This window comes from Zea mays, chromosome 1 (genome assembly GCF_902167145.1).
Source record: "Zea mays cultivar B73 chromosome 1, Zm-B73-REFERENCE-NAM-5.0, whole genome shotgun sequence".
NCBI classification, from domain to species: Eukaryota; Viridiplantae; Streptophyta; class Magnoliopsida; order Poales; family Poaceae; genus Zea; species Zea mays.
In genome coordinates, this window is record NC_050096.1 from 42976228 (window position 1) to 43044692 (window position 68465).

At 51.8% G+C, this 68465-nt stretch overlaps 2 protein-coding genes across 5 annotated transcripts; one reads left to right on the plus strand and one right to left on the minus strand.

The window, feature by feature from the left end:
• Positions 1–3357: 3357 nt before the first annotated feature.
• LOC100276530 (uncharacterized) lies at positions 3358–6691 on the plus strand. Its single transcript, NM_001150296.2, has 6 exons — positions 3358–3701; positions 5589–5648; positions 5743–5868; positions 5962–6022; positions 6159–6212; positions 6317–6691. Exons 1-5 carry the CDS (start codon positions 3469–3471, stop codon positions 6186–6188), a joined length of 510 nt encoding a protein of 169 aa, NP_001143768.1. The 5' UTR covers positions 3358–3468; the 3' UTR covers positions 6189–6212; positions 6317–6691.
• A 28-nt stretch (positions 6692–6719) lies between these two features.
• Positions 6720–20915, minus strand: LOC103634480 (pentatricopeptide repeat-containing protein At2g37310). Of its 4 annotated transcripts, none has more exons than XM_020546076.3 (5): positions 18245–20911; positions 18019–18156; positions 8276–8387; positions 7704–8137; positions 6722–7266 (listed from the first exon to the last, which is right to left on the minus strand). In XM_020546076.3, the coding sequence occupies exons 3-5, from the start codon at positions 8366–8368 to the stop codon at positions 7011–7013; spliced, it is 783 nt and encodes a 260-aa protein (XP_020401665.1). In that variant the 5' UTR covers positions 8369–8387; positions 18019–18156; positions 18245–20911; the 3' UTR covers positions 6722–7010. The 4 variants fall into 4 exon arrangements, with proteins under 4 accessions (XP_035819270.1, XP_020401665.1, XP_020401662.1 ...); XM_035963375.1 differs by having other exon boundaries at positions 6724–7266; positions 18245–20915; XM_020546073.3 differs by lacking the exons at positions 18019–18156; positions 18245–20911 and adding an exon at positions 8609–8836.
• Positions 20916–68465: the final 47550 nt, after the last annotated feature.

Sequence of the window (68465 nt, forward strand, 5' to 3'; positions counted from 1 at the left end):
ATCTGTTAGTTGCTTTTCTTTTTTCGTTGATGGTCTGCAAGGAAAGCTGTACCAACTCATGGCTGGTAGCCTGACATTCAAAAAATGAGTTCAACGAACGCTAACGCTGTGCCAACTCGTTGATGCTCTGCATGGACGAGTGTAGCAGAATAAAAAAATACGGGAGGCAACATGCAAATGCGATGGCGGACGGATTGGAGAGGTATAAATCAAGCGAAAATAAAGCAAACGAATGAGATGAACTCCAAAAGTCTTCTTAAAATTTATTCTCCAAAATTATGTATTGGGGCTCCATAAAAAACACTTTCCCCAAAATCTTATTCCCACACGCAGATCTCTAATAATTAATACCCCAACAATTTAATCTTTGACACACCAGCATATGTGGACCATCTGGTACTGGCCGATTCTTTTTTCTTTTGTATATTTTCTTTTGTTCTTTCCCGACAGCCACCACCGTGAGGACTTCTCACTTCTCTGGTGTTTCTCTTGTGTAGCCGTACATGACAATTGAGAAGCATTTTCTTTACCTTCGCTTTGACCAGCATGTGCACACTTCGCTCTGAAAATTGCAAACAGACACTGAAGTCTGAAGCAAAACTAAAAATTGAAGCAACAACACACGAGCAGGCATCATCAACTCAAACTGCAAGTCAGCACTGTCTAGATTTTAGTTCTAAAACAAGAGAGAAATGTCTTCGGATTTCAGTTCTCAAACAAGATAGAAATATAACTTATATTAAATGACATATTGATGATCCATTACAGTTCTAAAAGTGACAGAATCTGAAAGTAGAAAACTGAAACTGAAATAAACAGAATGCAATGATTCAAAAATGAACCCATTAGCTTCAAATGATACCTGCTTGAGAATTGCAAAAAACTAGCAAATGTAAATTTAACGATCTGAACAAGGAATCTGTGAATACATGTTTAGACCTATAACATGCATCAAATTATTAGAGAACAAGAACCATGCAGAGCTTTCATCCACAAATATTGGTATATAGATTTTGGCATATAGATTTTGGTTGTATGACATGCTTAATTGGTCTGAATTTAATCCCAAATATTTATTTTATCAAGAGTTCCAAGTGTTATGTGTGCATGCAATCGAAGCAACCTCGCAAGTCTCACAAGGTTGTTGTGGCAAGGGACTTAGTACCATTAGAAATAATCAATTTTGATTTATGTAAAATGAATGGTAAATTGACCAAAGAAAAGGTACTTTATGACGTTCATAGATGATTGTACTAGATTCTGCTACATGTGCTTGTTAAAATCCAAATATGAAGCATTAAAGCTAAGGTAGAAAACCAACATGAGAAGAAAATTAAATGATTATGGTCTGATCATGAGGGGGGTATTTCTCTAATGAGTTCGCTTGAGTTTTATGCAAAGCATAGTATTATTCATGCGAGGGCACCTTGAGAGCATCTAGAGGGGGTGAATAAGTGATCCTGCAAAATTAGCTCTAAACAACACAAACTTGGTTTATAATATGTGTTAGTAAAAACTAAAACCAAGTTAGGATGATAAGAGAGAAGCAAAGATAACTCTTCACTTGATTGCTCCTTTTATATGAGTATTAAACTTAGGAGCAATATTGCAAGTGAGTAGAGGACTCAGTAAGATAGTAATCACAATAAGTAAATGGACAAGACACACGGTGATTTTTACTGTGGTTCAACCAATGCCTACTCCACGTTGTGGTGACCTTCTTTGGTCAAGGCTTGCACTCAACTCCTCTCAAGTGATCCAAAGATCAAACTTGAGTACCACATCAGTCTTCCTTATATCAATATCCCGTTGTAAGGAATCTCCACAAATAGGAGTCTCTCACACCTTACACAAGTGATTGGAATAAAAAACTAGAGTAAAGACAGGAGTAGAGACACAAGCAAGAGCACAACGCAACAACAACACACACAAGTAAAAGAGAGAGCGCACGAAACAAAACGATAGAGTTACATCTCAAGAACGCACTCAAATCTCTTTCTAACAATTCAACATCGTGGTCGCAGAGATTTAGAGTTGTAATGTGTTTGTAAGTCGCCTAGAGGGGGTGGATAGGCGGAAACTGAAATTTATAACTTTAAACACACTATAAGCCGGGGTTAGCCTTAGAATAAAAACCGAGTCCGAGAGAGAGGGGAAAACAAATCAACCAAAGAAATATAACGGCTATATCAACGACTACTATGCATTAAATGTATCGTCAGATGTCAGGTACGACAGTCGCGGACGGTCCGGTCGTGCACCCCGGACGGTCCACGAGGACGCTAAAAATACATTTTACCGAACCCGTCACCTTCGGGTTTTTCCTGGTTTTCACCGACCGGACGGTCCGCGCCTGAGACCGGACGGTCCACGCTTGGTCTCGAACGGTGCTCGCTTCTCCATTGGACGGTCCGTAGTGTAGACTTGTGTTTTTGCAGTGTTCCTGTCCGAGGGTCACCTTGGTGCCGAGGACGGTCCGCCGCAGGGGCCAGGACGGTCCGCACATAGATGTTTTTCCAAAAAGCCAGACAGTCAATTTAGAATAGTTGTAGATGAACTTATGCACTTGTGAAATGATTAATTGGGCAAACTGGTTAGTCCACAAGGTTTGTGATGGTCGTCAAACACCAAAATCGATTATAGGAAATATTGAGACTATTTCCCTTTCAGTGCTCAAAGGGTGCTTGGGTACTGCTCCATGGCGCCTAGGGGTCCTTTTATAGCCCCAAGGGACATAGGATACACTGAAGCTCCATTTGGAAGACCATAGGATACACTGAAGCTCCATTTGGAAGACCATAGGATACACTGAAGCTCCATTTAGAAGACCCTGGTTGCCTTCTGTCTGCGAGTGCATCGGAGTGGTCTAGTGCCCGTCAGTTATGGAAGGTGCCCAGTCAGATAACGAAGTAGTAATACAAGACATATGTAGGAGAACTCTATCTCTTTATTATGAAGGGGTATGTTTTCTTTTATAGAAACTCTAAACCCCCAGGTAGTTTCAGTGTTAGCCTATAAAACCCCTATTATGACTAGTCTGGGAGAAGGGGATAAACCTAGAGAGAGAAAACAGTCACAAATACTAAATATCGTATTCAAATATCACGCGAAGGGATTGCTCATCCTAAAGAGTTAGCTTAGAAACTCAAATCACCTTCGATTCTAAACTAGCCGAAAAAATAAGGAGATTCAAGGAGATTTATGTTTTCAAACTAAGAAATGATGAACATTAAAGAGTCCAGAAACCAGGCCCAACTAAGGCCCATTTATGTGTACTATCCCAACCCAAAAGGCATGTTCCCGTGAAGCGGCGTGCCGCGACCGACCGCAAAGGGCAGGTCCACGAAGGTAAAGGGCAAAGGAAAGAGCAGCAGCGTTGCAGCGACGAGCACAAAAAGAAAAAGGAAATTCCTCTCAACATCACCAGACCACGACCTCCCTGCCGAGCTCCCTCCCTCTCCGTTGGTGATGGCATCTCAGAGCTCCAAGACCGCGGACACCGCCGCGCCTCCGCCGGAGGTTGCAGCCACCGGAGAGGCGGCTCCGGGCGCGGCTTCTTCAACACCGGCACAAAACCCTAACGCTGCTGCAACCGCAGTGGCCGGGGCCACGGATCTAGAGAAGAAGATGCGCCGCGCGGAGCGGTTTGGGATGCCAGTACTGATGTCAGAGGAGGAAAAGCGCAGCAGTCGCGCCGAGAGGTAAGTGTTTTGTGGATCCCCTTTCCTAGGGCTTAGAGGATTTGTCCTAACAAATCCTAAGTTCATGTTGAGAAGTGTTCTTTTCAAGCACAATATGTAGGTAATCTCCTAACAATATAGATGTAGTGCAATACTGCAGCATGCATGTCTTGGTCATTGGGTGTGTTGAATTGCAACACTGTAGGCTTTTAGGTAAAGTACATAGAAAAGATCTAGTCCCGTGGGTGATGTTGCAGCAATTCTGTGCTCTGCATTATTTGATGAGGTGTCCAATTGTTGCTTCTCTTCATAGAGATGCCAGTGCATTTCAGGACCTAAGCAGTTAGGTCCTTGCATGAATGATGTTTTATTGTTTAAGTGTTTCATGCAGTTTATAACTAAGTCACTTGATTGTTGATACCTTTGAGCCTTTCTAATTTTGTAGGCCATGTGCCCCCTTGATACTGCCTGTATATTGAATTTTCACCCTTGATTTCCATCCATCGTTTCTGTGTTTGTTGTGTAGGATATTCAATTAGAAGTTCAAAAGATTTAGGTACTTAATTCAATTCATTGGTGCCCAGTCTTTAGATCCCCACACAAAATTGTGGACAGTTAGATGCAAAACCTAGTAAATAAAAATTCAAAGTGTACCAGTCTGTTTTTCTTCTAGTTTTAATCTACTCTGTTAAACATCAAAGGAAAAACAATTACATGGTTTGGTTTTGCAAGAAAAACACAAGTCCCCAAATGGAGCTTACTGGTATATTGTCTATCTAATTAAGCCATATGTTTAGATTTGAGCCATCAAGACTATGGACTACTACTAGTTTTTAAAGAAGTTTAACTTTTGGTTTGATGTTTCTAACCTCGGTGATAGTCAGATCTCAGATCTGAGTGTGCTAGATTAGTGCCTGTCTGGCATGGTTTCCGTTGGCTCAGGCTCGTGCTACAGTTCCATTGGCTCCTAGTTTATTTCAGTGAGAGAGAGAAAAACGGTTTGAACTGAGAATGGCAAGCCAGAGCTGATGAAAACCATGCCAAAAAGGCCCTTAGTTTTCTTACTTGTGTTAAGAATCTAGGTAATAAAATGATGATGTGTTGTTATTGAACTCTTTATTGCATATGACGTGGGTAACTTCATTATGCAATGTTAAATATGTGTCATATACTTTTGGGGTGCTTAAATTAGAGGTAGTTACATACATATATATTGTCAATTCACTGTGTAGGGTTTCATGTAAGTTCTAGATAAGGTTGAATAGTTGCACAAAACCAAGCATAACTTTGCACTCAAGTGCCAAGCTTCGTAGAGCCTCTGCTCTTTCATGTTTATTTGAGCATACTCCAAACTTTGATCATTCCTGTTTGGCTGATCAAGTTTCCAGATGATATATTCATAGTTGTCAAGGCGTCACTTAAGCGTCGACTAGGCAGTAAGGCGCCCTGGCGATGTAAGGCGTCCTGCTCGCCTTACTCTGCACCTACAGCGAGTGGGAGAGAGGCGGCGCGACGGCTGCGGCGGCACGGCGGCACCGGCACAGGAGGAGAAGCGAGCAGAGGGAGAGAGTTGCTGGGAGATATAGGGGGGAGGGGGGGGGGGGGAGGAGGAAGTGGGCTTAACCTAATCTTAATGGGCTAGTTGGGCTGATTTGTAGGCTGGCTGGGCTAGTCTTTTTCTTTTCTTTATCCTTTTCTCTTCTTTATTATTATTTCTGTCCTAAATGCTTTCTCAAATATCAATATTTTTCCTATTTTTAAATATATATAAGGTGTCGTCTCGCCTTATGCTTTACTACTTAAAAGTTAAAAAGGGGGTTTGTCGCCTTACCTCGTCTTACCGCTTTAACAACTATGGATATATTACAATTACTAAGTAAAGTGCATTTCACTTGTCTTGTCTACAAGATTTGGGACTGGCTCTTCAAGTGTAAAGGAGGAAGAGAAGAAGAAGTCCAGGGCTGAGAGGTGTGTTAATCTTAGAAAGTTCTCTAATGTTGTTTTAGGTTTTTCGTATGCTCCCAAGTAGTGAACTGATGCTTGGTTTAAATGAATGGAACAGGTTTGGCCTTGCCTCGCCCTCTTCTTCAGATGAGGAAGCTAAGAAAAAGGCCCGTTTGGAACGATTTGGTCAGAGCGCAAATGTCGACAAGGCGGAAGAAGAAAAAAGAAAGGCCCGAGCTGCCCGGTTAGTGAACGTGGCAGTAGCATATTAGCACGTCACTCCTGATTATTCTCTGTGGAACCTAGAAAGCAGCTCATCCCTTCACAACTTCATCAGATTTGCAGAAGCGTCTGGTGGATCAGCAGCTCGGGAAAACGGCAAAGACAGCTCGAAGCCGGTATGTTTTACCTTACATGGTTATGTGAAGAACTTGGGGAACCTGGTCCACGTGACTTTGTTCAGAACTTTCACCTCCAATTGGTCTTTATTAGGCTCCTCTCTTCATCCGTTTCTATTGTATCTGATTCACACAGGACGCAGCCGCTGTTACCGGCACAGCTTGATTTGAGCACTCTGCCTTGGACGAGGTTCGTTAGGCAATGCTGTTACCCTCCCAGAACGACGTTTTCCTTACCATGACCCGCTGCTGCAGTTTCCCTAACATGAAAAGAATCGACTTGGTCTCCTGCAGGTCTCAGAAATATTATCTCCTAGGAGACTTTGGTGAAGCCATAGCTTTTGTACACCACTAACCGCATGGACGGGGGCGTCCTGTGTTTCCCAGTCATGTTCAGTGATGTTTACCGCGTATGACTTTATTAGTTGCTGGGCACACTGGCAGTGTAGCTAGATTTGCTGTCTGGTTTGTGGATGGTCATGTACCTTCGGTTGCCCTCTATTTGGTGACGATGATTTCGTTTCCATGTACCCCCAGTTGGACTACTTTATAACTGTTAGAAGACACAAGGTCGCCCTCGTGTTTGTACCCCGTGTTTTTGTTGCTAGAATGCTACGCGACAGGGTGTTTAAACCCATAATCACGGAGCATTGCATAACAGATAACCGTATCACATTGCGCGCGATAAACTAGTCAGTAAACAGAAGCAAGCAAAGCACCTAGAGATTCAATCTTTTTAATAAAATAGTGACTCCACATCCACATGAGCGACCTTATTCCATTCTGTACAGATACTCCACTCCCCTAAACAGCACTACGAATAATTCACGGAACCGAATGTTGGACACCGTAGTAGAAGTGAGCCACACGGTTTCCTAGTGTGGCACGCTCGCTCGGTGGGCGTAGAGCTCCTGGTTGGCGCGGCGAGTTCCTGGTTCATGGTGTAGCGCAGCTGCTCCTTCACCCGCCGCAGCGCCAGGAGAACGGACTACACGTCGCCTTGCGACTGTGGCTGGGGGTCGGCTAGAACGATCGCAAGCTTGTTGGTCTCCTCTTCTTCCTCGTGATCCATGGCACGGACCTCTCCTGCATGCGTGTCGTTATCCTGCGTTCTTGGACCTTCGCCTGCAGCTGCTGGTGGTGGTTCAACGAGACCCCGCGATAGCGCTAGCCTGTCGTCGCTTTCGTAGAACGCTTCTTCCGATTTTGCTGAGCCACAGCCACTGGATGCATCAAGGTGTTCCCTGGCACAAGATCAACACAACACGGTAGTACGTGTGAGAAATAAGCCGCAAATATACCCGACGAAAATTAGGAACGCAAATGCACAACCGTTTGGGAAGCTATGTAGCATCCACCGATGTGATAAAAGGAAGTTATCAAGTTGGTGTGCTTCACTCTTCAGTCCAACGGCCATATATATATGCAGGCATGCTATACTAAAAGGCAATCATTCTGTTCTAAAAAGCAGAGGGAAGCACTAATTGTTTCCTCTGTACCTAACATGGTGAGAGATGTAGCATCCAGGAGCTCCAAAAAAGCAAACATTTAAGAGGGATGCTGTCACAAATCTCGCTGGAAGTCCTGAAGAAGGCAATTCCTCTAGTCTAGGAAAAAAGGACAGTAATAAGAGAACTAACTACCAATTGGCATTGAGTTGATCTGCACGCATATATTATACCTCTCTGAATCATGGTCACCGCAACTCCCCTCTGAGCCGCAGTTGGTGGTGTTTCCGGCAAGATCCATGCAAGAACCAGGCCGGGATTGCTCTGACGCAACGGAGCACCAGCTCCCGTCCCGGGAGGACGAATTCACCTGGGTGCATGATCCCTCTGACGATTCCCTGTCGGCGTCGGCGTCGGGGTCTCCGGAAGGACCGGATGCCAGCACAGACCCACGAGTGGTCAACGAGCCAGGGCCGTTCCTCTCCTCGGCCTCCGGCGCCTGGTGATCCGAACGGCCGTTGGAGGACAGCGACCCAATGGAGCCTTCCGAGAGCTCGACGTCCAGGATCTTGAGGGACTCCAGCTTCTTGATGGCCCTCCTGAGCCTCCTCTCCGCCCTGTTCCTCACCCTGACCTCGCCGGCGAGCTTCTTCTCTAGCTCGTCCAGCTGTGACCCAAACCGACCATCAAAATCGACAGAGAAGATAGTTCGATTGGTATGTGAGCCAATAGAAACTAAAAAGAGGGTGGAGCAGTACGGAATGTGCTGCTGCAGGAGGTAGGATATAAAGATGTAGGGATGTACCCTTTTGGTCAGTTGGTCGGCATCCTCCTTTGCAGCCTTGGATGCCACCCGCTCCGCGAGAAGCCTTCCCCTCAGGCACTCCACCGTCCGCATGCCACCGCCACCGATCACCCTGCAATCAATGCAACGAAACACAAATGCAGAGCCAACTCAGAAAATTGGTCCTAGCATTCCACAAACAAGCAGCAGCTAGCTCAATGCAAGAACTACTACTCCTAGCACCAGTTTCCAAAAGAAAGAAAAGAAGAAGAAAAAAACGATGATGGGAGCCAAAGCCAAGAAACCATCCACGAATGCAAGAAAGAATGAACCAACTCGGGGACATTTGGCAACCTGCATTGCACCGTCGTCTGCGCAGCCATTCTCCGATCCTTCTTTTACCCAAGCTTGGCGCAGATGGGCGTGCGTGTGATACGATACAGGATGGTGCTCGGGCTCTGGGTACTTATCTGCGACTGTGTTGAGCTCGGAAATATACTTGGATGATGCCAAGTGCAAAGCACAAGCCCTAACCTAAAATAACTGATCCTGCAGGTGGTACAGATAAGAATGCTAACGATACTAAGGCTGAGTCCAGTGCACCGCCTCCCTCTCGCCCCTGCCACGTCAGCTCTCGCCTCCACTCTCGCCCCTGCTGCTCCAGTGCACAGGCTGCAGCAGGCTACAGCCTCAGGCTATAGCCACGTCAGCTTTTCTATTTCAGAATTAAGTAATTCACGCGGATTTATTTCAACGCTCAGAAAACACACAACATAATATTTTTTATTGAATTAAAAATTACAAAGTACATAATAATTAAAATAAAATGACATGATAATTAAAATAAAATTACATAACTCTAATCGGACTCCTCGATCTCATCCTCATCTTCCTCCTCTTCACGTTCCGCTTCCGGTTCCTCTTCTTCGTCATCTAGCAGACCAAGTTCTTTTTCGACCATCTTTACGGCCCTGCCATGGGTACGTCTTTCAGCCGGGTCCATATCTCTGGTTGATCGGCCCTTTAGGATGGAATGGTGTGTGGAATGAGCTCCACCCGGGTAGGGGTATATATAGAGGGATTGGGGATGAAATTTGTGATTTTTTGCAATTTTTTTCGAATTTTTTGGACTCCAAACGGTCAAAAACGGCTAGTTGCAACGGCTAGCACACGTGGACCAATCAGATCGCGACACGTGGACCAATCAGATCGCGCCACGTCGCTCTCGCCCGCGCTCTCGCCCCGCGCTCTCGCCCCGCCAGTGCCTCGCCTCCCTCTCGCCCGCCTCTCGGCCGGGCGGGCGCTCCAGCGCGGGCGAGAGCGAGGCGATATCGCCCGCTCTCGCCGGGCGCCATCGCCCGGCGCCGGCCTCTCGCCCGCCTATCGCCTGCGCGCGGGCGGCAGCGGCCTCTTCTCGCCCGCGCTGCCGCCCGCACTGGCACCAGCCTAAGCACCACTGTACTTACACCTAACAACAAGTAGTAGTATTAACAAAGGAGATGGTCGCAGGGTACATGTGGGGCAATCTCCTTGGGCCTTGCAACATGCAATCCGGGCGGGAGGCGCGGACGGCAGAAAGGGAAGCCACGTGGCAGTCCGATCATCCTGCTGGCTCACATTCATTCATTCATTCAAGCCGCTTGCTGCTGTTCGACCCCAGCCGGCCGCCCAGCCCTCCTGTCCTCTTGCTGATCTTTCTTTACCTCGTGGTTTTTCTGAAAAGAGGTCCCCGCGGCCACCGACTTCTCGTTTGTTTCCTTCTATACAGGAAAAAAATATACATCTAGACGAGTGCACGTAGCATGTACAATGATACCAGGACAAAAATCGCATCGAGAGTCCTTGTCGCGCTGCCTCACGAGCTGCCTGTGCTGCTTCCCGCGATTTCAACTGCACTGAAGTGACCTGAATCGGAGAGAGAGAGAGAACCGACAAGATGGCGCAGCGATAAAAATGGCAGTTGAGCTGTCCGTGCTCGGGTGTGGATTCTCAAATATACTATAAATATTTGTATAGTATTTTTCAAATTTTATAGGGTTCAGCTGACCCCAACAAAACCCCCTATGATGGAATAAGTCTTGACCATCTAGAGGACAGCAGTCGCTTTCTTGACTGTCCTCTGTAGTCTCTTTAGTATCTACAGGACAACAGTCGCTTTTGACTGTCCTCTATAGTCCCTTTAGCATCTAGAGGACAACAGTCACTTTTTGACTGTCCTCTGTAGTCTCTTTAGCATCTAGAGGACAACAGTCGCTTTTGACTGTCCTCTGTAGTCTCTTTAGCATCTAGAGGACAATCCTGTTGTGTAGTGTGCGTGTGAGAAGGTGTGGTAGTGCAGCCTCTAGGGCTATAAATATGTGTCTCCAACCCTTAGATGGGTATGACATTGTGTAGTGTTTGAGAAAATAAACAGAAAAATTGCCCCAACTCATAGTGTCATCCTCTTAATGAGAGTCAGAGTCCCTCTACTTACAATTGGTATCAAAGCCAAACTATCCTGCAGCCTAAACATCTCGTGCTCATCTCCTTCCCGCGCCTCTCCCCACACTCAGTCGGCAGCAAGAGCTCCAACTGTTCCTTCCTCTCCTGCTCAGACGAGCAACCTTTCGTCTGAGACAACATCTTCCACACGCAGCGACCCCTCACTAGCCCACCATGTCCATACGCTCGGTCACTTCGAGTGCGCGGCGCCAACAAGAGGTCGAGGTCGCCGCGGCACAAGAACGCGAGCGAGCAGCAGTAGCGGCTGCAGCGACAGCGGCGAGGGCAGCACGGCTGGCGGCGGCGGAACTGGCAGCAGCGAGAGCGGGAGTAGAAGCAGCGGAGGCGGCGGATGTTGCACGTGCGACGGCAGCAGAGCTCGAGGCTCTGCGCGGCAGTAGAGTCGGCAGCTCTGTTTCTGTCGACGATAACACCAACGAAGAGCTCAGGCTGGCGAGGGAAGCAGCGTGAGAGCAGGCGGCACAGTGGGCAGCCGTGCATCCCCGTGGGGGCGCGCGTGGCAGCAACCCAGATAGGCGCCGACGCGCCGACGGCGCTCCGGGTGAGGGCGCACGCGGCGGCAGCCCAGACGAAAGGTGCTCCCGGCGGCGTCGACCGAGTCGACGGAGATCGCAGCCTCTACAGGCGGTGCGACTCTCCCTCCCCGGATCGGTACCATGGTCGCCGCATGGCCCAGGCCATTGTCAGGGATATCGATCCCGGCGGTGGGTGGCCTACCCTCACCAAGACCAACTACGTCGAGTGAGCCGCGGTGATGAGGGTACAGCTCTAGGTTCGCCACATGTGGGAAGCAGTTCGGTACGGCGACGTCGACTACCACGAGGATCGACGGGCGCTGGATGCCCTCATTGCTGCAGTCCCGCCCGAGATGCAGTTTTCGCTTTCCCAGAAGCGGACTGCTAAGGAGGCCTGGGACGCCATCGCTGTGACCCGCATCGGCAGCGACCGTGCCCGCAAGACCACACTGCAGGCACTTCGCAAGGAGTGGGAGAACCTGGCCTTCAAGCCAGGCGAGGATGTTGATGACTTTGCTCTCCGCCTCAACACTCTGTTGCAGAAGATGGTGCAGTTCGGCGACGACACCTACGATGAGGAGAGAGCTGTTGAGAAGCTCTTCCGTTGCATTGCATCCCCGAGAAGTACAAGCAGATCGCTCGATCGAGTCTCTGCTAGACCTCTCCACGATGACGATCGAAGAGGCGATAGGTCGTCTCAAGGTGGTCGACGACGACGAACCACAGGCTCCCTCTGGGCCTATCACTATCGGCGGGAAGCTACATCTCACTCGGGAGCAGTGGGAGGCCTACCAGGGTGACAAGAAGAAGGGGGAGTCCTCCTCGGCACGAGGCCGCAAACGCGGCAAGCCGCGCAAGGCACGTGGAGGCGCCCAGGCCGGGGCGCGAGGACATGCTGAGGGTGGTGCCCGTGGAGGTGCCCAAGGCGGCGCCGTCGGCAACAAGAAGCCGGCACGAGACGACGGCTGTCACAACTGTGGCAAGCTTGGCCACTGGGCCAGGGACTGTCGACAGCCACGACGTGGCCAGGCCAACGTTGCACAGGCGAAGGTGGAGGAGGAGGCTCTGCTCCTAGCACATGCAAGCCTCGAGCTATCACCAGCGGCACCGGCCGCAGCGGCACTCCTCCACCTTGATGAGTCGAAAGCACGCGCTTTCCTCGGCGACGGCTCCAGCAAAGACATGATCGAAGGATGGTGCCTCGACACCGGCGCCACTCATCACATGACCGGCCGACGGGAGTTCTTCACCGAGCTTGACTCTAGCGTCCGAGGCTCCGTCAAGTTTGGGGACACCTTCGGCGTAGAGATCAAGGGCGTCGGCTCAGTCGTCTTCACCGCCGCGTCTGGTGAGCACAGGCTGCTCACCGGAGTCTACTACATCCCCGCGTTGAGGAACTCTATCATCAGCTTGGGACAGCTGGATGAGAACGGTTCGCGCGTGGAGGTCGAGCACGGAGTCATGAGGATCTGGGATCCCTCTCGTCGCCTTCTTGCCAAGGTACGCAGGAGTCTAAATCGGCTATACATCCTCAATGTGAAGGTGGCACAACCTTGCTGCCTTGCTGCTCGTCGAGACGACGGGGCATGGCAGTGGCACGAGCGCTTCGGGCACCTTAACTTCGAGGCCCTGAAGCTAGGGCTGGAAAAAAAGCTCGAGGCTCGCGAGCCGGCTCGGGCTCGATCAGGCTCGGCTCGGCTCGGTGAGGCTCGCGAGCCTAAACGAGCCCGAGCCGAGCCTAATTCCGTGGCTCGCTACACTAACGAGCCGAGCCGAGCCGGCTCGGTGAGGCTCGCGAGCCGGCTCGAGGCTCGGTCCAAACTACTTCTTACTCGTATCTCCGTTGACCAATGTGTAAGTGTGTTGTTTTGGTCACAACTCACAAGGAACTAGAGTGTCGGGATATAATTTTTTATTATATGGAACATATTATGCTTCAAATTTGAGTTAATGACTATATTTACTGTTGTTGAGTACTTGAGTGTACAGGCTCGCGAGCCGAGCCGAGCCTCGTTACCGAGCTCGCTAAGTGACCGAGCCGAGCCTGGCTCGGCTCGCTATTCCACCGAGCCTCACCAAGCCGAGCCGAGCCTGGCTCGGCTCGGCTCGTTTCCAGCCCTACCTGAAGCGGCTCAGTGCCAAGGAGATGGTACGAGGCCTACCGTGCCTTGACCATGTGGAGCAATTCTGTGATGTCTGCGTGTTGACAAAGCAGAGACAGCTCCCCTTTCCCCAGCAGTCGAGCTTCCGATCCAAGGAGAGGCTCGAGCTCGTGCATGGGGACTTGTGTGGCCCGGTGACACCAGCCACACCAGGAGGACGACACTACTTCTTGCTGCTCGTCGACGATCTCTCCCGCTACATGTGGGTGATGATCCTTGGTAGCAAGGGAGAGGCTGCGAACGCCATCAGGCGTGTGCAGGTCGCTGCGGAGGCGGAGTGCGGCCGCAAGCTGCGGGTGCTGCGCACCGACAACGGCGGCGAATTCACGGCGGCTGAGTTCGCGTCGTACTGCGCGGATGAGGGCGTTCAGCGCCACTACTCCGCGTTGTACAGCCTGCAGCAAAACGGCGTCGTCGAGCAGCGCAACCAGACGGTTGTGGGGATGGCTCGGGCTCTCCTCAAACAGAGGGGAATGTCGGCTGTCTTCTGGGGAGAGGCGGTGGTGACAACGGTTTACATCCTCAACCGCTCGCCCACCAAAGCTCTCAACAGGATGACACCGTACGAGGCTTGGCATGGGCGCAAGCCGACGGTCTCTCACTTACGGGTCTTCGGCTGCCTCGCGTTCACCAAGGAGCTTGGCCACATCAGCAAGCTCGACGATAGGAGCACCCCGGGGGTGTTCATTGGCTACGCGGAGGGCTCGAAGGCCTACCACATCCTTGACCCAGGAACACAGCGTGTGCGCACGGCGCGCGACGTAGTGTTCGACGAAGGGTGAGGGATGGGCGTGGGACAAGGCGGTGGACGACGGCACAACTCCGACGTACGACGACTTCACCATCGAGTAGGTCTTCTCCACTTTGAGGGAGCTGGGGGAGTAGGCAACTCTTCTTCGAGCAGGTCTACTCCAGCCCCCAAGTCTCCACCGACTCCAGCGCCACGCTCTCCAGCTCCGGCTACTACGAGCTCTTCACCACCACGCACTCCAGCCACGACTCCGGCTACAGCGAGCTCTTCGCCACCACGTACTCCAGCACCGACGGTACCCTCTCCATGAACGTCCTCTCCGACACCAGCTCGTGTCGAGCACGACCCAGTGGAGCTCGTGACCCCGCTCTCCCACGACAAGGAGCGCGTCGACGCGTGCTACGACGGCGAGCCGTTGCGGTATCGAAGTGTGGAGGGCCTTCTCAACGATCCGTCGGTGCCGGGCCCGACGTCTCTCATTCTGGCAGGAGAGTTGCATCTTGCATGCGACGATGGTGAGCCTCGGTCTTTCGCGGAGGCCGAGAAACATGCGGCTTGGCGTGCCGCGATGCAGTCGGAGATGGACGCGGTTGAGACGAACCGCACTTGGGAGCTCACTGATCTCCCTCATGGTCATCGCGCGATCACCCTTAAGTGGGTGTTCAAACTGAAGAGGGATGAAGCCGGCGCCATCGTCAAGCATAAGGCTCGCTTGGTGGCACGCGGCTTCTTGCAGCAGGAGGGGATCGACTTCGACGATGCCTTCGCTCCTGTGGCACGGATGGAATCCATGCGACTCCTCCTCGCGCTGGCAGCCCAGGAGGGTTGGCATGTTCATCACATGGATGTCAAGTCGGCGTTTCTTAACGGCGACTTAAAGGAGGAGGTCTATGTACACCAGCCGCCAGGTTTTGCGATCCCTGGCAAGGAGGGCAAGGTGTTGCGCCTGCGCAAGGCCCTCTACGGCTTGCAACAGGCACCAAGGGCGTGGAATGCCAAGCTGGATTCCACGCTCAAGAGGATGGGCCTCATACCAAGCCCGTACGAGGCGGCCATCTATCGGCGGGGCAATGAAGAAAATGCCCTGCTGGTGGGTGTCTACGTCGACGACTTGGTGATCACCGACGCCAAGGATGCAGAGGTGACAACGTTCAAGGAAGAGATGAAGGCCACCTTCCAAATGAGTGACCTGGGGCATCTCTCCTACCTGGGGATTGAGGTGCGCCAGGGAGACTCCAGGATCACACTTTGCCAGACGGCCTATGCCAAGCGCATTGTTGAGCTGGCTGGGCTCACCGACTGCAACCCAGCTCTCACTCCGATGGAGAGGCTGAAGCTGAGTCGCGACAGCACGATGGAGGAGGTGGATGCTACACCGTACCGGCGTCTTGTGGGGAGCCTTCGCTACCTCGTCCACACACAACCTGACTTGGCATACTCCGTCGGCTACGTTAGTCGGTTCCTGCAGCGACCGACAACGGAGCATGAGCAGGCTGTGAAGAGGATCATCCGCTATGTTGCGGGGACTCTCGACCACGGTCTCTACTACCCGAGGTGCCCTAGGGAGGCAAACCTTGTCGGGTACAGCGACAGCGACCACGCCGGTGACATCGACACTAGCAAGAGCACAAGTGGAATCCTCTTCTTCCTCGGCAAGTGCCTCATTAGCTGGCAGTCGATCAAGCAGCAGGTGGTGGCCATGTCCAGCTGCGAGGCCGAGTACATAGCGGCCTCCACTGCTTCGACTCAGGCGCTCTGGCTGGCTCGACTGCTCGGTGATCTCCTCGGGAGAGACACTGGAGCGGTGGAACTCAGGGTGGACAGCCAGTCCTCTCTGGCATTGGCCAAGAACCCAGTGTTCCATGAACGGAGCAAGCACATCCGGCTGAGATACCACTTCATCCGAGACTGCCTGGCAGAAGGGAGCATCAAGGCGCGCTACATCAGCACCAAGGATCAGCTTGCAGACCTGCTCACCAAGCCCCTTGGGAAGATCTAGTTTCTTGAGCTTTGCTCCAGGTCCGGAATGGCCCAACTTTCCCACAAGACAACGCCCAAGACTTAGGGGGAGAATGATGGAATAAGTCTTGAGCATCTAGAGAACAACAATCGCTTTTGATTGTCCTCTGTAGTCCCTTTAGCATCTAGAGGACAACAGTCACTTTTTGACTGCCCTCTGTAGTCTTTTTAGCATCTAGAGGACAACAGTCGCTTTTGACTGTCCTCTGTAGTCTCTTTAGCATCTAGAGGACAATCTTGTTATGTAGTGTGCGTGTGAGAAGGTGTGGTAGTGCAGCCTCTAGGGCTATAAATATGTGTCTCCAACCCTTAGATGGGTATGGCATTGTGTAGTGTTTGAGTAAATAAACAGAAAAATTACCCCAACTCATAGTGTCATCCTCTTGATGAGAGTTAGAGTCCCTCTACTTACACCCTAGCTCCGCCCCTGACATCCCTCCACGCCGGCTCTGCGCCTCCGCCTCTACTACATGTGGTAGTCACCACTCGTCAGTGCCCTCTCTGCTCTACAACTACAAGCCAGATAGTGCCCTCTATCTAGATGCTAATTGCTATATAGCCATGTGCTTTGTGAATGTGTTCATGCGTACCTAGTGCTTGATGCCTGAGTTGTGCCTTACTAACTTTGATTAGTTTATTGATCTATGCGACTATGCCATTGTGATATGTGCCTTAGTGCCTTGATTATTCATCTGTGCCTTTGTGATATGTGTACCTGAGCTATTGATGTCTGGTGTCTAGTGTCTACTATCCTCAACTTTTAATCACCCTCCTGGTTTTTTATGCAGTGGCAAAAAGGCTTGTATTCTCTAACCCTACCCATTTTTGTGCTATTGCAAGTGTTAGGTTTTTTGTATATTATCACCTAGGCGATGCTCATATGGTGTCACCTCGCCACACGCCCAATTCGCCTAGGCGTTATGAAGGGGGTGGGTCGCCATGTCTCACCTTAATGCCTTAATAACTTTGGTTTGTTTGCCTCTTAACTTATTTAAGCTGGATTATATAACTTGGAGGATAAACAAATAGGGCCTTAGGCTCTTTGATAGTTAAGTTATGGTATTTATTGATCAACATAATCATTTAGACTTACATTATTTCGCTTAGTTAATAGGCTAGTTGATAGAAGTAAAACTTAGTTTGCATAACTCTTGCGATAGAGATGTCAACCCTTAGTTAAAGCTATAGTTGCACATAAGATAATTTATTTATTATATATCTCAATTAACTAAGAGAATCTAGATATCTTAGTTAAAAAAATAGCTAATTCATCCTTCTTTCATGGTTTTACAGCAGGTCATCCCCGTGACCTTTTGGGTAGGCGTGACACGTGCACAAAGATATCATCGATATCATCAGACATAGGGCATGTTTGTTTGGGTTATAATCTAGCCAGTTCAAAATAAGTTAGATTATATAATCTGAACAGATTATAATCCCAAACAAACAGACCCATAATACTATCAAACTATTCAAAATGTTTTGAAACCTATATGAATCAGGAATAGGAACAGACAATTGGACATAATTACCCAGGTTTCGATCCCAACAATTATATACCAATAGCATATGTCGTGCCAACAGTGAGATGGAGAGACAAAAGCTTCCCCGGGCCTTCTCGACTGTTTTGTTTATGGTGCCTGTGATGGCGCCTAGGCACTGTTCGAAATCTTTTGATTTTTAGGCACTTTGTGATCCTAAATTATAATTATGATATATTGCACCTTTGGAGTTATGTTTCTTTTTTACATACGTCTGTCAGATGGGAATGCAGAGCTGCTATGCTTTAATTAGAGATGCAGGGATTATACTTACTTAGCTCCACTTGAACTCCAAGACTACAGAGCGAGCTGGACCACCAGAATGATTCACATTGTCTCATCAAAGACGCCACCTTACATTATCATATTACCACATCTGCGCGACTGCGCAGCCTGCGATGAGCATGTGAACCTGGGAACAACAAAATAAGAGTCATGGATATCTAGCAATGAGGCCAGAAAAATTGTGGTGCAAATCAGAAAAGTCGAGAACTACATGCCTGCTTTTCCACTTTGGAGTTCATGAGTTGGGAAGTAGTGAAGTAGAATGATCTAAGCATGTGAACCATGATCCAGACACACAAGGGCACTAAAAGACACATCTTGTTGTGCTAGCTCCATGCAGTTCTGATTCTAATACCAGAACAGTGTGTGCATTTGATGAGAGAGAACAAATCTTCAGAAAAGCACATGATAGACTGTAGAAAAACGCATCGTATTCTACATCGTTACACAAATGGTGTTTCTATAATGTAGATATTGAAAACAGCAGATTAGCATTGTGAATTAGAAACTTTGTCGCATCTGGCACTAGAGCAACTTCTGTTGATGCACCGAATAACATTCTGCACATAGCTTGTTTGGTGTTCCATCCAGGATTTGGATATAGCTGATGCCTTCCGATCGTGAAAATCCAAATTGGATTGATACTGCTTCTAAAGTTTTTACATTTGCGGAATCTCCTGTTGTTTCTGTACCTATCACCTTGCAAAGATAAGAAGATCACGAAATGTGGCTCTCATTGGTTTGAATTTTTATTTGTATTGGGCCTAGATTAGTTAATCAATCAAATCAATACGACTGGAATGTTGCTCTCATTGGTTTGAATTCTTATGTGGTCCAAACAGCTCTAAAAGTCAGATGTGCTCTTAAGCACGATAATCACATCTCAACTATTAGATCTTTTAAAGTCCATCAATATAACTTGTCTTCGCCTAGCAGTGGTTGAGGACAAACTATTTTCTACAACCAACAACAACATAGTTTTCGCGGCTTGCTTGCTTGATGTATATGCAGCAACAAAGCATGCAGACCATTGAAAACCCTCAATTCCAACTACACCCAGGAACCTTCTCGAGCCCAACTCCCCACATCCTCCTCCTTATGATATCAGCTTCTTCCCATTTGCCAGCATTTGAGTACAAATTAGCCATCACAATGTAATTACCGGTGTTCTTAGGCTCAATTTTAAATAGTTGATCGAATACAAATCTACCAAGCTCCACATTACAAAATTCTGCTGCTCCATTAAGCAATGGACCCCAGACCATTGCATTTGGTTCAAATGGCATACTGTTGACAAGCTCAAGTGCATCATTTAGCATCCCTGCACGGCTGAATGCAGAAACCATGCAGGCATATTGCTCCATCACTGGATTGATACCAAACATAGCCTGCATGGAGTTAAAAATTTTACGAGCATCAGCAACCTTGCCAGTATGAGCACAAGCTGTAAGCACAGCAGTGAAGGCTATAGTATCCAGTCTGATGCCAGCATTGACCATCTCATTGAACAGATGCAATGCCTCTGCAGCTTCTCCATGAGCCGCAACGGCAGATATGATTGATGTCCATACAATTTCACTTCTATCATCAGTCAGTTTAAAGACCCTCCGAGACCCATCAAGAAATCCAGCCTTTGAGTAAGCATCAATCAATGCAGTCACAACACCGATACTCTGATCATAGTTGTTTCTGATCGCATACCCATGTGCTTGTTTCACTCCCAGTAGGGTGGAGAACAAATGAACTGAAGGAATGAGGATTGAAAGTGTGGCTGAATTCGGTAGCATTCCAGAACCAATCATCTCATTCAGTAGTCCAAGCACATCGGACTGGCGACCATGTTGAATCAATCCAGCAATCACTGCGTTCCAAATGCTGATACCTTGAACATCTGCTCGCTGGAAAAGCTCCAGTCCCATGTCGACATGCCCATGGTTCATGTAACCAGCAATCATGGTACTGTAACTGACTGCATCTTTCTTAGCCATCCCATCAAACAACTCTCTTGCATACTTGAGCCTTCCACATTTGGCATAAAATCCAACTGCTGAGTTCCACACCGCAATGTCCGAATCAAGCCCATTCTCGGCAGCAAGGCGGTGCACTCTTACCCCAAAGTCGACAGCCTTGAGTTGTGCACAAGCATGCAATACGCTAGCCACGGTGACGTTGTTGGGTCTAACACCACCAGCACCATGAACGCTCGCTAACTCCTGAAACAGCTCTAGGCACTGCCGGTACCACCCTGCGCGAGCGTAAGACGATATCAGCGAGTTCCAGGACACCACGTCTCGCCGCGGCATTTCGTCAAATACCGCGCGAGCGGAGCGTGAATCTCCGGCGTTCGCGTACGCGGTGATGAGACCATTGGACACGAACAGGTCGTCCCCAAAGCCGCGCTGGACCGCGACGGCGTGGACCTCCGCGACGAGTGCGGACAACCTCGGTCCGGAGTCGGCGAGCGACTTGAGGAGCGCGGAGAGCGTGATCTCGTCAGGAGAGATGCCGGAGGCGGCGAAGAGGCGGGCCGCGTCGGAGGGATCGGCCGAGTGAAGCGAGAGTGCGATGAGGATGGCGTTCCAGGCGAAGACGCTGGGCCGCGGGATGGCGTCGAACACCCTGCGTGCGTCGTCAAGGTGGGCTCCGCGGGAGTATAGGGAAATGAGCTTGGAAGCGAGGAAGTTGGACGGGGTAACGGAGGAAGCGACGAGGCGAGCGTGGAGCTGGCGGCCAGCAGCGAGGTGTCCGGTGTCCGCGCAGAGCTGGATGAGGTGGCCGTACGCCCGAGGGTCCGGCGGCACGGCGGTGAGCCACGCCGGGAGCTTCATTCGCTCTTCAAGTACTTGTTTAACGGCAGGGCAGTGGATTAGACTAGTCCTCCTTCCACATCTATATACATACATACACTTCCTTAAAAGATGACCCATTCTCAAGCGCTCTCCGGGATCCCGGCTCTTCGCCTGCCCTACAGTCGACGCGTGGTGCCACGGGCCCGAAACTTTCCTTTGATTCAACGGAGCATTGCGTCCCGTAGCTATTGGCGTCCGTTGTCCACGTCGTCGCTGTCCACGTCATCCCGTCCTACCGCGCCACACCCGCACTCCAAACCCTAAACATCATTTCAGTATTTTGGTTGGTGTCCTTTATATTGCGGCGCGTACTGGTTTGGTTGTTATTTAGTATCGCATTGTCTCCATATTCAAACATGGTCTACTCTACTAACTTCAACAAGCCATAGATCGTCCAATAAAACATAGCTATCTGAAACCATACTTCAGAGTTCCAAAATAACTGATATAGTTTCTCACTTATTTTATGGCAAGTGAGCTGTTACCAAGACCACTTTAGCTCTTAAGTCTTAACGCTCTGCAAAAACCCTCTAATCCAACCAGCGTGCTGTTGGGGCGAAGGCAAAGACGCCACCCTTCGCTCGAAGTCTTCGCTGCAGCCGCTGGTCTGACAGAGACAAAACAGGCAGGGACACCCTTCGCTTGATCGGCACCAGACGAAGACCGGCGACGACGTCATCCCACAGTGCGGCCTTGTCCAGCTCAGAGGCCCACGTGCGATCCGGCCCATTGTAACGGGCCCTACGTGGCCGCCGCGCGTTACGGGCCTAATTTGTAAAGGCATCCCTGTAATTACAGTCTGTAACCCCGCTTTAGGGGAATATTCTGGGGATAACCTAGGTAGCTGAGGGCACATGCGTCCTTAGCACAAGGCGCCGACCGCTCAGGTACCTATAAATACCCCTGCACAGTGCCCGTGGGAGGCCAGATCAACAGAGCTATTGCCTTCTAGCACGTAACCCTGTTGTCATCACTATTCACTCTTGTTGGCCTCCTTGCAACTGAGAGCAAGTTCCAACATTTGGCACCCACCGTTCGTGCTACGAGAAAACCACCCGCGATGGCACCCAAGAGAGCTAACCCAAAGGCTGACGAGGCTGCGAAGGCAGCACTGCTCGCCGCAAGAAAGGGCAAGGCCCTCGCCCTCACCCAATCCACCCACCAAGAGGCCACTGAAGACGATGTTCCCCGCACCTGCGAAGACGACACTCTCCGCACCTGCGGCCCTGAAGGACAACCGCAGCCACCCTCAGGCTTCGCACCACTGGAGGGCGCGGACCTCACCGAGGACGGTGAAGTCCTCGGCGTCTCAGCAGAAGAACAGCTACAGTTGCGCGCCCTGCGCCTCAAGAACCGCAATCTCCAGAGGTAGAAGGAGATACTGGAGGCCAAGCGCCAGCGCATGTCTGCACTAGCCAAAGTGCGGCAAATGATACGCGACGAAGAGCAGAAGGTCCAGGAACTCGAGCGAGAGATTGCGCTGATGCAGCGCGAAGGCCACCTTGGCCTGCAGCACGAGCCGCCCCTCCAGCAGCGCGCACAACTCGAAGACACGCGCGAAGGCCACCTCGGCCTGCAGCATGGGCCACCCCTGCAACACCGCGCGCAACCGGAAGACCCGCGTTTCCCCCAGCGCGACCACACCTTCCCGCACGCCGCGCCATTCCAAGGGGTCAACTATCTTGACGAGCGAAGTCCCCTAGCGCCACACCTGCAAGTGACGCCTTGGCCAGCTAACTTCCGGGCAGGGACCTATCCCAAGTACAACGGCAGCACCGACCCGGCACAATACATAATGAGTTATCAGGTCGCCGTTGCATCTTCCGGAGGGGACGACGCCACAATGACGAAGTCTTTCATCATCGCCCTCGAGGGCCCAGCACTCACCTGGTTCACCAGGTTGCCTCCGCTGTCCATTGATTCCTGGAGAAGTCTCCGGGACAAGTTCCTGCTCAACTTCCAAGGGTACCGCCCAGACACCGACGCCCTAGCCGAACTCTCGCTCTGCAAGCAGCTGGAAAAGGAGACTCTGAGGGAGTATTACCGCAAATTTTTAACACTCAAGTCACAGCTGCCCTCAGTCGATGACCAGATCGCCATCCACTACGCTATCAGTGGCCTTCGCGCCGGCGTCCTTTACAGCCACTGCATCAGAGATCCGCCAAAGAACCTCCAGGAGTTATATCAGCTGTTTGAAAAGTACGCCAAATCCGAAGAGCTCCACCAGCGCAAGATTGAGTCCCAAAGGAAGCCAAAAGACGCTCCACAGTCCAGCCGCACGTGGACAAGGACTCCGTAGCCGGATTCCGGTCGCGACGGTCGCAGTCAACAGCAAGTGCACAACATCACCAACCAGGCCCCCGCTGCTGACGCCCCTCGTCGCCAGGAGTATCCCCCCCAGGGCCGCGGAAATGGAACTCGCGGTAGGGGTCGGGGCGTGCGCAGCCGCCGCGCCGATTCTACTGCCTCTTCCACGGCGAAGACTGCGCCCACCAAACCAAAGACTGCCTAGAAACGAAGGCCACCAGAGACAGGATGGCACGGGCGCAACCAGCCGACAACCCCCGAGTTGTCGCACACACTTACCAGCAACCCCCTCCACCATATATCCACGCCCCCGCCCCGCATCCACCGCACCACGCTTACCAACACCATCAGGAAGTACAAATCGTACCTCCCCCACCCCCACCACCACACCAGCAACATCAAAACATCCCCCACGCTCCAAAGCAGGAAGACTTCGCCGATCAACCATATCGCGGAGTCATTCACATGATAACTGGGGGGTCCAGCACTGACTTTGACACAAAGCGGCAGAAGCGGGACCACTACCGCAGCATCAACCACGTCGCTGTCACCGGACCTGTCGTGCAGACAAAGTGGTCCCACATACCGCTAACCTTCGACGCACGAGATGTCGACCTGCGCAGCGCCCCCCACTGCGACGCCATGGTTATCAATTGCAGCGTGGCAGGTTGGGACCTGCACAAAGTCCTAGTTGACAACGGCAGTCAGGCGGACATCATCTTCCTCCACGCCTTCGATCGCATGGGCATAAGCCACAGCCTGCTTAAGCCTTCGGACAACCCGTTGTATGGCTTCGGCGGCAAGGGCACCTTCCCCGTCGGCAAAATAGAGCTGCCTCTCTCCTTCGGTGTAGCACCCAATGCCCGAAGTGAGCAAATAACCTTTGATATCGTGGACATGGTATATCCTTACAACGCCATCATGGGCCGGGGCTCCATCAATAAGTTCGAAGCAGCCATTCACGGACTGTACCTATGTATGAAGATACTCGGTCCGTTAGGCGTCATCACAGTCTTCGGCAATCAACAGACTACGCGCAACATAGAGCGAGACTTCGTGCCCGGTCAAAGAAACGTGCACTGCCTCACGGCCCAGCGCGAGGTCCCCGCGCCCGCCAGCCCAACCAATAAGCAGCACGACAAGGCACAGCTGCAGAGCAACGACGGGACCAAGACTGTCCCCCTCGACCAGGCCACGCCCAGGCAGACAGTCATTATCAGCGAAGACCTTACTTCGCATGAAGAAGAGAAGCTCCTCTGCTGCCTGTCCAAGAACAAAGATGTCTTCGCCTGGTCGGCCCTCGATCTTGTCGGGGTTAGCCGTTCAATAATTGAGCACAGTCTGGGAATCGACCCTTCGGTAAGGCCGAAAAAGCAGCGGCTTCGCAAGATGTCCGACGAGAAGACGGAGGCCGCCAAGGCAGAAGTACACCGCCTCCTGGAAGCCAAATTCATCGAGCCGGTGGCTTACCCCACATGGCTCTCCAATGTCGTGATGGTGCAGAAAAAGAGCGGGAAGTGGAGAATGTGCATCGACTTCACCAGTCTCAATAAAGCCTGCCCAAAGGACAATTTCCCGTTGCCGCGGATCGACAAAATAGTCGATAGCGCGGCCGGATGCGAAGTCATGTCCCTCCTCGACTGCTTCTCCGGTTACCACCAGATATACATGAAGAAAGAAGACAAGGCTAGCACCAGCTTTATAACACCCTTCGGCACATATTGCTTCATCAGAATGCCGGAGGGACTCAAGAACGTCGGGTCCACCTTCTCCAGGCTTACCAAAACAGTGCTCGAAGGGCAAGTTGGCAGAAACATATTCACATATGTGGACGACATTGTCGTCGCCAGCAAGAGCAAGGAGGACCACCTCGCCGACCTCGCCGAAACATTCGCGAACATGCGAGACGCACAACTCCGCCTAAACCCGGAAAAGTGCGTCTTCGGCGTTCGCCAAGGCAAAATATTGGGCTACCTGGTATCACACCGCGGCATCGAGGCCAACCCAACCAAGATTCAGGCCATCATAGACATGACGCCTCCGCAGTCCGTCAGGGACATCCAGCGCCTGACAGGCAGATTGGCCGCTCTCAACAGATTCATCTCCAGGTCCGCCGAGCGAAGTCTCCCCTTCCTCAAGACACTCCGCGGTGCAAAAGACTTCGCCTGGGGACCAGAGCAGGCAGCGGCCTTCGCCTCATTAAAACAGTACCTGACAGAGCTGGCCGTCCTTACCAGCCCCGACCCCTCGCTCCCCCTGCTGCTCTACGTCGCGGCTTCGCCGCACGCTGTCAGCGCGGCACTAGTGCAGGAGCAGACAGTTGAGGGCGTGGTCAGGCAGTGCCCTGTTTACTATGTCTCCGAGGTACTGACACCGTCCAAGTGCAACATGACAGAACTGGAGAAGATTGCCTACGCAGTCGTTATGTCTTCGCGCAAACTGCGCCACTACTTTGAAGCATTCAAGGTCCGAGTCACCTCAGACAGGGGACTCGGCGAATTATTCAGAAACCCGGAGGCATCGGTGAGGATTGCCAAGTGGGCAGCCGAACTATCCAGCTACCACATCAGCTTCGAGCCCAGGACAGCCATCAAGTCACAAGTCCTGGCAAACTTCGTCGTCGACTGGACTGGGCCAATAACACAACCAGACCCGTCCACAGAGAAGGTTTGGACTATCCATTGCGACGGCGCATGGTGCCATGCGGGGGCAGGCGCCGCTGCAGTCATCACCTCACCAGCCGGGGTCAAGCACAGATATGCAGCACGCCTCAGCTTCGCTCTGGAATCCGACAGATGCACAAACAATATAGCAGAATATGAAGCAGTCATCCTCGGCCTCCGCAAGCTAAGGGCCCTCGGAGTCACCACCTGTATCATCAAAACAGACTCCAAGATAGTTGTCGGCCAGGTCGAGAAAGACTACGCAGCAAAGGACCCCGCACTTATGCAATACCTCGCGGCCATCCGAAGTCTCGAGAGACAATTCAAGGGATTCACCTTGCAGCATGTGGATAGGGCCAAGAACGAGGAGGCTGACGCATTGGCCAAGGCCGCCGCCAGGGGCGAGTCCTTGCCCTCCGACGTGTTTTTTCACATCATCGGCACGCCAGCCGTCAGGAGCCCCGAAGGGCTCCAAATAACTAATGACAGCGAGGGCCACCGCATAGTCAACCTAATCATGACCGAGGACTGGAGGGCACCAATAACCCTGTTCCTGCAGGGGTACTATCATCCAACCGACGTCAGCGAGGCCAAGCGCCTCAGACATCGAAGCCGGGACTTCGCACTGATTGAAGGCCAACTCTACAAGAAAGGGGTCAGTCAGCCAATGCTTAAGTGCGTCACCGAAACCGAAGGCATGCAGATCCTACGTGAAGTCCACAGTGGCACGTGCGGCTCACACGCAGGGCCAAGGGCCCTAGCTGCCAAGGTGATCCGCCAGGGTTTTTACTGGCCCGCAATGATCTGCGCCGCAAATCGGGTCTCAAGGTCCTGCGAAGCCTGCCAGAAGTTTTCTCCTCGGTCAGGCAGCCCCTCGCAGTATACAAAGCTGATCGCCCATACATGGCCTCTCCAGCGCTGGGGCCTGGACATTGTCGGGCCCCTGCCCACCGCTCAGGGGAACCTTAAGTTCGCCTTCGTCGCCGTCGAGTACTTCACCAAATGGATCGAGGCGAGGGCTGTTTCTACAATAACATCAAAGACTGCCCAAAAATTCTTCTGGCAAAACATTGTTTGCCGCTTCGGAGTACCGTCCGAGCTAACAGTTGACAACGGCAAGCAGTTTGACAGCCAAGACTTCAGGGATTTTTGTTTCTCCATCGGCACCAAGCTTGCCTTCGCTTCAGTTTATCATCCGCAGTCCAACGGGGTCGTGGAACGCGCCAATGGGAAAATCTTCACAGCTGTCAAGAAGATGCTCCTTGATGAAAAAGGGCAGATGGACCGATTTGTTACCTGAGGCAGTCTGGGCACTAAACACGACTGAGTGCAGAGCGACTGGGTTTACTCCCTTCCGCCTTCTATACGGATCGGAGGCCATGACCCCGCAAGAAATAAAGCATGGGTCCCCGCGAACAGTTCCGTCAGCCGTCCCCGACGTGGACGAGCCAACTTCAAAGGATCTCATTGACGGAGACCGAGTCTTCGCCCTACAGGCCCTAAACAAATACCAAGCCCAGACCAAAGCATGGCGCGACCACACAGTCATCCCGAGGGAGTTCAGCGAAGGGGACCTCGTACTCGTCCGAACAGCTCGGACGGAGTCCAAGGGCAAGCTGGAGCCCAAGTGGGAGGGCCCCTTTATAGTCAAGACAAAAGCTTCCCCCAGCGCTTACAGGCTCACAACGCCAAACGGCGAGGACCTGGAGCACTCCTGGAACATCGACAACCTCCGCAAATTTTTTGTTTGACTCATCAGGGTTGATTTCGCCCTTGTAATTCGCCAAAAACAATCTTGTACCGGCCCGCACTCTTTTCCTCCCGGGGGGTGTGGTTTTTAACGAGGCGGAGCCATGTAATATATGTGTGAAAAATCCCCCGCAAAAACATGCGTCGAAAAAAGACCACGATGACGGTCTTCGACATTCGACCAATTCGAGGTCACCGCGAGGCTAAGCGCTAGCCACCCTCGCGTGCGACAAATCCGCGCAGAAGTCGCCAAAGGGTGCAGCCGGACTAGCACAACAAGTGCGAAAAAACCGAAGTCCACCGCGAGGACTATCCGCGCAGAAGTCGCCTAAGGGTGCAGCCGGACTAGCACAACAAGTGCGAAAAAACCGAAGTCCACCGCGAGGACTATCCGCGCAGAAGTCGCCTAAGGGTGCAGCCGGACTAGCACAAGTGCGAAAAAACCGAAGTCTACCGCAAAGACTATCCGCGCAGAAGTCGCCTAAGGGTGCAGCCGGACTAGCACAACAAAAGCAGAAACGACAACATCAAACCGTCCGTGCCAAGACCGACTATAATCGCACCAGCACAGCATAACAAAACACACCAGACAAAGTACACAACGCCTTCGCAGGCACAGACAAGCGAGGGCACACAACTTCATCATACAAGCCTTTACATATATACAAGCGAGGGCGCCACACTCTACATCGGCTCAACCTTAGGAATAATTCCCATCTCCCTATAATTAAATAACATTATCCTAAGCTCCTCACCCGCAAAAAGACTTCGCAGTTCCCCTTCACCTGTACTCGCCGCGGCCGGCAAAGACAACAGTTCCTGCCGACCAGCCCTACTCACACGAAGCCGAGCCCCCTCCTCCCCACTAACCCTACGCTTCGCAACCGCCCTTCGTCGTCGGCGCCCGGTGCTAGGACCTGGCACATCTTGTGCGTCCGCGGCGTGTGGCGAAGCCTTCGCCGCAGCTACATCCAAGGCCGCAAAGTAGTCCAAGTCCTCCTCCGACGACTCCTCAGTCCACTCAACCGAGCTCCCAGAGTCAGCAAAATCAAAAAACTCAGATGCAGATCCACCACATTCATTACCACCTTCCGCGGTCGAAGCCGCCAAAAATTTAGTAGTAGCGGTTGCGTGCGCAGGCCCAAAATCTTGAACCTGCGCAGCAACCAAAATTCAGCAACATATCCAAAATTCCCCAACCCTCTACACCCACTACGCCACCTGCGAAGGCCCTGACGTTGCGGGAGCCTCCGCCGTTGGCTCCGCTGTTGCTTCCGCTGTTGTTTCCGCCGCCACCGCCGCGGGATCTTCAGCACTCGGCGCAGCAGCTGCGGGGGCATCAGGCGCGCCTTCGGCCACCTTTGGGGGCAAGTCTTCGCCGGCCGCAGCGGATGCGGGGGCATCCGGTGCGTCTTCCGCAGTCTCCGGGGTTGGCTCTAGGGCGACCCCAGACACGGCCTCCGCCGGGGTCGGCTCCGGGTCAGGCAGCGCGCTGTTCAACGCCCCGAAGTCGTCCACCCGCTCGCCACGCGCCGCCTAACACAAAACACACAAAATTCAGCAAACACACGCCAACCCACATCCAACAAACGCCAAATAAACGAAAACGTTACCTGAGCCCTCGCCGTCTCGGCCCGCTCCCTGACCACCTCGCGACCGTGCGGACCCCACATCCGGTCGAAGATGGCCCCGGCGGATTCCTTCACTACGGGGTCTTCAACCTTATAGATATCTCGCTCAAAATCTTCATCGGCCTGGTCGAAGACCTCGAAGTGCTGGCACCCTTCGCGGGAGAGCGCGTTCATCGCCCCCTCGCAGGTGACCAGAGAGGCATACGACATAAACCCCTCCACGACAGTGGGGAGTGCCTGCAGCTCCTCCTGCACCCATTCCAAACAGCGAAGTCCGGGCTCTCGGTCCGGCACTTCGAAGTCACCGGTCCGCGCACCCAGCTCACGATATGTATCCATAAGCTGTGTACGCGTCCGTTCGGCCTCCGCGCGCGTCGCGGCCTCGGCCCGCTCCACGCGGCTCTCCAGGGCGACGAGCCGCTCCTGCAGCTGCTCGGCGCGCTCCCTGGCAAGATTGCCCTCCGCCCGGGCCAGATTGGCCTCCGCCTGCGCAGCCTGCGCCTTGACGAGGGCCTCGTTGGTCTCCCTCCTCTCCCCCGCCAATTGGCGCCGGAGGTCAGCCTTCTCTCCCTCCAGCGCGGCCACCTTGTCCGCCAGCTTGCGGCACTTGCTGTCGGCGGCCGATTTCTCTCGGACGGCGTCAGCATGTTGTGTCCGAAGTCTCTCGACTTCGGCAGACACAACTGCCGTGAGGGCCCCCGACGCCGTGCGGTTGGCGAAGTCAGCCACCTGCACAACACACATAAGACCGCGGCCCCGGCAAAAAAAAACGAAGTCTGGCTCAGCGGACCTGACTTAGCGACTCCACCACCTCCTTCAGCCGGCGGGACGCAGCGCCCGCCTCATCCCTGACAGCCGCGAGGGCCGCCACCTCGCCTCCGGCGCTAAGAGCCCCGCCCTTCGCCTTCGGCACTACGGCAGCCGTCGTTGTCGCCGCGGCAGGCGCAACTATAGCAAGTTGGCCTTCGTCCGACCCTGCGACGTATCGACGAATAAATAATAATAATAATAATAATAATAATAATAATAATAATAATAATAATAATAATAATAATAATAATAATAATAATAATAAAGAGAGAGGAACCAACGACTTACCACCAAGATAGTCCTCCACACTAATATCGGTGGCGAAGTCGGCGACACGCTTGCCTGCCGACGGCAACGCTCGGGCCGCCTTCGCGACCTCCGGCACTCTGCTGGACGGCGGCACTGCCTTCGTCGATTTTGAGCCCCCGGCGCCTGCCGTCGCCTCCGGCGCTTTGCTAGACGTAGGGGCACCCGACTTCGCCGCCAGCGGCGGCTTGCCTCCGCCGGGGGCCGCAGCCCTCGCAGACCCCCGCTGCCTCTTCGGCCTAGCTTCAACGAGCCTGACAACCGCCTGGCGCTTTTGTGCTGCTCCCTGGCGGTCCTTGTCCATCACTGCCGACACAACAGCAGCAATATTCCGCCCGTAAGGAAAAACTCTCCATTCACGAACCATGCGAGATGTAAAAAAGTCCTCGCCAGCCGCGCGGGTGATAGGAACATTCCTAGGCCAGCAACCCCCGGTAACCCTTAGCATCCGAGCCGAAGACTCCCGGAGCTCGGGCGAAGACATCCTTCCCCCCGGGGCCGCGCACGTCCTCATCAACTCTCTAGCAAAACTATCAGAAACCCCAAGTCCTCCCATAGCAGTACCTAATTTTCTCTTTTTAGAGGATGGGGCGGCCGCCGACGCAGGGTCGTCTCCAGTCTCCACCACCGGCTTCTTCCCACGGCGGTCCACGTCGTCTTGACCAGGATAGCCGTCATACGACAATTGATTTAATTCAAAAACCCTGTTCAAACGGTCATTCGACCCGCGGATATCAAAGCTGCGCTGGCCCTCTGTCCTCGGCACGTAACGTCCAACGAGCCACACCGCCCCATCCTCCGCCTCACGCACAAAGGCGGCCGGGTCGCGGCTTTGCAGATTCAGCGCGAAGGCAGGACTTCGCACCACCCTTCCACCGTGAAAAGGCATCTGGCGAGGGCACACTTCGCCCAACGCCCAGCCATGCGCCAAGGGCCATACCCCGTACGCGACAAACTCTTCAACCAAATCGCGCCCACTGCTCAGGCCGGCGGCGCACCGAAGGGCCCCTTCGTCCACATCCTCCTCTGCCACTTCAAAGGGTGGGTACGCTGAGTAAAAATGAGAACACATCTCGGACACGGGGAGTCCCTCGTGGCCTTCGACGGTACCCTCAGCAACGTAAAACCAAAATTCATTCCAGTTGCCCCACTTGTTGCGGGCGCAAGGAACCAACTCGACTACCTGCATCGTGGTCTTGCCGGTCTTCGGCGTGAATGTGCAGGACCCAAACTGAGCAACTTCGTCCCCAATCATCCTCTTCTGCTAGTGCAAACAATAATACTTCGCAAAAACCTCGACCGATGGCTGTCCGCCGTACGAAGTCGTCGCCCAGACATACTTCGACAGAGCCACCACGACATTCGGTGTCAGCTGATGTATCTGAACATTGAACCTGCGCAGGACTTCGCCAACAAATCGGTGCGCAGGCAAGCGGAGACCGGCGGCGAAGAACGCCTCGAAAACAACCAACTCGCCCTCCGGCTCGGGGACTTCCTCCGTCCCCGGGGCACGAGCAACTCCGTCGCCGAAGTAACCCAACCGCTGCATATCTTGCACGCGGACCGACGACATCCGCGACACGCCAAAATCAACAGAATCGCCGGTGCGCAACTCCTCCGCCATCAAACTACTCAGCGTCTCCTCAGACGAGGCGGCGGCGAGGAATCGGCCGGCGGCGTAGCGGCAGCGGAAGAAGAGGAGGTCGACATCGCTACGTACCGTCGGCGGCGGCGGGCGGTCTGCTTCACTCGAGCCAGATCTCCGGCGAACAAGAGCACGACGGGCAGACGAGCAGCAAGACGGCGGGCGGCTAGGGTTTTCACAGAGCGCGGAAAGTGAAGTTTAAAAAGCATCGACCCCCGCCCCCTTTTATAGGCAGGGCGCGGCTCTTCGGGAAACCCGCAATCCAACAGGGCGCGGCGCTTCGGGAAACCCGCAATCCAACAGTACGCCGTCAATCAACGGTCATATCAAAAACCCCCGCGGAACCACTTCGAGCGAGGGCAGCGTCTCCACCATCTAGCGACGTCTTCGGCACCAGGTGACTTTGTCGAACTGGTCCCTCGGAGGGCAAATGTTGGGGCGAAGGCAAAGACGCCACCCTTCGCTCGAAGTCTTCGCTGCAGTCGCTGGTCTGACAGAGACAAAACAGGCAGGGACACCCTTCGCTTGATCGGCACCAGACGAAGACCGGCGACGACGTCATCCCACAGTGCGGCCTTGTCCAGCTCAGAGGCCCACGTGCGATCCGGCCCATTGTAACGGGCCCTGCGTGGCCGCCGCGCGTTACGGGCCTAATTTGTAAAGGCATCCCTGTAATTACAGACTGTAACCCCGCTTTAGGGGAATATTCTGGGTATAACCTAGGTAGCTGAGGGCACATGCGTCCTTAGCACAAGGCGCCGACCGCTCAGGTACCTATAAATACCCCTGCACAGTGCCCGTGGGAGGCCAGATCAACAGAGCTATTGCCTTCTAGCACGTAACCCTGTTTGTCATCACTGTTCACTCTTGTTGGCCTCCTTGCAACTGAGAGCAAGTTCCAACACGTGCACCAGAAGTCCTCAGCATCCTTGGCTGGTTTCCTTTAATGTATGCCAGTGATAGAAAATATGCCTTTGAATCATACCATAGATACTCCTCACCACACTTTGTACGGCCAAGGGATTTCCTTGCCCCAACATCCCCTTTTTTTGGCAAAAACAGTATTGGAACAAGATCATATTCAGACAAAAAAATTACGGTGTCTTAGGAGTCAAAATAGTTTGTCGTACTTACCTTACATGCATGGTTTATATAAAGGTCGACCTCCACATAATCAGTATTGGCCGTAGGTCGTTCCACTATCATGTACTCAATGGCAGCATCAACATCACCAGCCATTTCTCCCAAAACCTGTATGGTGGTAGCAGATTTCACACTAGAAGAAAAATGGCTAATAACAAGGAATCTAAATTCTCTCCTGTGCGTTCTAGAAAAACAAGGAATCTAAATTAAAGACACAATTGAACTGCAAAAAAATGTGATCGATCATCTCTTTTATTAAAACTCGGTGGGATTCTCATCCGCTCGGTAGCTCCACGTCGACCAAAAAATCGTCACCGTTTGTGCAGCTCAGATCCTCCGCCGGCATGGCTCACGTCCGTGTGCTGGTGTTATCCCCTCATCCCAATGTCACCACGCCCTCCCCCCCACCCCCACGCCAGCTTCGTCGTCCGGGTCCGTGGATACAGTCTCCCTCTCTCGGATCCTCCATCGGTGGCCCTGTCGATCCCTCTGCTGTCACCGTTCTGAGGAGAGCCTCAGCGGCAGGATCCTTGACGTGCTGGGCCCCGTCAAGGCGATTCTCGCTGCTGCACGCAGGGGCAAAGTGTGGTCGGTCCTCCCCCCTCCGGATCCTTCGCCGCCAAAGCTCGATGCCTGCGCCGACAAAGCTCCCATCCGAAGTCTCCCCTTTCGGATCCTGCCTCCCACCCCCGCCCGTGCTTGCTTCCTCGTCCTGGGATACTCCGCCGACCCCTTCATCGTTTAGAGAACCTAGCATGAGACTCGCTGCCAGAGCTTGTTTACACGTACATGTTTTCTCCATTTGTTTCACACAATTTTAGAACTAATAGCTACTAGGTGTACGAAGACTGCATATGTGCAGGACCTGTTTTCTCAGGTTTAGTGTCTTCTATTTTGCCGTCGATTAGTGTGGCAGCTGGCCTGTCAGGCCTCTAAATCCTAAACTGGATGCAAGTGTATCCTTTCCTGTTATATTCATATCTCTTTGCTCATGCTCTCAAAATTTAGCACAAGAAAAGACACTTTTTGACATGTTGATCCTGCTCAAACACATGCTTTTTATTATGTTTATCCATCCAACAAATATTCCATGCATTTGTATTTATTAGTATGCTAGATAGAAATGCATTTGTTGCTACTTGCATAAACCATTGATTAATAGAACATTTTGTGTTTGCCTTTTGATGTGGTTCTACTTAACAATACTGACTTGTCTTCTTTTACATGCAACGCTTCTCAGATTCTCACCATTCTTATGTGTTGAATATGAAGCATGTTCGTGCTCCACTTATTATTTTTCCTTTACATTTCTCAAATTTGCACTATGTCTGCAATCACAACGCTCCCATCCATGGCCATAGTGATGTTTAGATGTATGCTAACACAATTCTCTTGAACTGTTGTTATCTATTTGGTTGTTCGTTAGGCTACTTATTTTCTTAGAACCAACGAGTAGCTACACTTATGAAGTATTTTGCATTGATCCTATCCATCGTTGAATAATCGCAATGTGAAATGTTTATTCTACAACATTTTGCTTTGATATTTAGTTGCTTAGATGTGCAACTGCCAATTTTTGAGTCTTATGTGCTATCATTTCTGGCAATGGTTTTCCCATGACCAAAACATTGTTGATCAAAGTATTTAGTATAAGTAGTTCTTTACTTCCTTTCAAATGGAGCCTATGTCGTACAAAAGTATTACTCGATCTAACCGTTATCTTGTTTTTTGCAGATTCATATGCCATATTTGTCTATTTATTTACTTATAAACTGGAAAACATATCAAATAGAACACTACATGTATCTCACTTGCTATTGTTTTGTTTACTACACGCTTATGTTACTGTCACTTCTGTTTGTCGCATGCCATTACTGCTATGGTTCAAAATGACAACGAAGAACAGTACACATCAAATGACTAAACGTTAGGTGTTGTGTTCGTTCTATACTAGGGCATTTTTTTACAAAGTGTGTATGTCGGGGACCATAATTAGGGGTACCCTCAAGACTCCTAATTCTCAGCTGGTAACCCCCATCAGCACAAAGCTGCATAGGCCTGATGGGTGCGATTAAGTCAGGGATCGGTCCATTCGAGGGACTCGATCACGCCTCGCCCGAGCCTAGCCTCGGGCAAGGGCAGCCGACCACGGAGGATCTCCGTCTCGCCCGAGGCCCCCCTCCAGCGACGAACATACTTCTGGCTCGCCCGAGGCCTTGTCTTCGCCAAGAAGCAACCCTGACCAAATCGCCGCGCCAACCGACCAAATCGCAGGAGCATTTAATGCAAAGGTGGCCTGACACCTTTATCCTGACGCGCGCCCTTCAGTCGACAGAGCCGAAGTGACCGCAGTCACTTCGCCGCTCCACTGACCGACCTGACAGAAGGACAGCGCCGCCTGCGCCGCTCCGACTGCTGTGCCACTCGATAGAGCGAGGCTGACAGGCAGCCAGGCCCAGCCTCAGGCACCATAGGAAACTCCGCTTCGCCCGACCCAGGGCTCGAACTCGGGCTAAGCCCCGGAAGACGGCGAACTCCGCTCCGCCCGACCCAGGGCTCGGACTCGGGCTAAGCCCCGAAAGACGGCGAACTCCGCTCCGCCGGACCCAGGGCTCGGACTCGGGCTAAGCCCCGGAAGACGGCGAACTTCGCTCCGCCCGACCCAGGGCTCGGACTCGGGCTCAGCCCCTGAAGACGGTGAACTCCGCTCCGCCCGACCCAGGGCTCGGACTCGGGCTCAGCCCCTGAAGACGACGAACTCCGCTTCGCCCGACCCCAGGGCTTGGACTCAGCCCTGGCCTCAGCCGACGGTCTCCGCCTCGCCCGACCCAGGGGCTCGGACTCGACCTCGGCCTCAGAAGACAGACTCGACCTCGACCTCGGAGGAGCCTCCACATCGCCCAACCTAGGGCGCGGACCGGCCACGTCAACAAGAGGCGCCATCATTACCCTACCCCAAGCTGACTCAGGCTACGGGAAACAAGATCGGCGTCCCATCTGGCTCGCTCCGCTAGACAAAGTAATGATGGTGCCCCGCACGCTCTATGACGATGGCGGCTCTCAGCCCCCTTACGGAAGCTAGAGGACGTCAGCAAGGACTCGACAGCCCCGACAGCTGTCCTTCCGCCAGGCTTCAGCGCTCCTCTGACGACCACGACACCACATGAACTGGGTGCCAAAACCTCTCCGGCTGCCACGATGGCATGTACTTAGGGTCCTAGCTCTCCTCCGCTAGACACGTTAGCACTCTGCTACACCCCCATTGTACACCTGGATCCTCTCCTTACGCCTATAAAAGGAAGGACCAGGGCCCTCTTACAGAGGGTTGGCCGCGCGGGGACAAGACAGGCGCTCACGCGAGGCCGCTCGCTCCCTCTCCCGCGTGGACGCTTGTAACCCCCTACTGCAAGCGCACCCGACCTGGGCGCGGGACGAACACATAGGCCGCAGGATTTCCACCTCTCTCACGCCCGTCTCCGGCCGCCTTTTCCCCCCTTCACGCTCGGCCTCGCGCCGACCCATCTGGGCTGGGGCACGCGGCGACATTTCACTCGTCGGCCCAGGGACCCCCCGGTCTCGAAACGCCGACAGTTGGCGCGCTAGGTAGGGGCCTGCTGCGTGTTGACGAACAGCTTCTCGTCAAGCTCCAGATGGGCAGTCTCCAGCAACCTCTCCAGCCCGGGACGGTGCTCCGTTTCGGGAGTCTTGAGTTCATGTCCCTCGACGGCAGCTACGACATGATACTCCTTCCCCCGTCGTGCGACATCGACAATGGCGGCGGACAGCTCGCCCGTCGGCGGCAGAATCGACGACGTCTTCCCCGCATGGTGGAAGAACAACATTCGAGCTCACCCCGTCCTCTCCCCCGCCGACGGAGGAGGAGGCGGGGCAACCAAGGCCAAGCAGGAGGCAGCGCCTCGTCGACTGTCGAGCGAGTCGACGGCGCCGGCGCCCCAACGGGGGGCGCGTCGAGCATCGACCTCGCATCTGAGACGAAGACGAGCGCCGTCTCCCCGCAACGCGCCAATCCCAAGCAAACGGACGACGCCGGCACGCTCGCGAAAGGCTTGCTGGGTGTCACCCTCGTACCTAAGACGACGGTGCAGTCAGTCCCTGACGTGACTTCGTCACCGCCCGTTGACCAAGAGGTACCCACCGATTCCCATCTCACGCCTTTCGGATTCCGCCTCGACCCGCCAAGCGGCTTCGCTTTGGCGGACGCTCTTGTAGAGGCGAGTCCAAACCCTCTGGGGTTTCGTATGCGGTCACCCTGGGATCGGCTGACGGACGTCTCGACCTACGGGCCCTCTAGGTCCGAGGAAGATGACGAGCCCGACTTTTGTTGGGATTTCTCCAGACTTGGTAACCCCAGTTCCATGCGGGACTTCATGACCGCATGCGACTACTGCCTTTCCGACTGTTCCAACGGTAGCCGCAGCCTCGGCGACGAGGACTGCGGCCCAAGTCGTGAATGTTTCCACGTCGATCTAGGGGGTCCCTCCGAAGGCAACCATCTTGGTATGCCGGAGAATGGTGATCTCCCTAGGCCTGTGCCTCGCGTTGACATCCTACGGGAGCTAGCAGTGGTCCCCATTCAGGCGGGGGGTCATGACCCACAGCTCGGGCAAATCCGCGGGGTGCAGGCCAGGCTCGACGAGGGAGCAGGAACACTTGAGCCGATCCGCCGGGACGTCGGGCAGGAATGGGCGGGCCAGCCTCCGACCGGAGAAATGCGTCATCTACCCCAGGGTATCCAGCACCGCATCGCCGACGATGTCAGGGTAAGGCCGCCACCCGCTTCCAGTGGGGTCGGCCAGAACCTGGCTGCAGCGGCAATGCTTCTCCGCTCGATGCCGGAGCCATCAACCACCGAGGGGCGGCGAATCCAGGGAGAGCTCAAGAATCTCCTGGAGGGCGCCGCGGTCCGACGGGCCGAAAGCTCTGCCTCCCGAAGGCAGGGGTACCCCTCGGAACATCGCGCCGCGACTTCCCGATTCATGCGGGAAGCCTCGGTCCACACCGGGCGCACGCGCAACACAGCGCCTGCGGCTCCGGGACGCCTCGGCAACGAGCACCATCACCGCGACCGTCGGGCCCACCTCGACGAGAGGGTGCGCCGAGGCTACCACCCCAGGCGTGGAGGACGCTACGACAGCGGGGAGGATCGGAGTCCCTCGCCCGAACCACCCGGTCCGCAGGCTTTCAGCCGCGCCATACGACGGGCGCCGTTCCCAACCCGGTTCCGACCCCCGACTACTATCACAAAGTACTCAGGGGAGACGAGACCGGAACTGTGGCTCGCGGACTACCAGCTGGCCTGCCAACTGGGTGGGACGGACGATGACAACCTCATCATCCGCAACCTCCCCCTGTTCCTCTCCGACACCGCTCGCGCCTGGTTGGAGCACCTGCCTCCGGGGCAGATCTCCAACTGGGACGACCTGGTCCAAGCCTTCGCCGGCAATTTCCAGGGCACATACGTACGCCCTGGAAACTCCTGGGACCTCCGAAGCTGCCGGCAGCAGCCGGGAGAGTCTCTCTGGGACTACATCCGGCGATTCTCGAAGCAGCGCACCGAGCTGCCCAACATCACCGATTCGGATGTCATCGGCGCGTTCCTCGTCGGCACCACCTGCCGAGACCTGGTGAGCAAGCTGGGTCGCAAGACCCCCACCAGGGCGAGCGAGCTGATGGACATCGCCACCAAGTTCGCCTCTGGCCAGGAGGCGGTTGAGGCTATCTTACGGAAGGACAAGCAGCCCCAGGGCCGCCCACCGGAAGATGCCCCCGAGGCGTCAACTCAGCGCAGCGCCAAGAAGAAGGGCAAGAAGAAGTCACAAGCGAAACGCGACGCCGCTGACGCGGACCTTGTCGCCGCCGCCGAGTACAAGAACCCTCGGAAACCCCCCGGAGGTGCCAACCTCTTCGACAAGATGCTCAAGGAGCCGTGCCCCTATCACCAGGGGCCCGTCAAGCACACCCTTGAGGAGTGCGCCATGCTTCGACGCCACTTCCACAGGGCCGGGCCACCCGCGGAGGGTGGCAGGGCTCGCGACGACGACAAGAAGGAAGATCACCAGGCAGGAGAGTTCCCCGAGGTCCACGACTGCTTCATGATCGACGGTGGGCAAGCGGCGAACGCCTCGGCTCGGCACCGCAAGCAAGAGCGGCGGGAGGTCTGTTCGGTGAAGGTGGCGGCGCCAGTCTACCTAGACTGGTCCGACAAGCCCATCACCTTCGACCAAGCCGACCACCCCAACCACGTGTCGAGCCCGGGGAAATACCTGCTCGTCGTCGACCCCGTTATCGGCGACGTCAGGCTCACCAAGGTTCTCATGGACGGAGGTAGCAGCCTCAACATCATCTACGCCGAGACCCTCGGGCTCCTGCGTGTTGATCTGTCCTTGGTCCGGGTAGGCGCTGCGCCTTTCCACGGGATCATCCCCGGGAAGCGTGTCCAGCCCCTCGGACAACTCGACCTTCCCGTCTGCTTCGGAACGCCCTCCAACTTCCGAAGGGAGACCCTCACGTTCGAGGTGGTCGGGTTCCGAGGAACCTACCACACGGTACTGGGGAGGCCATGCTACGCGAAGTTCATGGCTGTCCCCAACTACACCTACCTCAAGCTCAAGATGTCGGGCCCCAACGGGGTCATCACCGTCGGCCCCACGTACAAACACGCGTTCGAATGCGACGTGGAGTGTGTGGAGTACGCCGAGGCCCTCGCCGAATCCGAGGCCCTCATCGCCGACCTGGAGAGCCTCTCTAAGGAGGTGCCAGATGTGAAGCGTCACGCCGGCAACTTCGAGCCAGCGGAGACGGTTAAGTCCGTCCCCCTCGACCCCAGCAGCGACACCTCCAAGCAGATCCGGATCGACTCCGAGCTCGATCCTAAATAGGAAGCAGTGCTCGTCGACTTTCTCCGCGCGAACGCCGACGTCTTCGCGTGGAGTCCCTCGGACATGCCCGACATACCGAGGGATGTCGCCGAGCACTCACTGGACATCCGAGCCGGAGCCCGACCCGTCAAGCAGCCTCTGCGCCGATTCAACGAAGAAAAGCGCAGAGCCATAGGTGAGGAGATCCACAAGCTAATGGCGGCAGGGTTCATCAAAGAGGTATTCCATCCTGAATGGCTTGCCAACCCTGTGCTTGTGAGAAAGAAAGGAGGGAAATGGCGGATGTGTGTAGACTACACTGGTCTAAACAAAGCATGTCTGAAGGTTCCCTACCCTCTGCCTCGCATCGATCAAATCGTGGATTCCACTGCTGGGTGCGAAACCATATCTTTCCTCGATGCCTACTCAGGGTATCACCAAATCAGGATGAAGGAGTCCGACCAGCTCGCGACTTCTTTCATCACGCCCTTCGGCATGTACTGCTATGTCACCATGCCGTTCGGCTTGAGGAATGCGGGTGCGACGTACCAGCGGTGCATGAACCATGTGTTCGGCCAACACATTGGCCAGACGGTCGAGGCCTACGTCGATGACATCGTAGTCAAGACGAGGAAAGCCTCCGACCTCCTTTCCGACCTTGAAGTGACATTCCGATGTCTCAAGGCGAAAGGCGTGAAGCTCAATCCCGAAAAGTGTGTTTTCGGGGTGCCCCGAGGCATGCTCTTGGGATTCATCGTCTCCGAGCGGGGCATCGAAGCCAACCCGGAGAAGATCGCAGCCATCACCAGCATGGGGCCCATCAAGGACTTAAAAGGCGTACAGAGAGTCTTGGGATGTCTTGCGGCTCTGAGCCGCTTCATCTCACGCCTCGGCGAAAGAGGCCTGCCTCTGTACCGCCTCTTAAGGAAGGCCGAGTGCTTCACTTGGACCCATGAGGCCGAGGAAGCCCTCGGAAACCTGAAGGCGCTCCTCACGAATGCGCCCATCTTGGTGCCCCCCGCTGCCGGAGAAGCCCTCTTGATCTACGTCGCCGCGACCACCCAGGTGGTTAGCGCCGCGATTGTGGTTGAGAGACGAGAAGAGGGGCATACATTGCCCGTCCAGAGGCCAGTCTACTTCATCAGCGAGGTACTGTCCGAGACCAAGATCCGCTACCCACAAGTTCAGAAGCTGCTGTACGCAGTGATCCTGACGCGGCGGAAGTTGCGACACTACTTCGAGTCTCATCCGGTAACTATGGTGTCATCCTTCCCCCTGGGGGAGATCATCCAGTGCCGAGAGGCCTCGGGTAGAATCGCAAAGTGGGCGGTGGAAATCATGGGCGAAACAATCTCGTTCGCCCCTCGGAAGGCCATCAAGTCCCAGGTCTTGGCGGACTTCGTGGCTGAATGGGTCGACACCCAGCTCCCAACAGCTCCGATCCAATCGGAGCTCTGGACCATGTTCTTCGACGGGTCGCTGATGAAGACAGGAGCCGGCGCAGGCCTACTCTTCATCTCGCCCCTCGGGAAGCACCTACGCTACGTGCTATGCCTCCATTTCCCGGCGTCCAACAATATGGTTGAGTACGAGGCTCTGGTCAACGGGTTGCGGATCGCCATCGAGCTAGGGGTTCGACGCCTCGACGCTCACGGTGACTCGCAGCTCGTCATCGACCAAGTCATGAAGAACTCCCACTGCCGCGACCCGAAGATGGAGGCCTACTGCGATGAGGTTCGGCGCCTGGAAGACAAGTTCTACGGGCTCGAGCTCAACCACATCGCCCGGCGCTACAGCGAGACTGCGGACGAGCTGGCTAAAATAGCCTCGTGGCGAACAACGGTTCCCCCGGACGTCTTCTCCCGAGACCTGCATCAACCCTCCGTCAAGATCGACGACACGCCCGAGCCCGAGGCACCCTCGGCCCAGCCCGAGGTACCCTCGGCTCAGTCTGAGGCACCCTCGGCTCGGCCCGAGGCACCCTCAGCTCGGCCCGAGGCACCCTCGGCCCCCGAGGGTGAGGCACTGCGCGTCGAGGAGGAGCGAAGCGGGGTCACGCCTAATCAAAACTGGCAGACCCCGTACCTGCAATATCTCCACCGAGGGGAGCTACCCCTCGACCGAGCCGAAGCTCGGCGGTTGGCGCGGCGCGCCAAGTCATTTGTCTTGCTGGGAGATGGGAAGGAGCTCTACCACCGCAGCCCCTCAGGCATCCTCCAGCGATGCATCTCCATCGCCGAAGGCCAGGAGCTCCTACAAGAGATACACTCGGGGGCTTGCGGCCATCACGCAGCACCTCGAGCCCTTGTTGGAAACGCCTTCTGACAAGGTTTCTACTGGCCGACGGTGGTGGCCGACGCCACTAGAATTGTCCGCACCTGCGAAGGGTGTCAGTTCTACGCAAGGCAGACCCACCTACCTGCTCAGGATCTGCAGACGATACCCATCACCTAGCCTTTTGCTGTGTGGGGTCTGGACCTTGTCGGCCCCTTGCAGAAGGCACCCGGGGGCTACACGCACCTGTTGGTCGCCATCGACAAATTCTCCAAGTGGATCGAGGTCCGACCCCTAAACAGCATCAGGTCCGAACAGGCGGTGGCGTTCTTCACCAACATCATCCACCGTTTTGGAGTCCCGAACTCCATCATCACCGACAACGGCACCCAGTTCACCGACAGAAAGTTCCTGGACTTCTGCGAGGATCACCACATCCGGGTGGACTGGGCCGCCGTGGCTCACCCCATGACGAATGGGCAAGTGGAGCGTGCCAACGACATGATTCTACAAGGGCTCAAGCCTCGGATCTACAACGACCTCAACAAGTTCGGCAAGCGATGGATGAAGCAACTCCCCTCGGTGGTCTAGAGCCTGAGGACAACGCCGAGCCGAGCCACGGGCTTCACGCCGTTCTTTCTAGTCTATGGGGCCGAGGCCATCTTGCCCACAGACTTAGAATACGGATCCCCGAGGACGAGGGCCTATGCCGACCAAAGCAACCAAGCTAGTCGAGAAGACTCGCTGGACCAGCTGGAAGAGGCTCGGGACAAGGCCTTACTACACTCGGCGCGGTACCAGCAGTCCATGCGACGCTACCACGCCCGAGGGGTCCGGTCCCGAGACCTCCAGGTGGGCGACCTGGTGCTTCGGTTGCGACAGGACGCCCGAGGGCGGCACAAGCTCACGCCTCCCTGTGAAGGGCCGTTTGTCATCGCCAAAGTTCTGAAGCCCGGAACGTACAAGCTGGCCAACAGTCAAGGCGAGGTCTACAGCAACGCTTGGAACATCCAACAGCTACATCGCTTCTACCCTTAAGATGTTTTCAAGTTGTTCATATACCTCGCTCCCACGCAAAGTTTAGTCATCAAGGAAGGGTCAGCCTTGCCTCGGCAAAGCCCGACCCTCCCTCGGGGGCTAAAAGGGGGGAACCCCCTCTGCGTCGAATTTTTTCCTCGAAAAAAGATCCTTTCTGCCAGAATGTCTTCCGTGCTTTTCGACTACTTCGAAAGTGGATCCTGAAAACGACGGAGTACACTTAAGCAGCCAAGGCTGACCGAGCCGAGGGACTCCTACGCCTCCGGGATACGGATACCTCACTCATCACCTTCTGCGATAAGTAACTCACGTTCGGATAAGTGATTCCGCGGACCGAACAAGTCTTCACGCTCGAAAGCTCATCTGCCGAAGCGGTTCTTCGGGCCTTCTCGACTGCGTCAGTGGCAGAATCCTATGGACGGGCAAGAGCGCGCGTAAGCGGCAAGGCCGACCGAGCCGAGGGATTCCTACGCCTCCGGGATACGGATACCTCACTCATCACCTTCCGTGAAAAGCAACTCTCGCTCGCACAGACAATTCTGTTACCGACAAAAAAGTCCAGATACTCGAAACAAGAAGAAAAGAAGCGCAGCTTTACAACACGGCGAGGGTGTGTTTTGGCCTCAGCGGCCGCAGAAAACACACACTACAAGATAATCCGATCCTGCAGGCTCGGATCTTGACGGCTGAAGGGAGCAGCAGCACCCTCGGCGTCGACTACACCTTCGGCGAGGTCCGACCTAGCCTCCGACGGCGACGTGGTCCGAGGATCTCCACTCTGAAGGACGATGTCATCACCACGCCCGGGCCATCGCCACCAGGGTCTTCTCCGAGAATCCGGCCCGAGCAGGCGGCTCGGCTGGTCACCCCGAGGCCTCGGCCAGCTGTCCCCCGAAGACATCAGCCCGACCCGAGGCCTCGGCAGATCAACTCCGGCGTCGGTCCCGCTAACGGACGACCCGGCCAGGCTCCGGCCGACCAAGTCTTCTTTTCGAGCCAACTCTGCCTCTGTCCGTGCTGACACCGCTACCCCTGGCCTCGGCTCATCGAAGAGCGGCCGAGGGGTTCCTTTAACTAAGCAAGAGAAGCCTCGGACAGCAAGGCCGACCGAGCCGAGGGACTCCTACGCCTCCGGGATATGGATACCTCACCCGTCACCTTTGCACGGGGCGACTCACGCTTGGTGAAGCAGTTCAGACAACCAACAGGCGAGTCTTAGTGCTCGAAAATGAGGAAAAAAACACGGCTCCGCGCCAAAAATACATACATGTTCAGGCCCCGACAGCCACAATGAACAAAAGACCGGCACTCAAGGTGCCATTACAAACGGAACTCCGGTTTCACCTCCGCAGGTACGAACAACCCCACTCGATGGGGAGGGCCTGCGGAGCAACAAAAGGCCGACGGACGTCGCCCGCTCCGGCAGCAACGACAACGACCCCCGCTCTGGGTGGCCGAACTGCAGCAGCGATGGCCTCAGGGCGGACGCTGCTGCAACCTTGCCCTCGCCCACGCCGACGCTCGAGGGGCGAGGACAAGTACAAAGAGCCGGAGGCCCGAAGCGCGGATGGTGGCGGTGATCCCGTCGGCGACGGGGACTTCTCGAGCCGCCCCCACCTCGGCACCGACGACAGGAGCCGTCAGCCCTCCGGCAGATCCTCACTCGGATCCTCCCGGATGACCGGAGCACCGACCTCCGCGCGGGGGCGCCGTACCAGTGCAAAGGCAGGACCGCCCCAGAACACGAACGCCGCCCTGGCAGCGCGCGACATCTTGGGCGGTCCTCCCGTTCGCACGGCGCGACAACCGCCTTCGCGGCAGGAGGAGGCACCGGGAGCCAAGCCGGCGAGCCCAACGCGCTGAGGCTGACGACGCCCGTCGTCGACCAGCCCCGCGTTGTCGAAGTCCGCCCCTCTCGCAGGGCCAGTGAGCGCCCTCTCCCTCGAACGTTGAAGGAGAGGCTGACCCACGAACCCGCGCGGAAGGTAGAGCTCCGGCTCAGCCCGACCTCCACCCCAGCGAGGATGATGAACATCCTTGAAGCTGAGGGTGGGACCAAGATCGCAGCCCGGCTTGCTTCTCCCCACCCAGGGGCTGGTGGTCACCGTCTCGGGTGACCACCGGCGAGGGGATGCAGCCGGGCTGACTGATGAAAATCCTTGAAGTCGAACGATGGCTGAAAGGTACCAACTCCCACGGAGTTGCGTTCCTCCAACGACAAGGCGGAAGGACTGCAGGCATCCCCCATCCGGGGGCTCGGAAGGTGGAAAGACACGATGCATAAGGGAGCGTGAAGACATGGTCGCCTTTCAAAGGAGCGCGACTCTCCCTACTTGCGTCCCCAGCCGTCATGGGCTGAGTCTTCTCCAACACGCTCCAAGGTCCTCCCCCTACGGCGCGGGGGCTGGGTCCCACACGTCATGCAAGTTGGCCCAGAGCAGAAGAAGCCAAACCGCCGCGCGCGGTGCATGCAACCGTCCAGCGGTTACAAGCCTCCCTCCACTTTCGCCCAGACCTGCGGGTGAAAGGGCGGGCAGCCATGCAGGCGGCATGCAACCGCGCCGAGTGGGCGCACTTCTCCGACTTCCAACACGCCCACGCGTCATGCAACCGGCGCGTCGGTCGCTACGTGCAAGCAACTGCACCGCCACTCGCGCCACCACCGCGCCTCCTCGATTGCGGAATCAGTACCGCGACTCGAGGCGACCCAGCGCGCGACCCAGCAGCGCCAGCCTGGCACGACGGTCAATGCGGCCAAAAATGGGCCAGCAGTAATGGCGGTGGCAGGCGGGCGGGAGCAGCGGTCACGTCGTCAGCCAGGCTTGCGTCCCATCCTGGGGCAGTGAGAGAACCCTCTCTCACGGCGTGAAGACGGCGCGCCCGTGTCCCGTTCTTCGAACGACTCGCGCACGCGCAACGGCCGCCCCGCGAACCACTCGCCCCGTCGCATTAACTCCGCAGCTGGACAAGCGGCGCCTCTGGCAGGGGAAGCGAGCGACGCTTCGCCCTCGCCATAATGACCGCGTCAAAAAAGGTACGCCACGTCATTCGATTTCGTATCCTTTTCCTTTTTCCTCTTTCTCTCTCTTACAACAGGGACCGGGAAAGGGGGATACCCCGAAAAGGATCCTTCTCCGTGAAGGAACCAGGCTCCGAGCCTCCCTACTGATCAGAGGTTCGAAGGCTGGCCCCTCGGAGGGGTTTAACAGCCGCCTCAGAGCGCGTGGGCTCCACACCCACTACTGGTCAGAGGTTCGAAGGCCGGCCCCTCGGAAGGGTTCAACGGCCGCCTCAGGCCACTCGGGCTCCGCGCCCACTACTGATCAGGGGTTCGAAGGCTGGCCCTCGAAGGGTTCACAGCCGCCTCAGACACAGAGTGAGGGATGACCATGGGTACGTTCGATACATAACCAAGGCTCGGGCTGCGCTCCCGAGGTACCCTAGGACATTTCCAAGACCAGCGGGAACGATCTTGTAACGGAATCCCATCAGAGGGAGGCATCGAGCCCTCGGACCCCATCGACAGGGGACCGGGTCCGGCAGATCACCCACAGGTACTTTTGGGCGCGCCTCTGGGCCTCTAGCCGACCCCTAACAAATGGGGCACGGACGTCCGCTCGGATTACCCGCCAGCAGCTCACCGGAGACACCATGTTCGGCGCCCTCCGAGGGCAACATGGCGCTTCCCCCCTCCTCCTTGCGAAAAGGCGACGCAGGGGCGTATGTAAAAAAGTCGAGTCTGTCCCTGACCGTCCTCTCGCCCTGTGCGGAGGCTCGGGGGCTGCTCTCGCAAACCCGGCTCCGGCCAAACCGTTGATAGCGTCAACATACCAGCCCGAGAACTTGGGACCCGACCGTGCATCCGGGCTACGGCCAGCTCGCATGAGGGAATAACCAGGCCATCCGAAGCATTGCGCGAGGCATTAAGCCCTCGGAGGAGTCAAACCACTCCTCCGAGGCCTCGGGGGCTACACCCGGCGGGTGCGCTCGCGCGCACCCACCGGAACAAAACGCAACCGAGAAAGGCTGGTCCCCTTGCAAAAAAGTGCGACAAAAGCCTCCAAGCGAGTGTTAACACTCCCTTCGAGGCTCGGGGGCTACTGTCGGGGACCATAATTAGGGGTACCCTCAAGACTCCTAATTCTCAGCTGGTAACCCCCATCAACACAAAAGCTGCAAAGGCCTGATGGGTGCGATTAAGTCAGGGATCGATCCATTCGAGGGACTCGATCACGCCTCGCCCGAGTCTAGCCTCGGGCAAGGGCAGCCGACCCCGGAGGATCTCCGTCTCGCCCGAGGCCCCCCTCCAGCGACGAACATACTTCCGGCTCGCCCGAGGCCCTGTCTTCGCCAAGAAGCAACCCTGACCAAATCGCCGCGCCAACCGACCAAATCGCAGGAGCATTTAATGCAAAGGTGGCCTGACACCTTTATCCTGACGCGCGCCCTTCAGTCGACAGAGCCGAAGTGACCGCAGTCACTTCGCCGCTCCACTGACCGGCCTGACAGAAGGACAGCGCCGCCTGCGCCGCTCCGACTGCTGTGCCACTCGACAGAGCGAGGCTGACAGGCAGCCAGGCCCAGCCTCAGGCACCATAGGAAACTCCGCTTCGCCCGACCCAGGGCTCGGACTCGGGCTAAGCCCCGGAAGACAGCGAACTCCGCTCCGCCCGACCCAGGGCTCGGACTCGGGCTAAGCCCCGGAAGACGGCGAACTCCGCTCCGCCCGACCCAGGGCTCGGACTCGGGCTAAGCCCCAGAAGACGGCGAACTCCGCTCCGCCCGACCCAGGGCTCGGACTCGGGCTCAGCCCCTGAAGACGGCGAACTCCGCTCCGCCCGACCCAGGGCTCGGACTCGGGCTCAGCCCCTGAAGACGACGAACTCCGCTTCGCCCGACCCCAGGGCTCGGACTCAGCCCTGGCCTCAACCGACGGTCTCCGCCTCGCCCGACCCAGGGGCTCGGACTCGACCTCGGCCTCAGAAGACAGACTCGACCTCGACCTCGCAGGAGCCTCCACATCGCCCAACCTAGGGCGCGGACCGGCCACGTCAACAAGAGGCGCCATCATTACCCTACCCCAAGCTGACTCAGGCTACGGGAAACAAGATCGGCGTCCCATCTGGCTCGCTCCGCCAGACAAAGTAATGATGGCGCCCCGCATGCTCTATGACGATGGCGGCTCTCAGCCCCCTTACAGAAGCAAGAGGACGTCAGCAAGGACTCGACAGCCCCGACAGCTGTCCTTCCGCTAGGCTTCAGCGCTCCTCCGACGGCCACGACACCACACGAACCGGGTGCCAAAACCTCTCCGGATGCCACGATGGCATGTACTTAGGGCGCTAGCTCTCCTCCGCTAGACACGTTAGCACTCTGCTACACCCCCATTGTACACCTGGATCCTCTCCTTACGCCTATAAAAGGAAGGACCAGGGCCCTCTTACAGAGGGTTGGCCGCGCGGGGACGAGGACGAGACAGGCGCTCGCGCGAGGCCGCTCGCTCCCTCTCCCGCGTGGACGCTTGTAACCCCCTACTGCAAGCGCACCCGACCTGGGCGCGGGACGAACACGAAGGCCGCGGGATTTCCACCTCTCTCACGCCCGTCTCCGGCCGCCTTTTCCCCCCTTCGCGCTCGGCCTCGCGCTGACCCATCTGGGCTGGGGCACGCGGCGACATTTCACTCGTCGGCCCAGGGACCCCCCGGTCTCGAAACGCCGACAGTGTACTAACATTTTTTTGTTAGTGGAAAATGCTGTCTTCCAAACAAAACTGCAGGGCGCCCAGAGGGGGCCTACTGTTTTAGTTTCGGCAAATTTTCCATGGTAATTAGTGGCTGTTCGAATGCACTAGAGATTAGTGACTAAAATTAGCTAGAGACATCCAAACATCCTAGCTAATAGTTCAACTATTAGCTATTTTTAGTAAATTAGCTACTAGTTAGCTAACTAATTCTACTAGTATATTTTTAGCTAACTAACTATTAGCTCTAGTGCATTCAAATACCCACTTACTGTTTATAAGGTAGCGTTTGGTTGACTTGAGTAAAGCCTTGTTCGGTTCGGCCGGTTTGACCTATTCCGACCCTTATTTCGGACGGAATAAAATGACCTGGCTAGGAATTAGTTTATTTGTCCAAAAGCTGTTCGTTTCGACTTGAATCAAAGCCAAGAGTGATCCAGTTTGGAGTTTTTTCTTCTACCACGGTCCGGTACGAATACAGGTCTTCTGACCTCCGGATCCAATCTTGGCGAGCGCTGGCGAAGGACAAAATTGGGCAGCAGCTATCCTGGTCGAAACTGGGTAGCAACAATCCTGGCCAAAGCGAACAACCTTCAGTGGACCACCAGTTTTTATTCCAGAGCCAGATCCATTCCTAACCAGTTTTGAGTAAACCAGCTGGATCCACCCTATTTGGCCCAAGAACAAAAACGTGTCTGTCTTCAATACCGAACAAACGAACGGGGCCTAATGTGGGATGAACCCGCTCCCCTCCTAATTTATTGATGTTTGGATTGACTCTATATAGGTCGGAGCGGTTATAAAAATAGAAAAATATATCCAAATATTGAACCATTTGACTCCTCTAAAATCTTTTGGACGGAGTCGTTCTATCCCAACGGACTCTGGAACCAAACCCTATATCTAAAAGAGCGGTTTAGAGCATGTGCAATAGTTATGTAAATTTAGCACCATAAATTATAGATTTAAAAAGTTGCCAAAACACTTTAAGTAAAAAAATGTTTGTGCTCTAATATTTATCTATTTATTAGCTACTAATTTTTAAAGTTGTCCATCAATAAAAAAGTAGGTCTGTTTTCTATTTTTTATTAAACTGGCGAAAGAAATCAGTATCAACAAACTTCTCTGACGTCTTAGAGGACGAAGTAGTCGATAGAAAATTAGACGGTCATGGAACCGTGTGAAGACAACACATCGCTATAGGTTGTATGACAATGTTGAGACGCACGTTGGAGATATATTTATGGGTAATGGTGCGACACGACGACGCAAAACATGTCTAGAGTATGCTTTTCATGATGGGCTTAGCATCAACGTTGATTTAGGGAGTCCCAATGAGGTTAATAAATATAGAAATGAAATTGAGTTTTGTACAAACTTTATAAATTTAGGGACCTGCTTTACATAACTGTTGGAGAAGAGTTTTTTCTCGAAAACTTATTAAATTTATATTTAGGGAGTTGTTTACATAACTATTGGAGATGCTCTTAGTTGCGGAACACTAACACTATTTATCAGGAACATGGGAGCGTATCATGTACAAACCAAACTGTTGACGTCTTTTTGGAGCGCCAAACACTCAACAAGAACTGTGGCGGTGCTCTCTGGTCAGACGCGGACGGTCCACGACCAGGGGCCGGACGGTCCGCGACCTGGCGCAGGGGCTAGGGTTCCTGCCTGACGGTCGGACGGTCCGCGCCCTGAGGCCGGACGGTCCGCGCGTGCGTAGGGGCGGCAGAAGATTACCGGCGGCGCCTGGATCTCGCTCCCGGGAGGGACCCCGTCGGGGAGGAGAGATCCTAGGAGTTGTCTAGGCTCGGGCAGGCCGACCTAGACTCCTCTAATCCACGTAGAGTCGAAGAGAGGCGAAGAATTTGGGGATCGGAAGGCTAAACTAGAACTACTCCTAGGAAATAAATGCGAAATAGAAGTGTTTTGATTCGATTGATGATTACAAATCGGCTGTATACCTCTCTATTTATAGAGGAGGGGGCTGGACCCTTTACACAACTGATTTCTGAGCTAATTCCGCGAATCTAGCTAACAACCGAAGCACAAAACTCAGAACCCTAATCTACTCTGCGCACGCGCGGACCGTCCGTCCCACAGGCGCGGACTGTCCGGCCTTAGGGCCGGATCGTCCGCACGCTCATTTTGGTGCCAAACATATGCCCCCTGCCTTTTGGTGGAGCTGGGCAAATCAAAAGCATCTTAACTCGATGTGATCACATCGGTTTTGTTAAGCATCTTGTAGTACTGCTTGAGGAAACACCCATTCAAAGGTTTGGGTAAATCCTTGCCTTGTAATGTTTGTAGTAAATAGGTGAAAGGGAATTAGGCTTACACCTTTTTCCTAATTGATTTTGGTGGTTGAATTGCCCAACACAAATAATTGGACTAACTAGTTTGCTCTAGTCTATAAGTTTTACAGGTGCCAAAGGTTCACAACAAAGCCAATAAAAAGACCAAGAAAGGGTTCAAACAAAGAGAGCAAAGGACAACCCAAAGGCACCCTGGTCTGGCGCATCGGACTGTCCGGTGTGCCACCGGACAGTGTCCGGTGCACCAGGGCACTCGACGCTGAACTCGCTACCTTCAGGAAAATCAGAGGGCGCTCCGCTATAATTCATCGGACTGTCCGGTGTGCCAGCGGAGCAACGGCTACCTCGCGCGCAACGGTCGACTGCAACCGCATTCAATGCGCTATAGTGCGCGCAGAGGTCAGAGCACGTGTGGGAGGCGCACCGGACAGTCTATAGGACCTGTCTGGTGCACCACTGGACAACCCAGAGGCCCCACAAGTCAGAGCTCCAACGGTCGAACCCCAACGGTCTGCTGACGTGGCTGGCGCACCGGACTGTCCGGTGCGCCATGCGACAGCACACTTCCAACGGCCATTTTTGGTGGTTGGGGCTATAAATACCCCAACCACCCCACATTCAATCGCATCCAAGTTTCTACACTTCTACACCTTACAAGAGCTATAGAATTCAATACAAGACACACCAAAGAGATCAAATCCTCTCCCAACTCCACACAAAGCTTTAGTGATTAGAGAGAGAGATTTGTTGTGTTCATTTGAGCTCTTGCGCTTGGATTGCTTCTTTTCTTTCTCATTCTTCTTGTGATCAAACTCAATTGTAACCTAGGCAAGAGACACCAATTGTGTGGTGGTCCTTGCGGGAACTTTGTGTTCCGTTTGATTGAGAAGAGAAGCTCACTCGGTCTAGGTGACCGTTTGAGAGAGGGAAAGGGTTGAAAGAGACCCGGTCTTTGTGACCACCTCAACGGGGAGTAGGTTTGCAAGAACCGAACCTCGGTAAAACAAATCATCGTGTCTCGCTCTTTAATTGCTCACGATTTGTTTTGCGCCCTCTCTCTCGGACTCATTTATATTTCTAACGCTAACCCGGCTTGTAGTTGCACTTAAGTTTATAAATTTCAGATTCGCCCTATTCACCCCCCCTCTAGGCGACTTTCAATTGGTATCAGAGCCCGATGCTTCATTAGAGCTTAACCGCTCGAAGTGATGTCAGGAGATCACGCCAAGAAGGAGATGATGACCGGCGAGAAGCCCGCTACAAGCCATGGGAAGGCTCCATCCGGGGAGTCCGCCAACAAAGTGAAGGGATCTCCTTCACACAACAAGTCGGGTCGGAGCAGTGACATGAAGAAGAAGATGAGGAAGGTAGTCTACTACGAGACCGACTCTTTGTCGCCATCCAGCAAACGAGTAGCCGCTCGCCTCTCGCCCTCGCCAAGCCACCGTCGCGAACCTAGCAGTTCGGTACGCGGCGCTTCCTCCCTGTACGTGTGGATACCTCGGAGGTGCTGCATCTGGAGCACTAGGACGAACCGTGTGAGGACGTGAAGGACGCCGACGACTGCACGGCACTGCTCGACGCGTTCGTCTACATCGAGACGTCTTCAGCTGCTCTACGCGTCTAGTGGTAATTCCATGACCTATAACCGCAATAGTTCTTGGTTTTATGGGGTTGAAAATTTTGTTTTGCGCTAGCGTAGCCTCCCCGAAAGTCACCTAGAGGGGGGGTGAATAGGACGAAACTGAAATTTACAAAGTTAATCACAACTACAAGCCGAGTTAGCGTTAGAAATATAATCGAGTCCGCGAGAGAGGGTGTAAAACAAATCACAAGCAAATAAGGAGTGTGACATGTGGATTTGTTTTACCGAGGTTCGGTTCTCACAAACCTACTCCCCGTTGAGGTGGTCACAAAGACCGGGTCTCTTTCAACCCTTTCCCTCTCTCAAACGGTCCCTCGGACCGAGTGAGCTTCTTCTTCTCAATCAAACGGGAATAAAACTTCCCTACAAGGGCCACCACACAATTGGTGCCTCTTGCCTTGGTTACAATTGAGTTGATCGCAAGAAAGAATCAAAGAAGAAAGCAATCCAAGCGCAAGAGCTCGAAAGAACACAAGCAAATCTCTCTCACTAATCACTAAGGCGTTGTGTGGTATTTGGAGAGGATTTGATCACTTGGGTGTGTCTAGAATTGAATGCTAGAGCTCTTGTAAGTAGTTGAAGTAGAAAAACTTGGATGACTTGAATGTGGGGTGGTTGGGGGTATTTATAGCCCCAACCACCAAACTAGCCGTTTGGTGGGGCTGTCTGTCGCATGGTGCACCGGACATTCCGGTGCACACCGGACAGTGTCCGGTGCGCCAGCCACGTCACCAGGCCGTTGGGTTCCGACCGTTGGAGCTCTGACTGCTGGGCCCGCCTGGATGTCCGGTGGCGCACCGGACATGCACTGTAGAGTGTCTGGTGCGCCACTTCGCGCGTGCCTGACTTCTGCGCGCTCTGGCGCGCATTTAATGCTTCTGCAGGTGATCGTTGGCGCGAAGTAGCCGTTGCTCCGTTGTCTCACCAGACAGTCCGGTGTACACCGGACATGTCCGGTGAATTATAGCGGAGCGAATTCCCGAAGCTGGCGAGTTCCAGAGTCGCTCTTCCCTGGGGCACCGGACACTGTCCGGTGTACACCGGACAGTCCGGTGAATTATAGCGGAGCGCCTCTAGATTTTCCCGAAGGTGAAGAGTTCAGCGTGAAGTCCCCTGGTGCACCGGACAGTCCGGTGCGCCAGACCAGGGCACACTTCGGTTATCCCTTGCTCTCTTTGTTGAACCCAATTCTTGGTCTTTTTATTGGCTAAGTGTGAACTTTTGGCACCTGTATAACTTATACACTAGAGCAAACTAGTTAGTCCAATTATTTGTGTTGGGCAATTCAACCACCAAAATCAATTAGGAACTAGGTGTAAGCCTAATTCCCTTTCAATCTCCCCCTTTTTGGTGATTGATGCCAACACAAACCAAAGCAAGTATAGAAATACATAATTGAACTAGTTTGCATAATGTAAGTGCAAAGGTTGCTTGGATTTGAGCCAATATAAATACTTATAAGATATGCATGGATTGTTTCTTCATATTTATCATTTTGGACCACGCTTGCACCACATGTTTTGTTTTTGCAAATTCTTTTATAAATCTTTTCAAAGTTCTTTTGCAAATAGTCAAAGGCAAAATGAATAAGATTTTGCGAAGCATTTTTTTTAAGATTTGAAATTTTCTCCCCCTGTTTCAAATGCTTTTCCTTTTGACTACACAAAACTCCCCCTAAATGAAATCCTCCTCTTAGTGTTCAAGAGGGTTTTGACATATCAATTTTGAGATACTACTTTCTCCCCCTTTTGAACATAATAGGATACCAATTTGAAATTTCCAATTGAAAATCATTTTAAAATTAGGTGGTGGTGCGGTCCTTTTGCTTTGGGCTAATACTTTCTCCCCCTTTGGCATAAATCGCCAAAAACGGAGTCATTAGAGCCCTTTAAATTACTCTCTCCCCTTTAGCAAATAAAACATATGAGTGAAGATTATACCAAAACGGAGAGATGCTCGGAGTGACGGCGAAGGATGAGTTACAGAGTGGAAGCCTTTGTCTTCGCCGAAGACTCCAATTCCCTTTTAATATACCTATGACTTGGTTTGAAATAGACTTGAAAACACATTACTCATAGTACATAAAAGAGACATGATCAAAGGTATATTAATGAGCTATGTGTGCAAATCAACAAAAGAAGTTCCTAGAATCAAGAATATTTAGCTCATGCCTAAGTTTGTTAAAGGTTTGTTCATCAAGAGGCTTGGTAAAGATATCGGCTAATTGATCTTTGGTGTTAATATATGAAATCTCGATATCTCCCTTTTGTTGGTGATCCCTAAGAAAATGATACTGAATGGCTATGTGTTTAGTGCGACTATGCTCCACGGGATTATCCGCCATGCAGATTGCACTCTCATTATCACATAGAAGAGGAACTTTGGTTAGTTTGTAACTGTAGTCCCTAAGGGTTTGCCTCATCCAAAGTAGTTGCGCGCAACAATGGCCTGCGGTAATGTACTCGGCTTCGGCGGTAGAAAGAGCTACGGAATTTTGCTTCTTTGAAGCCCAAGACACCAAGGATCTTCCCAAGAACTGACAAGTCCCCGATGTGCTCTTTCTATTGATTTTACACCCTGCCCAATCGGCATCCGAATAACCAATCAAATCAAAAGTGGATCCCCTAGGATACCAAAGCCCAAACTTAGGAGTATAAACCAAATATCTCAAGATTCGTTTTACGGCCGTAAGGTGAGCTTCCTTAGGGTCGGCTTGGAATCTTGCACACATGCATACGGAAAGCATAATATCCGGTCGAGATGCACATAAATATAGCAAAGAACCTATCATCGACCGGTATACCTTTTGATCGACGGATTTACCTCCCTCGTCGAGGTCGAGATGCCCATTGGTTCCCATGGGTGTCTTGATGGGTTTGGCATCCTTCATTCCAAACTTGGTTAGAATATCTTGAGTATACTTCGTTTGGCTTAGGAAGGTGCCCTCTTGGAGTTGCTTTACTTGAAATCCTAAGAAATACTTCAACTCTCCCATCATCGACATCTCGAATTTTTGAGTCATGATCCTACTAAATTCTTCACATGTAAACTCGTTAGTAGACCCAAATATAATATCATCAACATAGATTTGGCATACAAACAAGTCATTTTCAAGAGTTTTAGTGAAGAGTGTAGGATCGGCTTTTCCAACTTTGAAGCCATTAGTGATAAGAAAATCTCTAAGGCATTCATACCATGCTCGTGGGGCTTGCTTTAGCCCATAAAGCGCCTTAGAGAGTTTATAGACATGGTTAGGGTACTCACTATCTTCAAAGCCGGGAGGTTGCTCAACATAGACCTCTTCCTTGATTGGTCCATTGAGGAAGGCACTCTTCACGTCCATTTGATAAAGCTTGAAGCCATGGTAAGTAGCATAGGCCAATAATATACGAATTGACTCAAGCCTAGCTACGGGTGCATAGGTTTCACCGAAATCCAAACCTTCGACTTGGGAGTATCCTTTGGCCACAAGTCGGGCTTTGTTCCTTGTCACCACACCATGCTCATCTTGCTTGTTGCGGAAGACCCATTTGGTTCCTACAACATTTTGATTAGGACGTGGAACTAAATGCCATACCTCATTCCTAGTGAAGTTGTTGAGCTCCTCTTGCATCGTCACCACCCAATCCGAATCTTGAAGTGCTTCCTCTATCCTGTGTGGCTCAATAGAGGAAACAAAAGAGTAATGCTCACAAAAATGTGCAACACGAGATCTAGTGGTTACCCCCTTATGAATGTCGCCGAGGTTGGTGTCGACGGGGTGATCTCGTTGGATTGCTTGGTGGACTCTTGGGTGTGGCGGCCTTTGTTCTTCATCCTCCTTGTCTTGATCATTTGCATCTCCCCCTTGATCATTGTCGTCATCTTGAGGTGGCTCATTTGCTTGATCTTCTACTTCATCAGCTTGAGCTTCATCCTCATTTTAAGTTGGTGGAGATGCTTGAGTGGAGGAGGATGGTTGATCTTGTGCATTTGGAGGCTCTTCGGATTCCTTAGGACACACATCCCCAATGGACATGTTCCTTAGCGCGATGCACGGAGCCTCTTCATCACCTATCTCATCAAGATCAACTTGCTCTACTTGAGAGCCGTTAGTCTCATCAAACACAACGTCACAAGAAACTTCAACTTGTCCAGAGGACTTGTTAAAGACTCTATATGCCCTTGTGTTTGAATCATATCCTAGTAAAAAGCCTTCTACAGTCTTAGGAGCAAATTTAGATTTTCTACCATTTTTAACAAGTATAAAGCATTTGCTACCAAAGACTCTAAAATATGAAATATTGGGCTTTTTACCGGTTAGGAGTTCATATGATGTCTTCTTGAGGATTCGGTGTAGATATAACCGGTTGATGGCGTAGCAGGCGGTGTTGACCGCCTCGGCCCAAAACCGGTCTGATGTCTTGTACTCATCAAGCATGGTTCTTGCCATGTCCAATAGAGTTCGATTCTTTCTCTCCACTACACCATTTTGTTGTGGTGCATAGGGAGAAGAGAACTCATGCTTGATCCCCTCCTCCTCAAGGAAGCCTTCAATTTGAGAGTTCTTGAACTCCGTCCCGTTATCGCTTCTAATTTTCTTGATCCTCAAGCCGAACTCATTTTGAGCCCGTCTTAAGAATCCCTTTAAGGTCTCTTGGGTGTGAGATTTTTCCTGCAAAAAGAACACCCAAGTGAAGCGAGAATAATCATCCACAATAACTAGACAGTACTTACTCCCGCCGATGCTTATGTAAGCAATCGAGCCGAATAGATCCATGTGTAGGAGCTCCAGTGGTCTGTCGGTCGTCATGATGTTCTTATGTGGATGGTGAGTACCAACTTGCTTTCCTGCTTGGCATGCGCTACAAATCCTGTCTTTCTCAAAATGAACATTTGTTAATCCTAAAATGTGCTCTCCCTTTAGAAGCTTATGAAGATTCTTCATCCCAACATGTGCTAGTCGGCGATGCCAGAGCCAGCCCATGTTAGTCTTAGCAATTAAGCAAGTGTCGAGTTCGGCTCTATCAAAATTCACTAAGTATAGCTGACCATCTAACACTCCCTTAAACGCTATTGAATCATCACTTCTTCTAAAGACAGTGACACCTATATCAGTGAATAGACAGTTGTAGCCCATTTTGCATAATTGAGATACAGAAAGCAAATTGTAATCTAATGAATCTACAAGAAAAACATTGGAAATAGAATGGTCAGGAGATATAGCAATTTTACCCAATCCTTTGACCAAACCTTGATTCCCATCCCCGAATGCGATGGCTCTTTGGGGATCTTGGTTTTTCTCGTAGGAGGAGAACATCTTCTTCTCCCCTGTCATGTGGTTTGTGCACCCGCTGTCGATTACCCAGCTTGAGCCCCCGGATGCATAAACCTACAAAACATGTTTAGTTCTTGACTTTAGGTACCCAAATGGTTTTGGGTCCTTTGGCATTAGATACAAGAACTCTGGGTACCCAAACACAAGTCTTTGATCCCTTGTGTTTGCCCCCAACATACTTGGCAACTACCTTGCCGGATTTGTTAGTTAGAACATAGGATGCATCAAAAGTTTTAAATGAAATATCATGATCATTTGATGAATTAGGAATTTTCTTCTTAGGCAACTTAGCACGGGTTGGTTGCCTAGAGCTAGATGTCTCACCCTTATACATAAAAGCATGATTAGGGCCAGAGTGAGACTTCCTAGAATGAATTCTCCTAATTTTGCTCTCGGGATAACCGGTAGGGTATAAAATGTAACCCTCGTTATCCTGAGGCATGGGAGCCTTACCCTTAACAAAATTAGACAATCTCTTAGGAGGGACATTAATTTTTACATTGCCTCCCTGTTGGAAGTCAATGCCATCCTTAATGCCAGGGCGTCTCCCACTATAGAGCATACTACGAGCAAATTTAAATTTTTCATTTTCAATTTCATGCTCGGCAATTTTTGCATCTAGTTTAGCTATATGACCATTTTGTTGTTTAATTAAAGTCATATGATCATGTATAGCATTAATATCAACATCTCTACATCTAGTGCAAATAGTAGTGTGCTCAACGGTTGATGTAGATGGTTTGCAAGATTTTAGTTCAACAATCTTAGAACGCAATATATCATTTTTATCTCTAAGATCGGAAATAGTAGCATTGCAAACATCAAAATCTTTAGCCCTAGCAATTAATTTCTCATTTTCATCTCTAAGGCTAGCAAGAGAATTGTTCAATTTTTCAATCTTAGCAAGCAAATCATCACTATCATTTCTAAGATTGGGAATTGAAACATTACAAGCAATAGAATCAACCTTAGCTAACAAATTAGCATTTCATTTCTAAGGTTGTCTATAGTCTCATGGCAAGTGCTTAGCTCACTAGATAATTTTTCACTTTTTTCAACTTCTAGAGCATAAGCATTTTTTACTTTAACATGCGTTTTGTTTTCCTTGATTAGGAAGTCCTCTTGGGAGTCCAAGAGATCATCCTTCTCATGGATGGCACTAATTAATTCATTTAATTTCTCTTTTTGTTGCATGTTTAAGTTGGCAAAAAGAGTACGCAAATTATCTTCCTCATCACTAGCATTATCATCACTAGAGGATTCATATCTAGTGGAGGATTTAGATTTAACCTTTTTCTTTTTGCCGTCCTTTGCCATGAGGCACTTGTGGACGACGTTGGGGAAGAGAAGTCCCTTGGTGACGGTGATGTTGGCGGCATCCTCGTCGTCGGAGGAGTCGCTAGAGCTTTCGTCGGAGTCCCACTCGTGACAAACATGGGCATCGCCGCCCTTCTTCTTGTAGTACCTTTTCTTCTCCTTTCTTCTCGTCGCCCCTGTCACTAGAAATAGGACATTTTGCTATAAAGTGACCGGGCTTACCACACTTGTAGCAAACCTTCTTGGAGCGGGGCTTGTAATCTTCCCCCTCCTTTGCTTGAGGATTTGGCGAAAGCTTTTGATGACAAGCGCCATTTCCTCGTTGTTGAGCTTGGAGGTGTCGATGGGTGTTCTACTCGGTGTAGACTCCTCCTTCTTCTCCTCCGTCGCTTTGAATGCGTCCGGTTGAGCTTCGGACGTAGAAGGACCGTCAAGCTCATTGATCTTCTGTGAGCCTTTGATCATAAATTCAAAGCTCACAAAATTCCCGATTACTTCCTCGGGAGTCATTAGTGTATATCTTGGATTGCCACGAATTAATTGCACTTGAGTAGGGTTAAGGAAAATAAGAGATCTTAGAATAACCTTAACCACCTCGTGGTCATCCCACTTTTTGCTCCCGAGGTTGCGCACTTGGTTCACCAAGGTTTTGAGCCGGTTGTACATGTCTTGTGGGTCCTCCCCTTGGCGTAGACGGAAGCGACCGAGCTCCCCCTCGATCGTTTCCCGCTTGGTGATTTTGGTGAGTTCATCACCCTCGTGCGCGGTCTTGAGTACGTCCCAAACTTCCTTGGCGCTTTTTAATCCTTGCACCTTGTTGTACTCCTCCCTACTTAGAGAGGCAAGGAGTATTGTTGTGGCTTGGGAGTTGAAGTGCTCGATTTGGGCCACCTCGTCCTCATCATAATCCTCATCCCCTACGGATGGTACCTGTTGGGACCATGCTTCGTCGCCGAAGGTCCTACAGGAAGAAACAGCTTCGGCTGAACCTCTCTGCACGTGATGACCGAAGGTTGCTGTTCATGAAGCTTCGGAATCACAAACCGACTTAAAAGTAGAATGACCTTTTAGTCCATAAGTGTTTGAGTCGTTGTTGTAAACTTTTATGAGGGGCATGATTGTAATTCCTCACAGGCTGTGTCTTGTGCCTATAAATAGTGAACAATATTCCTTTACTGTTCACGCATTCCTGTAATTGCAATCGCATCACTCGGGAATTATTCTTTGCCAAGGTAGAGGTATAAATGTATCTAATATTTGAATACATTAAGTTGATATAATATGAAAGTGATGTTGTTCATTTATAATTTATTTGTCTTTGATGCTTCATATCTCGCACTATTTTATATAATCTATTAGAGTTCAATTACGAAGATTCAACCTTCGTAATTGTATCATTCTTAACCTTCGTCCGAAGTTCATTAAATCCTTAAGGGAATAATGCTTCAGCGGACGAAGGACATTAACATTTAACATTTTATGTTGCCTTGTTCTTAATTCATAGCATTTGAGAACGAGTCCCCAACATTGGCGCCCACCTCCGGTGAACTCACTACCACTTTTCTGAGCTGATGGCTTCGTTCAATATTCAAGCTAGAGCTGCTTCGGTTTCGGAGCTGGTACTCCCGATAACAGGCGGATCATGTTCAGAACCAGCCAACAAGAAGCAGAAGAAGGAAGCACAGAGAATGGTACAACATGTCGGGGTGCAAGGACCCTTCATCAAGTCAAGATGGTCTCACATTCCTATTACCTTCTCCCAAGAGGGTCTTCAACTCAAGGATTACCCACACAATGATGCTATGGTTATCTCTTGTGTTATCAAAGGATTTCTGGTCCACAATGTTTTGGTTGATATAGGCAGTGCAGCTGATATCATATTTGCTAAGGCCTTCAGACAGATGCAAGAGCCCGAAGATAAAATTCTTGATGCCACACATCCCCTCTGTGGCTTCGGAGGAAGGCAGATTGTAGCACTCGGCAAAATCTCAATGTCAGTGGCCTTCGGATTCATCAACAACACAAGGACTGAACAAGTTATGTTTGATATCGTTGACATGGAGTACCCTTACAATGCAATCATTGGTCGTGGTACTCTTAATGCCTTCGAAGCAATTCTGCATCCAGCTTATCTTTGCATGAAGATACCTTCGGACCAAGGGCCCATTGCTATTCATGGAAGTCAAGAAGCTGCCAGAAGGGCTAAAGGAAATTGGACAGACTCAAAAGCAACCCATAATATAGATGTAACTGAAGCTTGTGAGCAATACAAGTTCAGAAGGGAAAAAGCTGCTTCGGCTGACCAGCCGAAACCCATGCTCTTATGTGAGGATATAGCAGAGCAGAAGGTGCTATTGGGATCTCAATTGTCCGAAGAGCAGGAGAAAACCTTGATAAGGTTTTTGTTCAACAATAAAGATGTTTTTGCTTGGTCAGCTAATGATATTTGCGGAGTTAACAAGGATGTTATTGAGCACTCGCTCAATGTTGATCCATCCTTCAGACCCAGGAAACAGAGGCTTCGAAAGATGTCTGATGACAAGGCCGAAGGTGCTCGGAATGAAGTGAAAAGACTCCTCAGTGCCGGAGTTATTAGAGAGGTAAAATATCCAGAATGGTTGGCTAACACTGTTATGGTGAAGAAGGCCAATGGTAAATGGAGAATGTGCATCGATTTTACTGATCTCAATAAGGCCTGTCCGAAGGATGAGTTTCCATTGCCAAGAATAGATTCTTTAGTCGATGCAGCAGCTTCATCAGAACTTATGAGTTTGCTGGATTGCTATTCAGGCTATCATCAAATCTGGATGAAGAAGGAGGATGAACCAAAAACCAGTTTCATAACCCCTAGTGGGACATACTGTTACCTTCGGATGCCTGAAGGGCTTAAGAATGCTGGAGGAAGCTTCAGCAGAATGACAGCAAAGGTTCTCCATTCTCAGATAGGCATGAATGTACTAACTTATGTTGATGATATCATTGTAAAAAGCATGAAGCAGGATAACCACATTGCTGATTTACAGGAGACCTTCGCTAATTTTAGACAGGCTGGTCTAAAGCTGAATCCAGAAAAATGTGTCTTCGGAGTAGAGAAGGGGAAATTTCTTGGATGCCTAGTTTCAACAAAGGGAATTGAGGCCAACCCAAGTAAAATCGAAGCTATACTTCGAATGGAGCCACCAAGTACAAAAAAGGGGGCTCAAAGATTGACAGGAAGGCTAGCATCTCTCAATAGATTCATATCCAGATCAGCAGAGAGAAACTTACCATTCTTCGAAGTGCTGAAGTCAGCCGAAGTCTTTCAATGGGGACCAATCCAGTAGAAGGCCTTTGAAGAGCTGAAACAGTATTTGATAGATCTAACAACACTAACTCCACCTACGCCAGGGGCTCCTTTGTTATTATATGTGGCAGCTTCGCACTCAGCGGTAAGTGCAGCACTTGTCCAGGAGAAGCTTGAAGGTCAAGTTAAGAAGCAGGCCCCAATATATTTTGTATCCGAGGTTCTTAGTTTATCAAAGAAAAATTATACAGAATTGGAGAAGGTACTATATGCTGTTTTGATGGCCTCCAGGAAGCTTCGACACTATTTTCAAGCTTACAACATAATTGTTCCTTCTTCACAACCTCTGAAGGATATTATGAGAAACCGAGAAGCTACTGGAAGGATTGGAAAATGGGCTGCAGAGCTCAATGAATTTTGTATTGATTATGTTCATAGATCTTCGATTCAGTCCCAGGCATTAGCAGACTTTATTGCTGACTGGACGCCAGGGGCTCAGGAGGAAGAAACAAATAAAGATGCCGAAGCATGGACAGTGTTTTGCGATGGGTCTTGGGGAACCTTCGGAGCAGGAGCTGCTGCTGTGTTGATTTCACCTTCTAAAGTTAAAACTTGTTATGCGGCAAGACTTGATTTTAGTTGCACAAATAACATCGCTGAGTATGAAGCTCTGCTTTTGGGTCTTCGGAAATTAAAGGCAATGGGAATCAGAAGGGCCATTCTTAAAACTGATTCTCAAGTTATCTCTAGTCATATTGACAAGAGCTACAAAGCAAGAGACCCGAAGCTTGAAAAGTATCTAGATACAGTCCGAAGGATCGAGGCTTCCTTCGAAGGTTTCTCTGTCAAAAATATTCCTCGTGGAGAAAATGAATACGCTGATCTATTGGCTAAGTCAGCAGCCCAGGGGCTGCCTATACCTTCGGAAGTATTTTTTGAAACAATAAAAGCACCTTCAGTCGAGCTTCTTGAAAGAGCAATCCTTAATATATCCCCTGTTTATAGTGAAGATTGGAGAACTGAGATTATCTCTTTCCTCCAGGGTAATTTTCTTTCAAATGATGAAGCTTATAACAGGAGGATAGAAGCAAGAGCTCGACCATATGTCATAATAGAAGGGGAGCTATATAAGCGTGGGGTCTGTTCCCCATTGCTCAAGTGCTTATCCAGATCCGAAGGTATAGAATTAATGAAGGACATACATGCAGGTCTGTGTGGATCTCACATTGGACCTAGGCCTTTGCTTGGGAAGGTTTTTCGCCAAGGATTTTATTGGCCAAAGGCAGCTTCGGATGCAGCGGATTTAGTTCAAAAGTGCGAAGGTTGTCAGAAATGCGCAAGAGATCAAAAACAACCTTCGTCTTTAACTCAGTTAATACAACCCACATGGCCGTTGCAAAGGTGGGGTCTGGATTTGCTAGGTCCATTACCACCAGCATAGGGGAACTTAAGATATGTGGTGGTGGCAGTGGAATATTTTTCCAAATGGATTGAGGCGAAGCCCTTAGTCACAATAACTTCATTTACTATTCAAAAGTTTTTCTGGCAAAACATTGTTTGTCGCTTCGGAGTGCCGAAGGCTATCACTGTTGATAATGGAACACAGTTTGATTCTGAAGCCTTCAGAGAATTTTGTAATCAAATCGGCATGAAGATCCATTTTGCATCAGTCCGACACCCAGAGTCAAATGGACTTGTTGAAAGAGCCAATGGGATCATAATGACAGGAATAATGAAGTCAATCTTCAATCAGCCCAGGGGAAAGTGGCCAGACGAGTTAATCAAAGTGGTGTGGAGTCATAACACAACCATGTCAAGATCAACAGGCTTTACACCCTTTAAAATATTGTTTGGTGACGAAGCAATAACCCCAGAAGAGGCCAAATCAGGATCAATAAGGACAGTAGCTTCGGCAGAAGGCGAAAACGAAGCTGATTGCTCTGTAGAAAAAGATGCTATTGAAGGGATCAGACTTCAAGCTGTGGAAAACATCAATAAATATCAAGCTGAAACAATAAAATGGCGTGATAGAAAGGTCAAGCTGAAGAATATTGAACCAGAACACTTGGTACTTCGAAGAGTAGCTAACCCTGAAACAGTAGGCAAATTACAGCTGAAATGGGAAGGCCCCTTTTTGGTAGTATCTTCGTCAAGACCCGGTTCCTACAGATTGAAGGATATGGACGACAATGACATTCCTAGATCGTGGAATGCGGATGAGCTTCGGCGATATTATGTTTAGTTCGATGTAATTTTTTATATTCTTTTTTGTGGCACCCTTTTCCTTTCCAAAGGGGGAGAAAGGTTTTTAATGGGGCCACAACATGTAATTTTTCTTTTCCTTATTTCAATTCTATAAGAGAGATATCCCCCAAAAATGTAAATGTAAAAGCTGAGAACGCACCTTCGAGTGCAAAGGAAAAAGAAAAGAAAACAGGAAGAAGCTCCTAAGGGAGGCTTACAGCGAAAAATAAACGCTGGTTCCGCCGAAAGTAAAAGGCGAAGAAGCTCCTAAGGGAGGCTTACAGCAAAAAATAAACGCTGATTCCGCCGAAAGTAAAAGGCGAAGAAGCTCCTAAGGGAGGCTTACAGCGAAAAGTCAACGCTGATACACCGAAAAGTAAACGGTGAAGCCGAAAAGTAAACGGCAAAAAGATTTTTATCATTCTTGAGGGGATGAAGGGTCGTACTTATGGTTTTTGAACATTTGTCCTAATATTCATTTGCACATTACATGTCATCATGTCATTTGCATTCATAAACATCCATTTAGACATATATAGAATCATCATTATGCTACACAAAAAAGACAGGTGCTTCAGAAAATAAGGAAAAGATTCGAAGGAAAAAATTTCTATGCTTCGTTGTGTACGAAAAGAAGGGAAGGTGTTTTTCGCCTTCGGCTCAAAAGAGAAGTTTCGTCCACAGCAAAGCAGATTGAATATGGATAAGGGAGACAGGATATATTACAAGGTATGTACAAATTTACATAAGTTATTCTATATCTATATTACAAGAGTTTCTCCAAGAATTTTTGCAGGAAAGCATATTATAAGCAACTTTAAGCTTCAGCTAAGGCTTCGTCTTCAGTTTTGTCAAACTTCAGCATTGTCAATCTTCAGCTTCGTCATCCTGTATATATCAAATAGCAGAGTAAGAAAGGTACAAATTTCAAAGGAGAAGGTAAAAGTAACAAACATAAGTTTCTTACCGGCTTAAGATGGCTTCGAGCTTCGTCGCCTGCCATTTTCCGCCCGCCACTTACCGAGATCTGGGTCATGAATCTATTTCCGATACTTCTGGCTAAGCTTGGGATATCCATCAAATCTGAAGCTGACAAGCTGAAGTTTGGTCTGTTCACAATGTTTCCATGCGTACAGCCAGCCTTCAAAAAAGCCGTAGCTGTGCCCCGAGAAGCTACCAGGGCGAAGAAGTCGGCGTGCCCACCAATAACTTCGTCAAGGGCGTCAACTTCGCCTTCAATATATTCTAATGTTCTCGGCAGATTCTCAGCTGAAGGTGTAAATTTCGAAGAGCTAGCTCCGACAGAGTGAAACACGTCCTTCAGCCGCTGCACACATCGGCTGCCGAAGCTTAAGCATTTCTCCTGAAGTTCTTTAAAGGATTTCTGCAAATTTGAGTATTTATCCACTTCAGCTTTCAGGCTTGCTTTAAAATATTTCTTTTCTTGCTCGAATTTTTCTGATTGTCGGAGCAATTCATTCTTTAATTTGTCATTTTCAGTTTGGACTTCAGCCAAAGAGCCCTCCATGGTCTGAATAACAAAATCCTTCTTTTCTAATGCACCTTCGTGCTCTTTGACCATGATCTCAAGGTCTTGGATTGCGAAGTCTTTCTTTTTCAGATTGGCTTCATGATTTTCAACTTTTTCAGCCAAATCTTGAATGACGGCTTTGTTTTTCTCTTCCTCCAGATCTTGTTGCATTTTCAGAACCTTGCTTAATAATATGCTCTGTCGAAATGATCTTCGTTAGAACACGACCCAAAAGTTAATAATAATAGTAATAAAATAACAAAAATATTCGTTACCTTAAAGTTAGCATAAAGCAAGCTTCCGGCGATGTGTTGTCGTTGATAACGGCATAAGTCCGCTTCCAGCTTCGGCAAGCCAATGCTTTTGGAGAGGGTTCTAACAATTTTGGCCTCGGTGCGGTTCCGAAGGCATCTTAGTTTCCCTTCGTTGACCCCACCAAATAACATAGCCTCTGATTTATATCCGCAAGATATGGCATATTTTTTCAACTCCTCTTTTTCGGCGTCTGTTAATTCTTGTCCGAGCAAATCTTGAAAGTTAAAATCTCCTTCTTCTGAAATTTCATCAATCTGCTCTTTCCCCTTTTCAGTTGCCATATTCACTGCAGCCACAGTAGCTTCTTCTTCAGCCATTTTAAGGAGTATATTATCAATAACCTCAAGTGTGGTTTCTAGGTTCGACTCTTCGGTGGCCCCGGCTTCGGCCCTGGTAGCTTCGGCTTCGCCGGTTTCAGCTTCAGTAGTTTGCATTCCAGTAGCTTCGGCTTCGGCAGTTTCAGCAAAGACAATTTTTGACACCGTTGCCGGTGGCGGCGTCTGATGGATCACATCTGTTACTTGAATAATTCTCCGTTTTTTCGGCTTCGCAGGACTTTCTGCTGCCGAAGCTGCCTTGTCCTTCTGAAAAAACTTCGTCAGTTCCAGTGCCAGCGGACTTAGCCTGATAGGCAAGGGTCCAGTCATTACCTTCATAATCTCTTCTACTTCAATAGCAGAAGGAGAAGCAGGAGTATCTTCTTCTCGGACCGGCGTTTCCGGCTCTGGGGACGCACTTTTTCTCTTTCTTGTAGTGGCCACCTTCGGCTCAGGATTTAACTCTTCAGCGCTAAGATTTTCAGAATCTTTCTTTTTCTTTTTGGCTACCTTGACGGCCTCTTCGTCAGTAGCGCTGGCAATCCTTTTTCGCTTCGGGCCTCCAGCATCTTCGCCCAGTCGACCGTAGTCAGCGTATTCAAATCCTATGGCATCAAGCACCCTGTTCAGCCTTCGTTTCGGCCGAGTGCCGAAGGCCGCTGTCATCAGTTGGTCCTCTTTTTTAGAGTAATTCCCACGAATTTTATTACTCATTATTTCAATGGTATCAAGCCATTCTTGGCAGGGTACTTTAAAATATTTCTTGAATTTATAATGATAAGGTAGTCTGACAAGTTCCCCCTCTTTCTTTTCCCCTTTAAGCTTTGGCATTGTCCACTCTTTCATAGTTGGAAAAACTCTGAAGGCCAGGAATTCCTGCACTAAATCTCTAGTGCCAATATGTTCTGCAATAATTTTGAATTCGCCCAGTGCAGCCCAAGTTGGACCTTCTACTGCCATTTTGCATCGGGGTCTTGTTTCTCCGAAGGTTAGTTCAAGAGGGCTCTGAACCAGCTTCTCTTTGTCTTCGTCAACTTTGACATAAAACCATTCTGATTTCCAGCCTGCCGGCCATTTGCTTCGGTAGCTGATCACGGGAAACTTCGTGGTTTT

Excerpts from the sequence above, each read along its gene's own strand:
- LOC103634480 (XM_035963375.1), bottom strand. The coding sequence starts at position 20,857 with ATGAAGCTCCCGGCGTGGCTCACCGCCGTGCCGCCGGACCCTCGGGCG.
- LOC100276530 (NM_001150296.2), top strand. The coding sequence starts at position 3,469 with ATGGCATCTCAGAGCTCCAAGACCGCGGACACCGCCGCGCCTCCGCCG. Across the intron at positions 3,702-5,588 it reads CGCAGCAGTCGCGCCGAGAG|ATTTGGGACTGGCTCTTCAA; the intron begins GTAAGTGTTTTG and ends CTTGTCTACAAG. Across the intron at positions 6,023-6,158 it reads GCAAAGACAGCTCGAAGCCG|GACGCAGCCGCTGTTACCGG; the intron begins GTATGTTTTACC and ends TGATTCACACAG.